At 42.5% G+C, this 72089-nt stretch overlaps 1 long non-coding RNA gene across 1 annotated transcript; it reads right to left on the reverse strand.

Annotated features, from left to right (window-relative positions):
* Window positions 1-32530: 32530 nt before the first annotated feature.
* Window positions 32531-48838, reverse strand: LOC144589173 (uncharacterized). The gene is made up of 2 exons (XR_013545119.1): window positions 48495-48838; window positions 32531-47421 (listed from the first exon to the last, which is right to left on the reverse strand). It is a non-coding gene; the product is annotated as an uncharacterized LOC144589173 (long non-coding RNA).
* Window positions 48839-72089: the final 23251 nt, after the last annotated feature.

Consider the following 72089-nt stretch of genomic DNA (forward strand, 5'->3'; position numbering starts at 1 on the left):
TTGCATCAAGTAAACAAGAAAGGGTGAAGTTGTGTGCTTCCCTGCCACTCCTCACTGAAACCCAGGAGATATTTAATAATGCAAACATAGAAATAAGAGCTATAGTTCAGATAAAAATACAGTGCTGGCAACTGTGCATTCTTGCAGGCTCCTATCCAGATACTAGGTAACGATGGTAAACTCAAAGGCGCATGCTCTCTGTTTGTCCATTCTGTAATTCCTTATCTTTAATATATATGAAAACAACACCCGCTGGTTGGATAGCTTAGTGAATTGGATACTGTATTTGGCTGTGGAGCCAGAGGTTGAAAGCTCAATTCCCAGTTGTATCTCTCAGGAGAAGAGCCAGCCTGTGTAGCCTTGGGCAAGCTGCACAGTCCCAGGGCACCCCCAGAAGAAGGAAATAGCGCATCATTTCTGTATGCAGAAAAACCTAAAAAGGGGCACCATAAGTCAGAACTGACTTAATAGAATTAAAAAGGAAGAAAATGATACTCGTGAATGTCTTTGTTTGCATTAGCTTAGGCTCTCTTGGCTTACCGAGACACCTATATGAGGCATTTTTAAGCTATACAGGATTCCTTACCCCTCACATGAGAGAGAGACAAGAGTTTATCATTGCTTCCTTCTCCCCCCTTCAAGGTCTCCATAATTCGTGAAAACTGCCTCTGCACAAAGCTAGTGTTCTTTCCCTTTGTGAAGCAAAACACATGCAGAGCAAGCACCCAAAGACTGGTGGACTGTTAGAAAAGATACAAGCAGCCCATCCCTTGCTTCTCAACCTTTAGATTGGTACAACAAATCAGAAGCCCTCACCATTTGGTGCAATTTGTGTTATTTATATTAAACCATTATTTGTGCCATTTTTATTATTTGCATATACAGATATATATATCTATGAGGGGAATTGGGGGTGTCATCTTAATCTCATTCTCTCCCCCAAATATCTTGGCCTTTCTTGGAGTAGGGAGCATCATTTTGCTATTTTTTTATTTTCACCGGCAAGGTTTCCATGCCTTGTAAACTGCAGTTAGTCTAGGACCCTTTTGAAGACAAGATGCTTTCAGATGGAATACTTTTTTTCTGTAAAATGGGACACATCCTACTAATATGGTCAGGAAGATCAGCAAATGCTATAATGGAAGCTGAGGCGACAAAGCCTATTATTTCCCTTAAAAATAACTTATGCTAACCCCACGTTTTCTTTCTCTTTTTTAATGGCCTTTTTTCAATAGCTCATTAACTTTTAACTTTGAAGAATTCTCATCACTAAAACAAAAGCCCTCTCTTGTGTGCTCCCTCTCTTCCCCCCCCATCTCTTTTTGATTATTCAATTATGGTTCTTGTGTTGGATTACACCATCTCCTCAAAAGATAGCAGAGGGCAATGTATAGCGGGGGAAAATGGCCTGAAAACATTACGCTTGCCAATTAATTCTATTATTAAATGCTAAAAGGAAGAGGGAAAAGTGCCTGCCAGCTGTGGCATTATTCTGTTTCTTTTTCGGAAATAATAAATAGGAAGGTTTTGGAAATATTTCTTTTTTTTCCTTCGTCAATAGCCAACTTCCCATCCTACCCACCCACCCCAAATTATCGCAAGCTTTTGTTTAAAGCAGAAGTAAAATTACTTTCTGAAGGTGACCTGGACGGAGAACATAATGGCACCAGCAGTAGTCTTGAAAAGAGCAACGCCATCTCCGAGCTAAAGTACATGTTCGTGCAGCAAATACGCCTGGCGCTACACAGAGCATTTGTTTCCTTGACATTTTGAAACACAGAGGCTATGAAAGCATTTGCAGGCATCTGAAAAGTGGGCCTAACATCTCAGCTGCCAGTATTCTCTTGCTGAAGAGTTTCCTATGAATGGTATTATGCCTTCTAGCTGTTCACTCCCCTGAACATTCTGGCTTTAGCTGAAGTAAAACAACTACCCTTGAAACAGAAGCTTGTGAAACATTGAAGTGTTCAATATATGGATGTATGTTTGCCCTTTCATTGAAGGAGGCCTCTTTTCTTTAGCCCTTGGGCTGATATGAAACCAGGCATCTTTGTTTCCTCTGCAGCCGATCTTGCCTGAACTTATTCCCACCCCACCCCTCATCAAGGGTGACCCTAGCCTTAGGCAGAGTGTGGCAGGCACCTCAGGCAGCAGAGGTTGGTTAGTGTGGAGGAGATGGCCACTGAAATTCTCCTCCCATCTGTTGTGGGGGACAGATTTCTGTGTCCCAAATAGAGATGGGGATGAATATGAAAACGGATCAGCTTTTTCGACAAAAATAGCCAGTTCGTTAAATATTCATGGATCCATATTCGTCAAATTTTAAGTCCCAACGAATACTGATCAATGACTATTTTCCCATTTTAATGCATCCTAAAAAAACTCACGCCATTCTGCCTACTGGCCGCCGATCAGCTGATCGGCAGGCCGATGGGCACCCACCCACCCCACAGCTACCCACCCTCACAGTCTACCCCCACCCCATCCCTTTATTTCCCTACCTTAGCCCCCCACCCCCACCGACACCCTCTTACCATAATGGGCACCGCAGCTGCCAAGGTCTCCATAAGGCCTCTGCAGCCATGGCCTGTAGAAAGGGAAACTGGGTGCCCTTTACAAAGATGGTGGCTGTGGCTTCATTTAGGATAGGGAAGCTGCAGCTGCCATCTTTGTCTGGAAGTGGAGTTTACATGTGTGGAAGCTCCTACATGAAAATGGACGAACTGAAACAAGTTTCAAACTATTTTAACTAGCATATTTCATATCCAGAGGACATCAGTGTTCTCAAACAACTCTGGTGTAGAATTCCCACATCATCTCACAGAGATTTTTCTGGAGATCCCAGGCAGGGCAGGGCAACCTGTTTCAGATGAAATGTCTTGCAGATCTGCTTCCTGTTAGCTGCACTCACCATATCTCTCTGATAAAGGGATTGTGGTTCCTCCTTCCATTTGGTCTGGTGACCCTTTCTGAAGCATCCCCACCTCACATTTGTGAAAGCAAAGAGATCAGTATGTTCTTCTTGTGGATTCTATTTACAGCATTGCTTAAATCTCTCTGTGTATATAAACATTTACTGCAAGGTGGAAAAGGAAAACATGAGCAACTAATGAGCATCTAACATGACCAACATGACCTTAGTATATACTGTTTTAAGGTCAAAGATGTCTCTTTGTATGAAACATCTGCCACCACTCAAAACTGCAGTTTGCTTTTGCAATAATTAAGCATGTATGAACTCATTCAGTACAAGCCATGTTGTTACTGTGGGGGTTTTAAGAGGGTCGAAAGCCAGGAGCTATGAAGATCTCCTTCCTGCATGATCACTTTCATCTGGCAGATAGCATACGATATATCACAAACCATTAAATGACGGAATATCACATTTTGTGTCAATCAACTCTATTTGGCCTATCACTTATCTTTGTTGCTGACAGGGTTCAAGACTGGGGAGAGGATTACTTAGTCCAAGAGAACGTCAAGTCTGTATCTGAGCAAAGAGTAGGCTGGCCATATGTACCGTAGAAGACGGCCCCCCCAACAGGAGGAGGAGGAAGAGGGGAAACGGGCAGGTGGTGGGCAAGCGAGTGGCTGGCGAAGCGGCGCGGGGCAGCGGGCAGCCCGGCAGCGGCTCAGGCATGGCAGCGAGAGGGAGAGGAAGAAGGCAAGAGGCTGAGGAGGAGGAGGAAAAGGGAAACGGGGTGGCGGGAGAGCGAGCGCGCAGCTGGCTCAGTGGCGCGGGGCGGCGGGCAGCCCGGTGGCGGGCTCTGGCTGCTCAGGCATGGCAGACTGTGCTTCCCTCCCTCCATCCAGACTGCCTGCCCGCCTGCCTGCCCGCCTGTCTTCCTCCCCAGCCAGCGCGGCCCCGCGTCATTCAGTGCACTCAGCGTACAAGACGACACCCCCCCCCGACTTGGAGGCATGTTTTTTGGGCCCAAAAAGTCATCTTGTACACTGGCAAATACAGCGTAACCATCGCAAGGAAGATGAGGAACCTTGAAGTTCACTAGCATTCGTACCTGTACTGCAGACTCAGAAGGCACAAAGATGCCATAACAGTCTTTGCCTCTCAGGTGAAATGGGCTGCATTTTTATTTAATTATTAAAAATCCTTTCTGTTTTGGCATCTTTACATATAAATTGACACATGCACATTTGCGAAATTGGTGATACAGTATCTCTGGTCCTCTTCATTGGTAATGTATGTCTTCATTTTGTTAGGTTTTAGTTTAGTTTTGTTGAGACCTAAATAGCCACCCTAGAGATGAAAACCCTGGTGCATTAGAATGCTATCTGGTGTTGTTGGTTTTTTTTTGGGGGGGGGGAGTCACCAGATGCTTCCTTGCTTCGTTGGAACCATGATCTGCAGTGGGGTTGCAATGCAGAGGAGAACAAACCAGCAGGTCTTTCCTCAAGTAAGCCATCACGGAGCACAGAGGGACTACGCTTCGGTTTCTCCTGGAGTCACCAGTCTGAGAGTCCTGGTGCTTACAACAGCTGGACCAAACCTTGAATCAAGTATGACTGTAGGAATATAAAAGGTCTTAGACAGCTACAATAGGTTTACAAGAATGCCGATCTTTTCTTCTTCAGGGGTAACCTAACACACCCTGTATTATGGAAGCAAGTTCATGCATCTGAACAAGAACAAGAACTGGTCCTCAGTCCTTCTCTGCTGAGCAGCTGCTGCCCGTCAGCTGCCATTATATATCAGTTCAGAGAAAGCTGAAGAAGATATAGAGGAATGCGTGAATGACTGATAAAGAATTCTGAAATGCCAGGTACATCAATTGGGCTGAGATGGCATGGTCAAATATGGCAGGATTTACTGTGGGTGTAAAGCAGATGAGATCCTTTAAAAAAAATGGATCACATGACATTAAGATCCATTTGAATCCATCCAGCCTATTTCTGCTACTAACATCAAGGTTGTTTTTCCCCACCTCTGCTGCTGGGTGCTTTTACTTTTTCCAAGCTGAAATGGTTCAAATGGCCTCCCCCCCCCCCCCCGGTAAGTTGTTTCATTCACTAAAAAGATCGGGGCATGACTGAGACCTCTCCTGCAGGTCTCCGTTAAAATAACAGGGACTTGAAAACGCAACTTGGAAGAAAGGATCTGAGTTTTGTGTTGAGTCCAAGTCAGTGTGAAAAAAAGGAGGTAGCAATGGGCAGGGAAGCCTTAACCCAAGGCTGTCCTATATCAGCGGAGTTGAAGAAGCAGCTGTCCATCCAGGTGAGCCAAAGGGGTGGGTGGAGTGTCTACTTAAGCTCTCCATGGCTGGCTCCCTTCCAAGATGGCTTCCTCTCATGAGATTGCGGCAGTGAAACTTTGCGGGTGAAAAGCCTGCCTGCCTTCCTCCTCCTCCTCAGGCCTCTTGGGGGTAAGGTAGGAACTTTTGGCTCCCCTGGAGAGATGAAAGGGGAGGAAGGAGAGGGTTGGGGGGTGAGGGTTAGGGCAGTGCTGACCCAAACTCTTTGCCCCACACAAGCCTCAGACCTCCCCTCCCCCACACATACCCCACAGATCCCATCCACCCCTTCCACCTTTTTTTTGGGGGGGGGGGACACTTTTTAAGAGGAACTCAGACTTGACCCATGGGACTTTTGGCCTCGAACCCCAAGACTTGCCAACATCCCTGTAATATGCTATTGCTAATGTGTTGTTACACTCTCTTTACAAGCCATCTGAGTCACAACAAGATAGTGATGATGTGCAGCCTGGTACTCAACTATACGTACATAATTGACTTACAGGACCTGTTGGACTCCAGATGCTTTTGGGACTGCAACACACATCGACACTCACCAACACAGGCAAAGGAGGGAAGCGGGAGAGGAGTTATGTCCAGATGCATCTGAATGTGTTTCACCCATCCCTCTCTTACAGTCAGTCAGCTTAAATCCTTTCCTGGTTTCTGGGTCAAAAATAACATTTACATGCTTTCCTATGCATATGTTTCACAGGAAAACACAGGGGTATTTGTATATTTGTAAAATGTTTTCTTTCATTTCAGCTGTGTCCCTCCTTGCTGAGGGCTTCCCTGTTGCTTCTTTTCCTTCTTTTCAGAAGGTAGTCCTACTCCATCTTAATGGGAGAGGCAATGCCACTAAATTTATCACAGGAGTTTTTCCTCTTCAAAGAAACTCAGTCTTCTCAGAATATTTCATCTAAAAATGGCTCTGTAATATTTACACAGTTAGATCTAGGCTTCATCATACTTGGAATTGACCAGGAGTGAAGAAGCCTAGGAAGTTTTCTGATCTGTGAGCACCTTGAGGAACACACCACGTAGGGGCTCTGGACCAAATGGGAGGAGGATGGCAAAATTAGGTTATAATCTATTTAAAATCTAAAATTGCTTTTTAAAAAAAATCTGTGTTCCTAGGATACAGTGATTAATGTACTATCATTTTATTAATTTTTACATCAATGTATTGCTTAAAATTGCAATACATTTTTATGAAGGGTTTTGATTTAATGAAGGGTTTTGTTAAATTTTAATGTGGTTAAGGTAAGAGAAGAAACAGATTAAAAAGAGAAAAATAGTGAATGTAGACAATGACTGCTACAAACTGTTGTTTCTGTGTTGCTTATGCCATCTTGCAGAGGCATTTGGTCCATTTAAAATCTAGAATTGCAAAAATAACAGTCAATCAATGCAGGAGTCCCATTCCAGATGGCAAACGTGGATATGAAATATATCCTTGTTTACTTAAGATTGTTAAGGTGATGTAAAGAGCAGCAGAGAAAATACAGTTTGCCATGGCGATTCTCTGTTGCTTTTTAGACAATGAACGGGCATTTTGCACAATTTTTTTTAAAAGGTGCAGTGTTTCAGAACTTGTGAGTCACACAACCAGGAGGACAGGACCCCTGTCGACAGAGTGTCACACTTCTCCCCAGAGAAATGGGAGTTCCCAACCTCAAGTCTGCCTGTTGATTGGGGAGAATCTCTAAATCATCTGTAAGGAAGTGACAGATGAGAAAGAAACAAGGATATGTAGTGAAGAAGGGGAAAGAACAGCCCCTGGAGGAGGAGAATGGAAAGACAGATGAGGATATAAAAGGGGAGAAAAAGGCAGGAGACGTGAGAGAATAGGAAGGCTAGTGAGGATGAAGAGAGGTCTGGAAAGATGCAGTTGAAGAGCAGGTCAGGTGGAAGGGATAAACCTGGAGTAAGTCCACTGAAGAATGGGAACTGATAGTTGAGGAAGATCCCTGGACAGGGGACCCCGTGACCTTTACAGTCCCTAAAGTAGAGGCAAAGAAGTTACGTACACTGCAACCCCCCCCCCAAGAAACCCACATACTGGGGAGAACACGGAGTGTGGAAAAGAGACGCCAGGCACAAGAGCTTAGTTCGCTGGGGAGATCTGAAGTGGCAGGTATACCCTGGCCAAAGAACCAGGAGAGAATTAGATAACTTTAATGGAGACTAATTGAAAAAGCCCTGGCAGTGAAAAGATTCTGCTGAGGAGCAGCAAAGATGCTACACTTTGCAGTAGCAATTTTGTCTTGCCTTTTTTCTGGTGTATGGGGAGGTGCAGAAAAAAGATTGGAGGTGGCCTGTGATCTTTGGGCCACTCCTGAAATAAAAATCCATTTCTTAAGATCATTAAGTAGTTTGCACCAAAGAGACGGGCAGACAGATATTTTGGTTCAATCTCAGCAGTCACACATGCTGGAACCAAACCCAAATGGAGTGATCCTGTCTGCACACACACACACACACACACAAAGTAGCCCCTGACAGAGACCCCAGAAGGAGTAGGTACATATTGTTCCACAATGGTACATACACCGTGTACTTACCAGAAAAACAAGCAAACCATCCCCCTTCCCCACCAGACCACAAGACTGATCTGACCATACTCTATGTCCACCTGAAAAAAAAATATTTGCAACTGCATTCAAAAGCAAAACTATTTTGATACTTGTGCTATGAAAATGAAAGGAAAGCACTGGATTGGTATTTAGGTTTCTTGTGCAGGCACTTATATGTGTACTATGGTTCTATCCAACTAGGAGAAGGGGTGGCAGCTTGAGGAGCTGTAGATGATGGGATTCTACATGTTTAAAGTTCTTATCTATCATGTCTCCCTCATAAACTGGAACACATGTTTTAATAGTAGCACTTGGCTCACAGCACACAGCAGGTAAGGAACCCAAGGTAAAACACAGCTGGCTCAAGGCGTCTTGCTTTCTGCGGCAAAGATGGTGGCTCCCCATTCTATTTACACAGATATCTCACATCAGAGAGGGAACAACATCCTTCATTGCACCTGCAGGCCATCTTTCCAAGATGGGGAGAAACAACTACTCAAAGATCACCCCCAATATGATCAATGGCCTTTAGCATTTGATGGCTGAGGCAGCTGCCTCACTCTAGCCAATGGAAAGATCAGCCCTGAAAGCAGTGTATTGCGAAAACAGTGGAGAAGGCATGAAGCAATCCTAACGGCTCTTCAGTAATCCAAAGGAAGGTGAGCTGGTATAACTCAAAGGACTGGAGTATCTGGCTGCTGAGACAGGAGCTAGGAGTTTGAATCCACAAGAGGGGCCAAATTAGATCATCCAGAGCATGAGTGGCCAATGGGGTTGACTGTCCTGCCACGTGCGTGGCATGGTCTTGGACAAATTGCACAGTTCCAAAGGACCCTCATGAGTAGGAACTTTTGCATACTTTAACTAGAAAACTCTTGGGAAGTTGCTATTAAGTTGGAAAACTTGATGGCTCATGAAACGTAATTATGAAAGAAAGTACCATCAATCATTCTCATCCTGGAACAGCTGAGGAAAAAGGAAACTACATATGTAAAACAACACAATAGAATTCATTGAATGTGATAAAATCTGTGGCAAAATGCCCTCAAAATGTTCTTTCTTCCACTTCTTAAATATTTAGTATTTTGTTTCTGGCCAAGCACCTTTCTAATTCTTGTTACAGTTTGATTCTAATTATGAACGGAGCTAATGTGCTTTTACTTACGTATTTGAACTTCTTCTTTAACTCTTTTGCAGCCAATTCTTGCACAAAGATAACACACCAAATTGGATTGTTGCAGAGGCATGAAATTCTCCCAAAGATAAGTGCTGAGATATCAAACAGCAAAGGCTCTAAAAGAAGTAATGTATTCAAATTTATTCCCATGCAATTAATTAATAATTCTAATTTTGTTTGAGCAGTATATCTTGGAAAATGTGCCATTTGAATAATTTTTCCAGCAGTCTGATAATGGTCGCTATCTACATCTCTCTGTAAATGAATAGCAAGTAGAACCAAAGCAATGCTATTTTAGGGGCTTTGTCTTTTTTAAATCTCTGATAATTCTGTAGATATCAAGAATCTTTCCCCATAGATTATCTTTAAAATTTAGTTTCTAGAGTTGCAGCTCTAAGAATGCTTACCTGTGAAACTTGTTTCCATAAAAACCTGACAGATTATTTCAAGTCATGGCATTTAGGACCGTGTAAAATTGGTAGGAAGGAACGTGCATAACTGTCTTAGAGCAAAGGTTTTGTTAACTGTGATTGCACATAAATTGAGCTTTGACATAACTAAACAAAACAATGGCATTTTCTAAGGATGTCAAGAATTTGTAGGGATGGCATTAGGAGGCCAAAAGGTGGGAATGTGCTGATAGTTAGCTAGAGACACTAAAAGCAACAAAAAAAATATTCTTCAGGTAGTGATTTGCAAAAGACAAAGAAAAGAAATACTGTAGTGGCTCAGCTACTCAATGTAGATGGAAAAATGATAATTGATGACAAAGACAAGGCAGAAGTGCTCAATTCCTATTTTAGCTCAGTCTTTTCCCAAAGAACAGACTATGACCCTATAGACAAATGTGAAGTGCAGGCAAAGGGAACAGCTGGAGATTGATAAATGTTACTTTGAACAAGTTCAGATCCCCAGAGCAAGATGAACTGCATCCAAGAGTACTGAAGGAACTGGCTGAAGAACTCTCAGAACCATTGTCCATTATTTTCTTGAAATCATGGGAAACGGGTGAGGTACCGTACCAGAAGATTGGAAGAGGGCCAACGTTGTCCCTATCTTCAAAAAGGGCAAAAAAGAGGAACCTGGGAACTACAGACCAGTCAGCCTCATATCAATCCCAGGGAAAATTCTGGAACAGATCATAAAATGGTCACGATGCAAGCAGCTAGAAAACAATGCAGTAATAACTAGAAGACAACATGGATTGGTCAAGAACAAATCCTGCCATACTGACCTGATATCATTTTTTGTTTGAGTAACCTCCCTGATAGATGGAGGGAACACTGTAGACATAGTATATCTTGACCTCAGCAAAGCTTCTGACAAAGTGTCCCATGATATTCTGATTAGCAAACTGACTAGATTTGGACTGGATAGAACCACTGTCAGGTGGATGCACAGTTGCCTACAGAATTATACTCAAGAGAGTGGCTCCTTCTCAAACTGTGAGGAGGTAAAAAAGTGAGGCTAGGCCCAGTGCTCTTCAACATTTTTATTAACGCAAAATACTGCACTTAGAGGGGGGGAACATACAAAATGGAGGATACCTGGCTCAGCAGTGCTATGAGAGAGAAGGACTTTGGAATCATCGTATGAACCAGCAGCGTGATGCGGCTACCAAAAAGGCAGGGGGGAAAATCAGGAACAGACAGCATGGTCATGGAAACAATACAGGAATAGGTGAGACCTTTAATCAACCATTAAGAATATTTAAAGAAGAAAACCAAGTGAAAATAAAAAACAAACAGGGAGCTTCCAGTGATAAAACACCTTCTTCCAGGCTGTGCATCAAGTTCCTGTAGGTAGTTCCAACTTCTATGCTGTTATTAATTTCCCCATATGTGGCTGTTGATGTTGAAGCCAGGTGAGCTTCTTAGATGGAAGCAGCTGTAGCCTGCACGTTGGTTTCAAGCTCCTTCAGCTAGCAGTTTGGAATTTATGATTCAACTCTTCAAACAACCTCCTCCCTCATTGCCCCTTCTTGAAACTCAAAGAATTTCTGTTTGACTAGGGGAGTTAAGAATGCCCAAGAACATGACCTGCCTCTAACAGAGTTGGGATTGGGAGTTTATTTAAACCTCCAGGATTCATCATAACATTATAATAGTAGAGTGACAGTATGTAAATGTTTTCGATTTCATAGCAAGACATCTCCAACTCATATTTTCTTCAGAGAATGCTATTTTGCTTAGTGTGTGTGATGTCTTATTCTTCCATCTCAAAACATTGGCCAAAATTGACTTTAGAATAAAAAAGGTAAATGATGGTATAAGCTATTCCCCCTTCATATGGTAATAGGTACATGTGTTTTCAGGTATCCTGACTACATGCATGGTGTGTAAACAGAAGAATGTGTATTGAAAAAATATTTACTGAGATTAAGGATGGGAGATAATTTCATTTTAGGTCATTCTGTAAGTAAGAAATTTCCAAACTCTGCAAATTTATTCATATTTGGATTGGAAATAATTTAAAGAGTAAATAAAACTGAACCAAAACAGATAGATTCATTTATATACACAAAGTTCTTTGAGTGTTTAATTCTTAAGAGTGTGTATTTGAAATCCTATGTATTCAACAACCATGCCAGTGCTAAATTAAAGTTAGTTATGTGCTGTTAAATCAGAACTAACTTAGGTAAAGGTAAAGGTTCCCTTTGACAATTGTCCAGTTGTGTCCGACCCTAGGGACTGGTGTTCAGCCCCATTTCCAAGCCGTAGAGCCAGCGTTTGTCCATAGACAGTTTCTGTGGTCATGTGGCCAGCGCAGCTAGACACAGAACACTGTTACTTCCCACCGCGGTGGTACCTATTTATCTACTCATGTTTGCATGCTTTTGAACTGCTAGGTTGGCAGGAGCTAGGACAAACAATAGGAGCTCACTCCATCATGTGGATTCAAACTGCTGGCCTTTCATCCTTGCAGCCCAGAGGCTTTGTGGTTTAACCTGCAGTGCCACCACGCCCTTGCAGAACCAACTTACAGCGGCCTAAATAGGGCTTTCAAAGTAAGTGAGATATTTGAGTGGTTTTTACCAGTTCCACTTCCCCCGGTGAGCTTCCATGGCTGAGTGGGAACTCAAACCCATTCATCCAAAGTCCTAGTCCATCACTCTATCTACTACACCAAAATGGCTACCTCCTAAATTAGAATTGTTGCCAGTTTTTTCTAAGACTCCTTCTATTTAATATGCATATTGCAGGCAGGCATAGCATGGACCTCCCTATGCTGAAAATAGCAATGCCTTTTGAATTGGGTCAGGGCGGATATGTGACAATTTCATTTTAATTTATTTCAAAATCATTACCAAAGTGCACAAATCACAAAATCGGGATAGAAAGAAATTTAAGTTTTAAAAAACTGAATGCAACAGAAACCAAAAATGATAGATGGGTTAGAAAGTGCATTTTCTTTAGAGTCTGCATTCTGATTGTTTTTCTGAACATGATGAAATTTGATTCTAATGATGAATTGCATGTCCGAACAAAATTAGCCTTGTCTTGTTCAACTTCGGAATCTAATGGAGGTTTAAACTTTGTTGTTGTTATATGTCATCAAGCCACCTCTGACTTCTGGTGACCTTATGAATGATTGGTCTCCAAAATGTCCTGTCCTCAGCTCTCCTGCTCAGCTCTTGTAAAGCCCGTGGCTTCCTTTTAGGGCAATGGTTCCCAACCTTGGGCCCCCAGATGTTATTAGACTGCAACTCCCAGAAACCTTCACCAATAGCTATGCTGCCCACTGCTTTAGGGAGTCCGTCCACCTACTAATGATCAACTCTAATGGTAATATAAAACTAACTGTGGAAACTACAGAGAAAATTCTGTTGGTTATAGACACAGACACAACACAAATGGCATAATTTTTGGTGGCAAATTACTACAGGTTGAGAAGTCAGCATAGACCTCGTCTCTGTGCAAGGCACAAGGCACTGGGGTCAAATCCCAGCTCAGATTTGGACACCCACTAGGGCACAGCAATGGTAAACCACCCTTTGAACATCTCATATACCTTGAAAACCTTATTAAGGTCACCATAACTCAGATGCCACGTGGCAGCACATAATAGACTGGGCGGCTGAGGGGCTTAACCCCAAGAGAGGCCCAGCAGGGGAGAACAAGAAACCGGGCCTTCTCGGTGGTGGCCCCTCAACATTGAAACACCTTTCCCCCAGAGATCTGACTGGCACCCTCGCTGGGAATTTTTTAAAAACAAGTTGAAGACTTGGTTATTCTGGCAGACCTTCCCCCTTCCCATTACATAGCTTCCTTATCCCATCTTGGATCCTGTTTTCTTTTTTTGAGCTTTATTGCTTTTATGAACAAAGTCATTTGAACGCTGTTTTGATCTTTATATTTCATAACCCACCCAGAGTAGATTCCCAAATCTAGATGGGCAGGGTAAAAACAGAACAAACAAACAAACAAACAAACAAACGAATAAGCCACATTGTACCTTTCAGTCCATTCCTCCCTGGTAAACAAAGCATCCCTGATGTGATTTGGGGCAGGCATGTATGCACACACTTAAACCAGTGAATCATGGCAGGGACCATTTGTTTACGGGGGAGAAACAGTAAACAGGCTGACACTAGTCAACGAGATTTAATCCTTGTGCATGACAGGAAAATCTGGTGTAGTGGGCAGCATGATGGACTAGGTCTTGGGAGACCTGGGCTCAAATCCCCATTGTGGTATAGAAACTCTTTCGGGGATAGCTGTGGTAAAGTTACTTCTTAAATATCTCACATCCTTTGAAAACCCTACTAAGTCAGATGTGACTTAATGGCACAATACACATATACATACACATATGTGTGTGCCTTGAATAAATGTGAAGACATAACGGATTGGAAGTTGATGTAATTCTTTGCTTACACAAATATAAACGAAACAGGCCAGAAGAAGAATAGTGTTTCTTGTTGTATTTCACATTTACAATAGGAATTAAATGAGCAGTATAATCATAAATTATATGTGATTTGTGAATAAAATCAACATACTTAATCATAGAATTCAGATGAATGCACAATACATGTGCGCGCGCGCACATACAGAGAAAGAGAGAGAGACTTTTTAAAAGGGAACCACACAAAGAAAACAAATCAGACACCTAACAATGACTAGGTGAATAGAGGAATATGTTTCACTACCTAGGAAGACACAGACATTCACGCACAATAAACAAATTAGCAGAGAGAGATACGCTAAACTGTTTTAATTAATAAGCAAAAAGGTTGGGATGAGAAGAGAGAAAGAGATTCCAAGCAATCATCACAACAATCCTAACCTGCCCACCAGCAGCTGTATGACCTGCTTAGTATTGTACAAACAACTAAATGAATGAAGAGTTCTGAGACATACTTGCCCAACTGACTATATCTAGTCAGTGACCTCACACCATCCCTCTCTGTAAATACATTGTACTGTGATTGGAGAGCGATGGTAAACGTCATGCTTCCTATGACATCTTAGAGCTATCAATGAAAAAAAAAAAGGCCAGTTCCCTTCCCCACCCCCTACTTCCCCTGCCAGATCATACCATCCTGATGCTTCCTTATTTGATCATGTCCAGGACACATTGTTTTTTCCATGCTCATTTTGTATCTCTGGAGCAGCCTGAAGTGCTTCATTCCATCCCACTTCACTTCAGCTGCTTGACTTTAATCTGGATGTCATATAAATCAATCCCAAGTAGTTTGGAATTCAGGATTTGGCCTGATTTTCATCACTTTGATTCTTTGAAGAAAGAGAATTCCTGTTTTTTATTTTTATCTCCTCAATATGGATGTACCCCATGAACATTTAATGAAATTGGAGCATTGATTGTAAAAGGCAATTTGTTTCTACCCCAGAAAGTTCATTCCTATTTAGAGTAGACTTACACACCTTACAAAACTGAATTATACTTCCAGGAGTGACCTGTCCCAGATATGGTGGCAAGTTGAGGTGTTCAGAACTTCTTAGTTACTCGGATTGCAGCATGCTGGGTGTAGCAGTAAACAAGAGAAGTTCTATGAATTTAAAAAAGTATGCCAGTGAGATGGCACTGGAGTTAATAATTTCTGGATTGCTTCCTTAAAAGGCCAATAATTTGACATGACGGCAGAAAAATGCTGCAGGGCTAGTAGTATTTTAGAGGGTTAAAAAAAAGCAGTAGGATATAATTGATTTTAAGCAATATCCTGGTTTAGAACTGAGATATAACGTGCTTCGGGCATTAATATAAAAGCAATTCTGTCCTTAAAATAGAGAAATGTAACTTGGCCAAAAAGGCTAAAAACTTATTTTACAGAGAGTAGCTTTTAAAATTACTTTGTCTCCATGCTGAGATTAAAATCACATAAATATGTTGAAAAATGTATTTGTCATTGTATTCCACAAAGTTTTATTATTTCTTGGTATCAATGATATCATAAAGTCCGGCTGAATGCAGGTGAGTGCTGGGAGCATTGCTAAGTCTAGTCATATGGCATCCCAGCCCCAAGTCTATTTTCCAAGAGACTTAAGATTTGTATCTTGTTGCTCTGGTATGTCTAGCAACGCCTCTGTTGCTGTCATCTATTGCTCATACTTTCATCAACTGAACAGGAAAACAGTCACTGCTTATGTATTCCTTGGTTATTCTAAAAGGTGAGCAAGGTCAGATGCAATTGCCAACTCTAAGGGGTTATGAACATTATAGTGTAGCAATCCACAGAAGCCCAAGAAACTCCAGGAGACAAAGAGAAGGACTACATGGAGGAACTCTAGGCTTCAGGTGACTTAGGAAGAATTTCCTCACAGTAAGAGTTGTTTATCTGTGAAACAGGCTTCCCTGAAAGGTGGTGGACTCCCCTTCAGATGGAAGTTTTTAAATGGAGGTTGGATGGTCTTCTTGTTAGGTACCATCAAGTCACCTCCGACTCAAGAAGACCATTCAACCTCCATTTAAAAACCTCCACCTGAAGGAGAGTCCTGTCCTCAGCAGCCCTGCTCAGCTCTTGTAAACCTAAGACTGTGGCTTGCTTTAGTGAGTCAGTCGATCTTGTATTTGGTCTTCTTCTTTTTACACTGCCTTCCACCATTCCCATCATTATTGTTTTTTCCAGCAAATCCTGCCTTCTCCTGATGTGCCCAAAGTAGGACAGTCTCAGTTTTCAACATTCCAGAGATAGTTCTGGCTTGATTTGCTTTGGGGCCCACTTTTTTGTCTTTCTGCTATCCGCAAAGCTCTCCTCCAGCACCACATTTCAAACAAATCCTTTTTTTTCCCCTGTCAGCTTTCTTAACTGTCCAGATTTCACATCTGCGCATGGTGATCAGAAATATGATGGTGTGGATGATCTTGGTCTTGGTTTCCAGTGCCACATCCTTGCACTTGATTTTTTTTTCTAATTCCTTCATTACTGCCCTTCTGAATCTGTTTTTTTGCACCCCTTTTTGTTCCATCGGCCCCCTGAAAAATGAAACTGCCCCCTGGGTTAAGAACCCAGGTTAAGAACCACTGGAGTAGATGACCCTTGGGATAAAAATCTAACTCTAGAGTGATATGATTAAATGTTTCTCGGACATGCGGGCACTACTTGTTGATGAAGAGCTATGGATATGCATACATAGTGAGGTGTTGGGCAGCTATCTAAAAAATTCAGGGAGGAAACAGAGTTCAGTGGGAGAGTATAAGTAGAAGAAACCTGCTTCCTTTCCTGACAATTTCACCTCAGACTTAGATATTTAAAAGTCTGAGGTGAAACCCTCTCTGGGGGCCACAGAAATGGTATGGGGCATATGTGTGATCCACCAGACTCACAATTCGCATCCTTAAAAGAATCAGTGAGGAAGTGATGAGGAAAGTGGGTCAATCAGACAGCTTTGGGATAAACAGACAAAAAGCTTCTGACCTGGTACAAACTGAAGAAATTTTGAAATCACCACACTAATCCTTCTACAAGAGTTAAATATGGGCTTCAAGCAAATAGGAGAAATGGCAGCTTCCTTTTCACAGCTGCTAGACAACCTGTCAGCTAAAAAAAAAAGGAAGTAACAAAAGAGTCCTAGGGAAAACTTTATTCATCCTTCAGCTCTCCCTGGATTCTGCTTTAGGTAGGGTTGTGGGAAAGACCGTCTGTGATCTCACTCAATGTGATTATCATTCAAAACAGGGACACAAGTTAGACTTGGCTGAGATTCCTTCTCCCTTTCTCTCCTCCCTGCTTTTCTTGTCATCAGATCCCTGTATCTGTTTAAATCATAATCCTGTTGCTGTGTGGTTGTTCGGTATAACATTGTATTTTGTTTGTAATGATTGCAGGCTAATGTTGTAATGATAGACTTCTCTGTAATTTTTATTATTTTTCTGTATAGCAACAGCTTGGGTACTTAAAAAAATTACAGTGGGAATAATACCCTGGGGAACTATGCAAATGGAAGATTGGAGAAATGAATAGTGAGTGAATGGCACTCTGATAAGTAAATAAAAACATTGGACAGCATCTCCAAAATTCCAGGCAAAAAACAAAATGATTGTCTAAGCAATGTTTTACTTTTTGTTTGAAGGACTGCTGCTGTAGTTTTGTTTTTTTAAATTCCATTTGCTGCTTCACAAGGGGCTGCAGGTTCTGATTGCTGCCAGTGATGGGCACCGTTCACTCTTTGTTTAAATTTTCATCATTGTATTTTTGTTCCAGAAGGCCTCTGTGCAACCTTAATATGCAGTGCTGAGCCAGTCGCTCCCTCTCCATCTGACCTAAACTCAAAGGTGTTGCGAGGGTCAAATGGGGAAGCCATGGATTATTGGAGCAATTGTGGAGCCCTGTGGAACTGGTATGCTTTCCTGATTGCTAGATTCGGAGTGCCATCTTTGGAGCAAATGGCACACTTTTTCTCTCTTTTTTTTGCACAAAATATATTCTTGCCAAAGTAAAAGGGTTTTGCTAATGCTGCCTCTGATGGGGAAGGTGCTGATATTTTCATTCCTGTATAGGAGCAAAATAATAATAATAAATCTCACAGCAGATGATAGTTTGTGGTTTGTATTTTTCAGCAAGATACCTCAGTGTGTCAAGACACCCTTTTTCATTAAGGATGTGAATTTTTATTACACCCTCAGACTATGAACACTTCTGTACATGGGCAAGCTGGTCTGGAATTTAGTATTCCTGACCTTACACTGTAAACGGTGCTTGCGGCTGCATCTCACCATTTTAATCCTACTAGTTTAATCACACCCTTCTCGGTGAAGGCAATCAGAGCTTAACTACCATATTTTTCCATGTACATGACCCCCCAATGTATAAAATGACCCCCTAATTTTGACCCTTGATGGAGGCGGAGGAGAAGTTAATGGGCAACTGCTCCTCCACCTCCATCTCCTGCTGCTGTCTCGGCTGCCCACCCAATCACCTCCAGTGCAACTGCCGGGGCCCACCTCCAGCTCACCTCACCACCTTGTCGCCTGCCCTAAGGAGACGATCACTGCAGGAGGTGATCCAGTGGCGGCGGCAGGAAGAGGCACTCGAGTGTGTGCGAGTGCTTGTTTGCCTCCGCCTCTGCCACCGGATGGGACAAGGGTGTGACATGAGCTGAGCCTGTCAGTCCCATGATTGGGCAGGCAGGGGAGGTGGCAGCAAGAGATGCCCGAGCGCATGTGCATGCTCCTTCACCTCCGCCTCTGCCTCGTCCTGCTGCTGCTGCTGCCTCAGCCACAAGAGGGGACAAGCCGTGAGGAGGTGGCGGCAGCAATAGGTGCCTGAGCGTGCGTGTGACTGCCTCCTTCCATGTATAAAATGACCTAATTATTTTAGGAAAAAGTGTAATTTTATACACTGAAAAATATGGTATCCCCAGCAGAGGGACCTCGGCAAAATGGGCAGGAACAGGAAGAGATTGTATTATTAAACCCTTCTTACTACTGACATGTTTCTCTGTGTGTTCAACCAACATCTTCCCTTCTGCAATTCAAGTGCATTACATCTAGACTTCCAGCTTGACGCTGCGACGAGACAGCAGGAGGAGGATGGAGCTCCATTCCCTGGGCTGAATTCTGACCTGTCTGGCACCCCTCCAGGGAGTTAAAAAACCCTGAAGAGGTGGTGAAATGGGGGAGAAGCCTGTTGATCATGGGGGGGCAGCAGTTACCCCAAATCAGCCAGCAGGCGGAAACAAGCAACTGAATAGTTCACTTGCAAGTCATTGGCAGCCAGCAATAGAGAAGCAATAAATCAGCTAATTAACATCGTTGTTACCATTGGGTGGGAAATATTTTATAACTACAGTATACTGCTTTATGACTATCCCTGGATGAGACAATCCCTATAACAGAAATAGTGTCTCTTATCCCCACCACTTATAGAGCAGCGGTGAATCTGGAGAGAGGGAGAGAGGGAACACACACAAAGAGATGCAAAGAAAATAAAGTGGACACTAATTAGACATTTAATTATACTTCAAGGAAGGAAGTTTGGCATTACTTTGGCATTAGAAACTTAAGAAATCCTTCTCTTAAAAACATTATTAATTAAACAACTCTGGAAGCTAAACTTGTTATGCTATGGCTATCTAAGTGTTGACGCAAGGCCCAGAACACATGACCTTGAACACTACTGTATATGGCGGCCCTAAGTTGGGAATCTGTTTTGATTCTCCTTTTTTTCTGAGAACTGACTGAAGCATTGACAAATTAACCCTGTAAAATCTAACAAAGACAATTCATCTTGGAATATATATCTGACTAATGTGAACCTATGTGGACCAATAAAAACATTTGGATGTATCCTGGACTGCTTCTGGGGCTGGATTACAAAAGACATCAGGCCATGAATACAAACATCAAGTGAACTATTTGGTGAGCAAGTGTCCTTGAGCCTCCAAGCAGGGGAATCCCTTTATGACTGAGACCAGATTCAAGTTTAGCCCTAAAGATGATCAATCTATTAAAGTGGACCTATTCAAAGAAGTATTGATGGAATTGGATTGATAACTTTAAGCAACTGGACAACAATCACTTGGAATACAATTATTTGATATCTGGGACATAATGCTACAACAAGGAAAATTTGGGGATGAAACAAAATCTGCCCTTCAAGCAATTTTAGATATAGTGAGATCCCACAACAAAGAGGGAAAATTATTCAAGGAGCAGTTAAGGAAGGGCTATAGTCAACAGGAGACAGGGAATAATGAACAAGGAAATGAGGTGTGGATGATGTATGCCAATCAAAGGAGGGGCTAGAAGGAATCAGAGGAGAAAATTTAGGAGATCTAATTGTAACCCTGGAGCCAAGGAGAATCTTTGGTGTGCTAAGGGAAGATAAGGGGAGAGAACCAACAGATTTAATTAAAATAGCCTGGAAGATCTATTGGAGATAGATCAAGTGCATAAAATGATCTCAGATGGTACAAGGGATGGCAGAATTTTTTCTGAAATAGGAATAAGAATTGGGAAAAGACAAACAAGAGAAGGAGTTACATAGAAAGATAAAGGAAAAAAAATTAAGGTGGCCTTCAATGCTGAAAGCACGTATATACCTAACTTCTAGAATTGTAAGGGGACACATCTTATATATTAGAAAAGGGAATCAAACTGAAATAAGAGATCACTAATCAGAGTAAAGGCATAACACAATGGTTCTTACAGTAAATTGAAGCTAGACATAAGAAAGAGGTAAAACAAATAGTAATTAACATATATTAGATATGATATTGATATAGACATGAAAGAAAAATGTGGAGATAAAAATGGCTAAGCAATTATATAAAGAAAATCTATATAAAATGCTTTAGATAATATTTATTATGTGTCAGGAACCTATTTAGTTATTACTGATATAAAATACAAAGTTGGTCAGTTAAATTGCCTCAAAATTATATAGATTTGAAATCAGAATTGCTTTTATTAGATATTAGAGGATTTTGAGAACATTGTATACTATGAGAGCAATATCATGATAGTAGCCAATATTGTACGCTAAAATATACGCATGATTGGTTCAAATGCTTAAAGAATGTATAGATTTTGAAGGGACAGCTAAAACACCAAGATGCAAAAACAAATAATTACAAGCAACCCATGTAACACAATATTTAACAAGCACGAACCGAGTGTAGATATATTGAAAAACTAATAATTTTTTTTTAAGTGCATTACATCTAATCCTCTGTTATGGGCAGGAGAGGACAATTCTTTGCCTCCTGTGAAATAGCCCATTGGGTATTGGCAGAGGGTTGTGCATGTCTAACATCCATCTCTACACCTACCCCTCCCCAAAGCAATGAAAAAGCAATGAACCACAAAGCTAACCCTCTGCAAAGTCATTTCTCTACAGCCAGAATGTTGTTTCTAATGCAAGAGTGAGAGAGCTCAAGAGGAGAGAGGTTAAAAGGACTACAAAAGGAGAAGTGGCAAGAAGGAGTACAAGGGTAAAGAGGAAGAAGTCCAGTTACTTTAAATTACCATAAGTGCTTAGGGACATAAAATGTAATTACTCTGTCTGGAGTTCAGCCAGTGCTCTGAGGCTATCTCTTTTGAAAAGTGCCCGGAGATCTTTAATGGAAACGAGGGACAAGAGATCATTAATTAGAACATGATCAGGACCTTGGTGTGAGAGCTCATCCATATGAAAGCAACGTCAGTGTAGCAATACCATTTTAGCTGGAAACTCAGAGACACTGAGTTGCGTTCCAACCCAGGAGTGAGCTACAAATTCAGCAATGTGTATGTGAGGAAGGGCTGTCTGTTTCTGTGTCATGTCATTGGTGACATGGGATTGCATTTTCACAGAGTTCCATATCTATTCCCTGCATGGAAGATACTAGTGTATCCCAAAGAAGTCTAGCCAACAGCTTTTCTTCTCTCCATTGTGTTTATTTTCCAAAGCTATTAACATAATTTGTTGTTTACCCTGTGGCATTATTGCAACCAGCATTTGCATTTTAAACTGCTCCATCAACATTCCAAAGGGGTAAAGTGGTGTCAACCCAGATTATAAAAATCAGTGCAAGAATGGAAGTGCTCTTCTGTTCCTGACCTCTTTCCTCAGCCAACTGGCTAGCAGTGCCAGTATTTTTAACATTGTTCCCCCTTCCTTAGCAATTCCTTGGCATGTGGACATTTACTGGTGAAAATACATGCTGCAGAAAGTCTACAGATCAATTTGCTATTTAAGGCATAAGTCAGGTTCGCAGGTCGCACAAAAGCTGGTTTAGCAGACAATGTGCAACAAGCAGGGATAAGCTGTACAGTGGTGCCCTGCAAGATGGGGGCTCCGTTTGACGACGAAATTGCATCACGATGAACTTTTTGCAATCGCAAAACAATGTTCTCTATGGGGGATTTTCGCTTTGCGATGATCGGTTCCCTGCTTCGGGAGCCGATCATCGCGAAGCGATGATTTTTTAACAGCTGATCGGCAGTTTCGAAATGGCCGCCTGCTGTGTTTTCGCACGGATTCCTCACTGCACAGGCAGCAAAAATGGCCGCACTATGGAGGATCTTCACTGGACGGTGAGTTTGAATCCCCTAGGAACGCATTAATCTGGTTTTAATGCGTTTCTATGGGCTTTTTAAAATCGCATCACGACATTTTCGTTCTACAGCGATTTCGCTGGAACGAATTAACGTTGTGATGCGAGCCACCACTGTAATTAGCCCTGAGCTTGGACTCTTTTATTTGGCCAGTGATAGAGGTTTGGAGGCTTTTGCTTCCACTGTCACTTAGCCATGATGGATCACGTGGATGGACAAACTGTGATTACCATTAGCTATGATGAGTTTGCAACGAGCCAACTTTGAACCACAGTTGCTAAAGCTGTTATTTTTAAATTAACCATATTTCAGATTAACCGTAGTTGCACATCAGAACAAGCTGTGAACGCATGAGAAGAAGCTACATGAAAGGAGGACAAGGCAGGGGAAGGGAAGCCAGTGGCATGTTGTGGCTCATCCTTGCCTGGGGCCATCATGCTAAACTATATGAAAATCATCACGGGGCAGACTAGGCAGAGAGGTAGATTCCTATTCATTTGGCCATCCTACACAGAAGGATGTCTAGAACACAAGAGTTTGGAGTAATTACTTTTTTTGGACTAGTGATCATGCTGGCTAGGAGATTCTGGCAGTTGTAGTTGAAGCTCTTTTGCTTCACTGCTGCTTCCCTTAAGTCTTAAAAAACACAGACAAAAATATATAAAACAGTTGAAAAGTAGTGTTGTGCCAGAATCTCTCTTCCATTTTCCTTTTTGAACAGGCTTTGGCTGATATTCCTGTCACTTTATTTTGTTCTGTTGTGTAATTCTGAGGGAAATTTAAATTTTCTTCTGATGTGTGAGTGTGTGTGTGGGGTGTTTCATAGCTTACTCTACTGTAATGTAGTGGCTAAGATGGCTGCCCCTAATTTCTGATTTAAAAACAACCATTGTTTTTAAGGAGAGTTACCTCAGAAGGGTCACACTTCTCCTGGGTTTGAACTGAAGTGTAGGAAGTAGGCCAAGTGACTGAATGGAAGATAGGCGGATACTGGTGCGCACACCCCAGTTCACCGAGACCAGTGTAAGAACACCACATCCCAGAAACAAAATTTTCACGAATTTTTCTTCTTTTTTTTTAAATACTTATTTCTGAACAATTTGTGTTCAAATGAATGAGAATGCCTGGAAAAAAATGTAGAAGAAATCTTGAGCTCAGTCTTGAGTGCACATTTGCCATGGAGATAAAAGGATCCTACGACTATATAGCTTCCCACAGGTTTGCCTTTTAATGTAAGTCAGCCAGATGCCCATTTTCAGTGAAAGAAAAAACACCAGAGCACTGGCCAAATGATATGAAAATACTCCTCACACTTGGCCTAGATTTGCTTTCCTCCAAGGAAATAATACCCACCTACCTCATAGCTTGTGACAATTATATGACAGCTGATTATGCAGATTAGTGGAATGTGCTTAATAGTCTCCACTAGGCTCCACTCTTTAATAAGTCATCCAAATAAGATACGGGGGTAAAGTGTCAGAACGTGCCATCCCACTTCATTTCTTTCTTTTGAAAGAGTCTAAAATGTGGAGTGACATACCTCGGCCCTGCAAAATGTGGTAATCTCTGTAATATAGGCTGTGCTATTGACTTGATGTGTTTGGGAGTGGGGCCTAAGAAACTGGAAATGATTGTTACATACAGCTATGACATCACCTGCCCGTCACTGCTGAAGCTGTGTGTCATCTACCAATGGCATGACGGAGGGTGGGACATAAGGGGTGGAGCTGTTGTATATAAGGGGAGTGAATGGTGTGAGAGATCCAGATAGGGGCAGATAGGGCTTAGAGATAGGGTTGAGATAGGGAGATAGTGCTTGGAGATACTGTGAGATAAGAATTGTGCTACATAGTGAGGGTTTGTGAGAGTGCGTGTGTGATTGTTATATTATTATAGTGATTGAAGTATTATTTATATTCAAGTGATTTACCATTCCTTTTGTTTGTACACAATAAACCTAAGTTTTTATTTTGAAATCATACTTTGGCCTGAAGCTTTATTTGAGGGAATGGTTGGTGGCAGTGGAAACATAGAGTGATTGAGTGTGATGTAACGGCCCCTTTGTGAGGTATAAGGTGGCTGTTACAATGATTATCTCCAAAGGCTAATTTCAGAAAACAGCAATTAGTTCTGTGGGTCCACTTTTGGCTGACTTTGTCATCATGCACGTTAGCCAATACATTGAAAGTAAAGAGACAGCTAACAAGAACATACGTACTTCCAAATACAGCAGTTCGTCCATCTAACCAGATAGATATATAGATTACAAGATTGCAGCTAAAGATATACTTCAGGTTTGGAAAAATATTTGGAATCTGAAGTGAAGTGGGGATATTTGTTAGTTTCTGATCTGAAACAGAGAGGGGAAGCCCAAAGTGACAGACACTTGAACTGAATTGGGACTCTCTGAGACACTGACGCTTTGGTTTCAAAAGAAGAAAAAACATTTGGCACCAGTGAGTATCAGAAAATAAAAGTAATAATTTAATAAAATTAGGAAGCCCAAAGCAAAATAAGTCTGACACCTCAAGGACCAAAGGAAAGCCAAAGCTTTCCTGGAAACCTGTCATTGATCCCTTGGGAACCTCAGATTGTCCAGATAAATCCCCTTGATTTCAACCACTATTTCAAGTTTTGGTCAGGCAAAGGAAAGGTATTAGACTGTTACGTATTGTCATTTGCATCTTTTTTCTTTTTCAGTAAAGGGGATGTATACTGGAGAACAGTTTCTTCTTTTCTTTTAAGTACTTGCAGATCTCATTTGGCATTGCACTTCAGAACTAAATTTATTGAGTTCCTGTGTGTGTTAATGGGGCCATGGATGTGTTGAGTCTCTCATCTAGGACTTTAGTGGGATTAAACGCATTAGCATTAGGAAGAGGACCTCCACCTGACCCCATTTTGTGCTGAACTTTTTTGTTCAGCACAAAATGTATGTTTATATGTTTGCTACTAGGTTGTATTTTGGTGGCCTGTGTGTTTTTATTTTTTTCAGTCTGCTTATCTGTCTGCTTTCACATAGGATGGGTGTCAAATGTGGCACACAAAGTAGCAAGCATGTACTCTATCTGCTGGGATGGCAAATTTATTAACTGTGGATATTCCATCCCACTTTCAACAAATGTTTTTACCGAGTAGACTTGAGTAAACGGCATGGTTCCTAGTGAGAAGGGGAAGATAGAGGAAATAAATTAGTATGAGTTTTGCCTACACACTGGAAGTACAGAAGTTGTTTACAATTCTGAGTTTCAAACACACACACACAGTCCCGGGCCAGAACCTTTTAATTTCCTCCATTGTCATGTTTTTCCCCTCTTCTGACTCATAAAAATACGTACAAATGCTTTTCAAATACTTGACCACAAATCAAAGTGGACAGACTACAAATCAACTTGAAGTTCCTACTTGTAAAACAAATAATTCAGGCTGAATCAGAGTGGATGGTTTTTACACACACACACACACACACACACACACACACACACACACACACACACACACACACACACACACACACACACACACACACACACACACCTGTTACAACTGTTATGAGAATTACCCCCACCATATCTACCTTTTGTTGCTTTCTAGGAATGTGCAGTCTGAAGCAAGCTACACTGTATGTAAATGGAAGAGAGTGTGTTACTATCCAGTGTACCAAAATGTAAAGCACTTTGAACACTGGAAAGGCACTAAATTAGGGGGGAAATTGCCATAATTGCCTTTGCTATTCATAAGAATTTAGTAAGACCAACATAATATAGGAATTCCCAATCAGAGTAGACTCATTCGATCAATTGGTGAATGGTACGTTAATACTTACATAAACCCCATTCATTCCGTGGGTCTACTCTCATTAGACTAACAGTAGAATTCTGGCCTAGGAATGTTAGTTAGACTGTGATTTCACACAATAAGACTGATGGCAAAGAGAGACCAAATGTATAGTTCTCCAAGCACTCCCATTAAATGGCTGCCTTCTGTCATAAGCAGAATTGCAATAAGAATCCTGAGTAAGGTAAATATATACTATAAAGTTTTTTAAAAAACATTTAAGAATGGAGAGTCTTTGGGCCTCCCATATGTTTTGGTCAACAGTTTGCATCAGATCCATCCCATGTGAGCTATAGTAACAGACTGTGGGACATTTCACCTAACATATCTAAAAGGCCAAAGATTCTGTACCTTAGAAAGTGAATTCACATCGGCCTTTGCATCTGTATTTATTAATCTAAAATTTATTGTGTGCTGCACCATAGAATACTTGACATTGCATGAAATGCTCAAAAAACCATTTTTTTCTATCTGTTTCCAGCAAGAAGACTATATCCTGCTTCAGAGAAGGTGCCGTATTTTTCCATGTATAAGACACCCATATGTATAACACGACCCCCACTTTTCTAATCCAGAATTTAAAAATCTAAACTTAACGTAGCTTTGAGGGCTGATCTCATGAGAAGGAGAATCTCCTTCTCGCATGACTCTTCTGCAACCGTCAGAGAAGAAAAGCACGTGGGATGACATCAGCACCACTTGCTGTCATCTGCAGAGACCCCTCGCCACTGAGCGGAGGTGGCATGGTGCATGGGTTTTTTGCCTGACCCCATCAAAGGCGGTGCTGAGCCCTGACTGGCCTCGGCAGTGACAGCTCAGGTGGCAGGCCTAGCTCGGCTTGGCGCATCCCCTCGCCCCTCCTGGACCAGAGGCAGCAGCTCTCAATCGTGCTTTCTTCTTCTTCCTCCTCCTCCCCCTCCTCACTGGGCTTTGTGTGAACGGAGTGAGGCGGCAGCAGAAGCAGAAGCAACTGCCCACCATGTGAAGTGCCAGCGGACCTATCACCCTTTTCTCTGCCTTTGTCTCCGGCAGCAAAGATGCTGAGCAGCAGGAACCTGGACCTCGGAAGGAGGAGCAGGTTGGCACTGGATGAGGGCCTGGAAGGTGCTGCCATGCTCAAGAGTCCCTTCCATCATGGCAGCTTGCAGGAGCCTCTTCTGACCCGGGGCACTGCACTGTTGTGTCGGGAGGCACCTCTGGCGGCCATGGCAACAGGAGTGGGGCCAAGTCAATCGAGGGAGGGAGAAAACTCCTGGTCTCTCCCTCGCATTTTGCCTCAGAACCTCTCTGCAGGCAGCAGCAAATTTGCAGTTGGCAGCTGTGAACAGAAGAGGCGGGGGGGCTCCCCCGGGCAGAGACCGCTGCCCCCCCGCATGCATTATGGGGAGAAGCTGTGAGAGTGGGGGTTGTGCAGAGCGGAGGAGACTTCCAGTCAGTCCTGCATGAGCGGAGGACAAACCTTCCTCGGCCAGCCTGCTGTGCACCCTCTGTGCTGTCTGGTCTGAGCAGTGTTCCACTGCACCTCAGCTGCCCAGTGTACCGGCCAGGCTTCAGCCACCCCGTGAGTGAGGGAAGCCTGTTTGCAGAGGCAAGGTATGGGCCATTTTGTTCTCTCCTTGGCTTACGTCCATGTATAAGACAACCCTCAATTTTCAGTCTAAAGATTTTAGGCAAAAGTATCATCTTATACACAGAAAAATGTGATCGTTATCTGTTAAAGATCTATCAGCGGATGGTCTTTATTTGAAAGTATCTTCTCTTTGAAAAACTGCCTAGTCTAAGTCTCATTTAAAGATAAAGAAGTGTAAGAAGGCAGATAAGAAGCCTTAAAGCTGTCCATCAATAGTTAACATCTGGATGGTACAGCCTGACCCAACATGGTGAGACTGAATATTACAACTTTGCTCATGCTGTGCAACACCATTTCAGCCATCATCTTTCCTTTTTTTTTTACCCCAATATATGTATGCCTGTTTTATTTCCTTTGACTGAAAAAAGCAAAAAAGCAAGATGTGCTGGTGGCGATCTCCTCTGAAGCCCCTATCCCCTCAGGTCTCCACAAGGTTCTCACTCTTCTTCTTCCTTCGCTGCCACCAGGTATTGCTGCTTCAGTACCATTCAATCAAGGAGTCAAGTGTGCTTTTAAAACTTAAATGATTTATTAGATCAGGGAAGTTCGTATAGGATTATTACTCAATAGGTAAATCACAGGTTGCTAATCACTTGTATCTAAGTCAATTCTACTTTAACTTTAAAACTCTATCAACTCTCTGTTCCATTCAGCGTTCTTACAGACCTCTAACTTGCTCTAAATTCACTTTTAAGTTTCACACTGTCTCTCACTCACAGAATCTCCCTCAGACTCCATATACTAGCCTTTATATCCAGCCCCTTCCCTCCTTGGCTCCACCTTCTATCCTCTCATTGGCTCCTTCTCCACTGTTCTGCTGCGACGGACAGGTGAGGGCAGGGATGTTCGCTACAGTGCTCCTTATATACCACGCCGTAGCACTTCAATAATAATAAAACCCAACTGATTTATGACCTCATTCTGGAGGAAGATGCAGACCTGGCCTGTATAACCGAAACATGGATTGGCGGAGAGGGGGGTCCCCCCCTAGCTCTCATCTGTCCGCCCGGTTATGCTGTTCAACACCAGGGTAGACTGGAGGGACAGGGGGGGGGAGTTGCCATTGTTTATAAGTCCACCTTAGAGGTAATTAGGCACTCCTCGGTGGTAAGACCGGGTCTTGAGGCTCTCCACGTGTGGATTGGGGCTAGGGACGGTATTGGGATCTTGCTGGGTTACCGTGCTCCCCGCGACCCAGCCACCTCCCTACCGGAGCTGGTGGACTTTGTCTCCGCGGCACTGTTGGGCTCCCCGAGGCTATTGGTACTGGGGGACTTCAACGTGCATGCGGGGGCAGAGTCTTCCGGTCCAGCTCTTGAGTTCTTGGAGACCATGGCCTTCTTGAACATGTCCCAGCATGTTAACGGCCCTACACACGTGGGCGGCCATACATTAGACCTGGTCTTTTCTACCAATGGGAGCGAGAGTGGTCCGATGGTGACTGACCTTGAGTCGGTACCCTTGTCATGGTCGGATCACCACCTAATAAGATGTACCACCAAGATGGCTCTCCCCCCTCGCAGGGAGCCCGGACCTATTGTTATGGTCCGCCCTCGAAGGCTACTGGATCCGACTGGATTCCAGGATGCCATGACAGGGATTACGGCTGACCTGGCTGGCACTCCTGTCGAGGCTCTGGTCGAGGCTTGGTCCACTGCCGCGACTAGTGCCGTAGACATGATCGCACCTAAACGCCCTCTCCGCCGCAGAGATCGCCCGGCGCCCTGGTTTACCCAGGACCTCCGGACGTCGAAGCGGGTCAGGAGACGGCTAGAGCGCAAATGGAGAAAGGACCCGACGGTTTTTAATCGTACAGCTGTTAAGGTCGCTACTAACCTTTACCAGGCCAAGGTAAAGGCTGCCAATCGAACATACCTCGCTAACCGGATAAGCGAGGCGTCCAATCAGCAGGCGGAACTATTCCGTATAGTACGTGACCTATCCGGAGTTGGCCCGGGAGATAGGCCTCCCCCTAGTTTTACACTGGGCCAATTTGCAGCATTTTTTAAATCTAAAGTGGAGGCCATCCGCCGGGACCTCTCCCCTTTTTTGAACACAGTCGAGCTGAGATGTCCAGCGCTCCATCTTGTCCGGTGACTTTTGACTCTTTTCAGCCCGTTTCGCCCGACACTGTGGCCAAGACGCTTGACCGCTGTCGTGCCACCACCTCCTCTTTAGACCCTTGCCCGGCCTGGCTAATCAAGGCAGCCAGGTCCTCAACAACGGAATGGGCCACTGTAATAATTAATGGGTCTTTCCTTGAGGGCAGATTTCCCTCTGCCCTCAAGGACACACTCATTAGGCCCATAAGAAAGAAACCGAGCTTGGCGGCGGACGAAATTGGCAATTATAGGCCCGTCGCCAATGTTTCTTTCTTAAGCAAGGTAGTTGAGAGGGTGGTGGCCGATCAGCTCCAGGCGTTCCTGGATGAAACAGATGCCCTGGATCCATTCCAGTCGGGATTCAGGCCGTGCCATGGAACAGAAACGGCATTGGTCGCCCTGTGCGATGACCTGTTGAGGGAGGCCGACAGGGGCAAAATGTCTCTGCTGGTCCTCCTCGACATCTCAGCGGCCTTCGATACCATTGACCACGGTATCCTCCTGGGGAGGCTCACCGAGTTAGGAATAGGCGGCCGGGCATTTGCCTGGCTCCGTTCCTTCTTGGAGGACCGACCCCAGAGAGTCCAGCTTGGGGAGAATGTCTCGGCCCCATGGAGCCTCAATTGTGGGGTTCCACAGGGGTCGATCATCTCCCCAATGCTGTTTAACATCTACATGAGGCCGCTGGGGAGGATCATCAGGGGGTGTGGAGCTCGGTGCCATCAATATGCTGATGACACGCAGCTCTACATCTCCTTTTTTCCAACTGCAGGAGATGCCGTTCTGTCCCTTCAGCGTTGCCTGGAGACTGTACGGGAATGGATGCAGGAGAACGGGCTGAGGCTGAACCCGGACAAGACGGAGGTACTGAGGGTGGGCGCTCCCACAGCTGGGGATTTGGGTAATTCCCTCATTTTTGGGGGCGTGACCCTGCCTGTCAGCGATGGGGTTCGCAGCTTGGGTATCCATCTGGACCCGGCGCTCACTATGGAAAACCAGGTGGCGTCTGTGGTCCGTACCGCATTTTTCCATCTCAGGCGGATAGCCCAGCTGCGACCCTACCTTGACGTGGGGGCCCTCACTACTTTGGTACATGCGCTTGTAATCTCAAGATTAGACCACTGTAATGCGCTCTACATGGGGCTACCTTTGAGGCTGCTGCGGAAACTTCAGGTGGTGCAGAATGCTGCGGCCAGACTACTCAGTGGAGTGAGAAGATACCAACATATCTCCCCCACTCTGGCCGCATTGCATTGGCTGCCCATCCGATTCCGCATCGACTTCAAAGTACTGATGCTTACTTATAAAGCCCTAAACGGTTTAGGACCTCAATATCTGGCGGAACGCCTCCTCCCACCAAGATCTACCCGTGTCACTCGCGCAAGCCAGGAGGTAAGGCTGAGGAGCCTGACGCCGAGAGAGGCCCGGAAGGAAAAGACCAGAAATCGGGCCTTCTCGGCGGTGGCTCCTCGCCTATGGAACAACTTACCTCCTGAGATTCGTGCGGCCCCCTCGCTGGGCACTTTTAAAAAACAACTAAAAACATTTATGTATAAGCAGGCCTTCCCAACAGCTAATTCCAACAGTTAATTCCTGACGACTTTTTCTTCTATACTCCTATGATCTTTATTTTCGTGTATTTGTAATGTTTTTAATATTTACTACTGCTGATTGTAAGCCGCCTAGAGTGGTCGAATCTGGCCAGATAGGCGGGATAGAAATGAAATAAATAAATAAATAAATAAATAAATTCAAGAACTCTCTGGCCGGCTTACATGTTAATTATACAGACTCCACATTGCCCCCCACCCCTAGTGATCTGGGTACTCAGTTTATTGACCTCAGAAGGATAGAAGGCTGAGTCAACCTTGAGCCAGCTACCTGGGATTGAACCCTGGGTCGTGAGCACAGTTTTGGCTGCAGTACAGCGGTTTAACCACTGTGCCACAAGCCTCCCTTGCAAGAGAATCCTGTACCAACATTTCTCATGGAACATCATTTGCCCAATTTGAATTCGTATGTCCTATAATTGTGAAGGGGATAGAAAGGGTTTGATTGAGGCTTCTGCAGTGTCTCTGTCTGGACTAGCTACTAGGCAGTTCGTATAATTAATTCCTGCTACATCTGTGATAAATTTGATCCTGATCTAAAGTCCACTTTTAAAGTTATAATTTTCCCTTTCAGCTGCCCCCATTTTTACAATTGCTCTGTAGAGCATTGATTTGTTCTGCTGCACGTGTCATAATTCCGTTCATTATTTTATTTGTAAAAAGCCTGCAAGTATATTCTAGGGGGGAAAAATCTGGCATTTCAGCACCACTAACTATAATTTTGTGAGGAGGACAGGGCTACAGATGTCCCTGTTGGCAGTCTGTCTACTGTTAACCCAAGACCTACGCCACCTAATCCAGGGCCTCGGGGGTGGGGGCGGGGCCACTACCCATAAATCTTGAGAAAGTGGGACCCAAACTGAGGCAGCTGTTGTTATGTCAGTCCTGCGGGGGGGGGTGAGTGGAAGATGGGCACAGAGAAGGGGGGAACAGCTAGTCTACCCATGGTGTGTGGCCAATGTAAGGGAGGCTTTGCTACCAAAAGAGGAAGAGAAAGAGGAGCTGGCAGGGAAGACGGCTGTCTCAAAAAGGGGGGAAGAGAAAACACCTCAAGAGACAGATTCCTGGGGAAAAAGACGAGTAGGGTTGAGGGAAACTGGAAACGATTTAGATAGGGATGAAATTAAAGGTATTAATGAGGAACAAGGGAGGCTAATTAACCTCTGGAGTAAGAGAATTTGAAAGGACAGGTCAAAAAGGAAATGCATCCAAAGAAAGAAAAATGGAGGGATGCCGGGAGGAATGGTCCAGGGCCCTATTGAGCCAAACAGCCTCCTGAGGAAGATCGTGCACTTTCCAGAGAGTGGGACTATGTGTACAAGGAGGGCCTGTGGAGATACTAGGACAATTTATTTATTTATTTATTTAATTTATATGCCGCCCACACTACCCAAAAGTCTCTGGGCGGCTTACAACAATTAAAATACAATACAATTTAGAACAATTAAAATACAATTAAAATATATATAAAAATTGCCATCAGGACCCACAGTTGATATTATTTCAATTAAAAGCCTTCAGGAACAGGAAGGTTTTGACCTGGCGCCGAAATGTCATCAGCGTCGGCGCAAGACGAATCTCAGTCGGGAGGGCATTCCATAGTGGAATTGAGATTCTCCTAAGCACAAGGATCCTCAAGTCCCGTGCAGACCCTCTTATTGGCGGGGAATGCGAAAGGAGGAAGACTGGATGGTTTCCCACATGGTCTCAGGAAGAGGCAAGAGGCAAGGGAATACCAACAGAAGGAGGGAGGTGGAAAGAGAACTGGGAAATTGAATGATCTTGATCCTTGATCCTGTCTGAGCAAGCTCCTCAGATTTGTCCTCCTTGCAGATGTACAGTCCCTCCATGTTAGGAGCCAGCAAGGAGTGGATTTGGGCTTGAGACTGACCAAACTTCCTGGTGGGGAGATACCATGCATGAAGCTAGGAACAACCCTCTTGGTGAAAGCAACCAGGGGAGTAGAGGTGAATGTAAAGGACTGTGCCCCAGTGAAGGGAACTCAGGTCAGAGAGAATCAGCTACGCTTTGAACCTGTTTCTGTCCCTATTTCAACTAATTCAATGAACCAGTTGCTGTTTCAACATAAAAGTGTGAAGTCTATGGAGTGGAGAATGGAAGAGGAACCTCCCACTATGGTTGGCAGGAACCACACCTTTAAAATCTTGATTTCAAATCAAAAGGTATTACTTTATGTCCCTGCTGAGTAAAATTAAAGAGCACAGCAAATGAATGAACATCTGGGTAAAATTGTCACTAGGAAGACGTCTTATCCCATTAGTGGACTTCTAACCCCAGCAGAATAACATAATTCCATGATTGCCTATGGAAGACCGGTCTAATCAGAAGGCGCTTGCCACCCACTTGAACATGCCAGAAGATCAGCATGGCTACTCCAAGATGATGTCATTTTGGGCAGCCAGCACTTAGTATTTTCAGTCAACATATTGAAATAAATCAATAGTATGGAGGGAAAAGGGCAGACGATTCCTGCATGCCTGCAAATATCTAACAAGAATGCAGAAAATCATAAGCAATGACATAGAGTGTTCGACCAGCCAGCCTCATCTCCCTGCCATCTATTGCCCATCGATAACAGGAAGGAAATTTTTTTACTCCAGTTACAAAATACGAATTTTTAAAATGAAATGAAAACAAAACAGGCATTATGAAAAAATAAAATAAAATAAAGAACAGCGGGACAAAAACCCAGCCCATGTGACTCTTGTCAACATCTGTTTCTTTTCATTTCATGGAAAGCACGCATGAATAAACAAGACCACAGTGCTGCTGTTCATGACAAAAATAAATAAATTAGTAAACTTCCAGGTGCTGTTTACTACATAGTCATTGTAATTTTCTGTCCTAAAATCAGCTCCTCCCAGACATCATTGTCTGCCCCAGGGCAGAAGGACTGGGTAGCTTTTACATTGTGAAAGACAGTTGGAACCGCATTTGCTCACAGTGAAAGAAAGAGAGCCACACCTGCAGTGTCTGAGGCAGTAATTCCTAACATTAGCCAGACCTCATGAGGAGAGAAGCTTTTTCTTTCTTTCTTTGCTAACCTTTTATGATTCAACATTTTGCAACCCATTTACAATCATTTAAATACTCTTTTATTGCCTTGCTTTGGCCTCCGGTTTCTTCTTCTTCCTCCATCCCTGTGTCTGTGTGTGCCTCTGCGACTCTGCATAAAGCAAGCTATACCAATGATATCTTGTTAAACCTAAAAGTCTAAGTAGTTGTATGGAAATATTTTCACTGCCCGCCCCACCGCAAAAAAAAGGGGAAACCCCTTCAAAAATCCTTCCTTCTTTAATTTTTTGTTTCGAAAATCTGGATATTCCTCCATTTGATGCATTACATCCAGACTAAAGTTGCATTTAAGAACTTTTACTCTAGAGAAAGTTCACTTCATATAAGGCTCTGGTTCTAGTGCATAGGATTGTGCTGTAAATTGATTGCTTCTCTGCCAGCAAGTCAATTCTGATTTATGGTGACCCCTTCCAGGAGTTTCTGGGTATACAGTACTCAGAAGCCTTAGTCCCACTGAGATCTGTGAGCCAGGCTAGACTCTGTGGTCCCAGACCTATGTTCCTGTAGGACCATAGCAATGTGTTGTCTCTCCTATCACTTCTCCCCTCCTGGCCCCTGCAGAATTGTCTGCTCTCTCTCTCTCTCTCTCTCTCTCTCTCTCTCTCTCTCTCTCTCTCTCTCTCTCTCTCTCTGAGCTCAGAACTCTGATGGAAGAGAAGGAGAAGTATGGAAAAGGAGTGGCACCAGCAGAGAAAATATAAAATGTGGAACCATTAGATCCACTAGCCTTCAACCTTGTCCAAAGGGGAAGAACTCTTTCTGTGCTGTAGCTGGGGTGGAGACTGTGGAAGAAAGTGGAAAAATCATGAATAAAACCATAGCCCTCCACACAGCTGATCTTCTAGCAAGACTGACAGAGCTTTTGGATACCCTGAGGTCAATTTCTAGAGTTCAATGTGAATTCTGAGGCCTTATGAACCACAATTATTCTACACCCATGTCCAATCTACTGCAATATATAGTATCTCTAGCCTGTAAATCCTGACATTCAGCATCATAGGATTCACTTTCTCAACAAAACTAAGAAGACCCCAGGTAACACATTGGTTGTGAATGATTTAAGTAGCTTCTGTTCATTGTTATTGTTCTGTGCCATCAATTCACAACTGACTTATATCAACCCAGACAGGGATTTCAAGGTAAGTGAGATATTTAAGGAGTGATTTTTACCAGTTCCACATTCCCAGTGGGCTTCTGTGGCCAAGCGGGGATTTGAACCCAAGCCTCCTGAGTCCTAGTCCATCGCTCTGCCCACTGCACCACACTGGGAATCACATGGTGATTAGCTTTCATAGGTACCTGCTATTATCCTTGAGCATCCCAAACTGTGATAGGCAAAAATGTTGCTGTGTGACATTGAAGGATGACCAATCCATTAAAGGATGATCGACAGACAGACCGATAATAGCAAAATGTATAGTATTAACAAACTAAGAAATGGAAAGATTATATATAAATATCTGCCTTTCAAGCACATTTCTTTGCATTTTCTGGATTAATAACCAACCAAACAATGCTGGCAGTCTTATCCAGACTTAAACAGTGTCTCATAACAAAGTGGGGGTTTCAGCTTGTATCCATTTGTGCTAGTCATTATCTCAGATTACTTTGGGTCAATATTTTAAAACAAAGACGCATAACACGATGCGTTTCTGTAGCCCCTGAACTGTTACTGCAAGCTGTTTTCCATATTTAAAAGATTCACTTGTGTTGTTGTTTTTTCCCTTCCACAAAGCATCAAGCTTTTCCCTAGGATTAAGGGAAAACTGTTTGCTGTATAATGTGTTTTTATGGAGAAATTATTTAAGGCATGATGCCTGTTCATGGTCCCACGGTATGTTCTAATCACCTTTGTTTGCCTCATATTCCATTTCTTAATTAACCGACAACCTATTAGCATAAGGAGGGTTTTTTACCCCAAGAGTATTAATTATACATAATTTATATCATATGCATTTATTCCTTATCAGTTGGATGAATAAAACATTTACCTGTTTATAGCTACTTGGGGTTAATGCTTTCATACAGAAAACTCACCTGAGACTTCCAATCAAATTATCAAATTTTTAATTTTCTGTTACATAACGATACTGTATTAGACGTTGTAGTACTTCATTCTACTCTAGGCTAAACAATCATTTAGTGGAGTAGAGTGTTGGCAGCATTAATTAACCAGCGCTGCACATTTGGTTCTACAAACTATGAAAAGAAAAGAGAAGGATAGATGCCTTTTCTGTGCATGCTGGGGAAAGAACAGTGGGAGTCCATTGCTGACCAAATGCATTACTGTGTGTGTGCACATGTCAGGTGTGAACCTCCAGATGTTGCTGGACTAGAGTTCCCATACTCCTTCACCGTTTGGTATGCTGGCTTGGTCTGATGAGACCTGCGATCCAAGAACATTTGAAGGCCTAAAAGCTGTCTCCCCCCCCCCCCCCAACAGCCAGATAGAAAGCCAGATAGAATTTATCTGGAAATAATCTAGAGGGAGAGCTGAGCATAATGCATAAATGGGAGGAATGAAGACGATTGTTATTATTGTTGTTTTGACTGTTTCCTGGGTATGCATTCATCTACAAGAAAATGAAGTTCAGACTCAGGCGCCAGGCACTCAAAACACTGGGCTCATTCTTCTTGGAGTTTTTGCAACTTATTAGGTCATCGAGGAATAGTGGAAAGGCTACACACCTCGAGGGCAGCACCCTAGCCCTGGTTCACCATACTGTATTACAGAAAAGGGACTTTCTCTTCTGACAGTTGGTCTATCCAGAGCCAGAACTTTGACTTTGGGGGGGGGGGAGGCACTCACACGGAAAGTCTACCCTGGTACAGAAGACCTCCTTTCTTCAGATAGGCGTGTTTCCATGTTCAGTGCATCAATGGAGGCAGGAGCTAGAGCACTCTCATCGACCCATGTGGCTTTCACATGCCTCCTTAACGACAGAAGAGAGGAAAGCAGTCACAGGTATGACATACCTACACACCTCTCCCTAATTCTCCCTAGAAAAAAGCGGAAGACAAAAGCCTTCTCTCTCTTCAAGCTTTTCCCCTGAAAGTATATTTTAATAAAATAAATATGTCAGAGAAGATGCTGCGGAGGAGAAAGTGTGGTTTGAAAACCCTTTTTCTACCTCTCTAATCTTCTTACACACATGCGTTTGCAGAAGTTACACTCTGCCCTCATGTCACATGGTCACGTGGAATCCCCAACACTCACTCGCCTGATGCCTTTGTTTTTAAAAACTTTTTGTTAATTACTTAAAAGTAAGGAAAAACAAATACGCAATAGCTAAAATGATGATACAACAGAGCTAAAAACAAAAAAGGCAAGATATTAGAAAAGGAAAAGAATGGAAAAGGAAAAAAAAGAAGGAGAAGAAAGTAGAGAAAAAGAAACAGAACAGAAGAAAACACAAGAGTTATATGAAGGTTTCTATGAAATATTTCCAAATATCAAAAAAAAATCCATACATACTTGCCCTCTATATGCCATACATTTATATATGAGTAGTTCTCTAAGGTCTTCTGTTTGCTAGATTACTACTGGTGGGCATCTATCTTTCCAGTGCTGCAAAATCGGTTTCTTTGCTGTTGCAAGGGCACAGAGAATCCATCTGCGCAGGCCAGTGGCTTATCTCCAAAAAAGCAGGTATATAATTTACAAGGAAAGAATACATTGATCATGTGCCATCAAATCAATTCTGACTTAGGACAACTCTTTCCACGGGTTCTTAGGTAGAAAAGAGCTGGGTGACCATTCCCTTCTTCTGGGGGAGCCCTGGGACTGTGAAGGTGGCCCAAGAACACACCGGCTGGCTTTACTTACAGGAGACACAGTGGGGAATTGAACTCCCAACCTCTGACTCCACAGTCAAATACCCAAACCACTGAGATATCTAGCCAGTTTAAAACAAAGATCAAAGATTGGCCCTGTACAAAAATAATGCAAATAATAACTTCTCTGTAGATAGCATGGATTGCCAGAAAGACAAATCGATCCTAGAGCAAATACTGGTAATGCCTGAAACTACCTCTGGAGGCAAATTGATGGAACTGAGGCTGTCCTACTTCAGACATATCATGAGAAGGCAAGATTCACTGGAAAAGATAATAATACTAGAGGAAGTCGAAGGCAGCAGGAAAAGAGGAAGACCAAATATGAGATGGATTGACTCCATAAAGCCTTGCGTTTGCAAAAGCTGAACAGGGCTATTGAGAACAGGCCATTTTGGAGGTCGCTCATCCAGCAGAGGCTATATGATGGCACATGACGACAACAACAACAACAACAACAACAACAACAATCCCCTCCCCAAAATGAGCTTATGATTGGACCGTGACCATAGCATACAACTATGAGATGCATCAAAAGAATCACAGTGTCAACATTAGGTGATTTGCTCAGACCCTTAACGAAAAAACATTGTGGTTTCCATAGCATTCTAAACATGATATTTTGCTGGATGAGTCATGCATAGCTTAAGCTCTATAGATATCTCCAGTATACTGGCAAGTGACGTCTTCCATTGGTTTGGCAAAACAACACAGCAAAATAACACAGTCCATTTTCCTATTCTATTCATCTCTAAGACTTTTTATATCTTATTTATTAACCAACAATGTTATTGTATTCCCGAAGGCTTTCAAGGCCAGGATCCGATGTGTATTCTGGTGTCCTTCTCAGCTATCCCACACACTACACCAGAACAGAGACAAGAGTTCTGACTCCTGTCCTCTGAAGATGCCGGCCACAGAGACTGGCGAAACGTTAGGAAGAAAAACCTCCAGAACACGGCCAAACAGCTTGAAAAACCTACAACAACCAGTGTTGTTGTTGTTGTTTTGATTTCTGTACTGTTCCATAGTGTCAGAGCTCTCTCTGGAAGGTTTAGAACATAAGGACGGGACTCAAACTTACCCACAGTCCCATGTTGAGGCTGGAGCAGCAGCTGGGTGTCATCTGTGGTGGCTGGGAGGCAAAATGGTGGCTGCCACGTGGCGATGCACGAAGGGAACCACAGGAAGGCCTGCACTCGGCCAGATGGCACTGGCTGGCATATGTGGAAGAGCAGGGCCTCCTGCCAGTGGACCTGAGGGCAAGGTTAGGGTTACTCCAGTCCACCAGCACGGGTTAAAAAGGGGTGAGCTGAGGCCAGGAGTCTCAATCTCATGGAGGCAAGGTTACACAACTCTCCTGCCTTAGGTGGGTGTGCAGGGTACCAAGCGTTACTGTTTCTGTTTTACAGTTGTCACAACATGGTGGATATTTTCAGGCACTGGGATGGATCTAACTGGTTTTTGAGCAGCAGGCAGGGACCTGCATGTCCTGGTAAGGGAGAAATCCCTGCATGGCATACATCTGTGTAGTCTCTGGAGGGAACTGCCACCCCAAGTGGTCTCTCAAGGAGGCCGCTGTCTGCATCCAGGAGCACTCAGGCCTCCCAGTGAGCTGGGCCCAACCCAATGCTTGGCCAGGATAACTGCTGCTGTAATCAATAAAGTTGTGGCTGTTTTATTCCAGTTAAGGTATGTGTATCAGTTATTCATCAACCCAGCTGGCTTAACAGGAGGACATCAATTATGCCTCCCAAGGAACTGAGTATTCATTTTCCCGACCTTGGAAAGATGGAAGGCTGAATCAACCTTAAAGAAATAAAGTCGGTTTCTTTTCTTGGACTGCATTTCCAAAAGTGCAGGAGACTCTGAAGTGCTCAATACTGCTGGACCGTATTTAGATACCAGCAGATGCTGCATTTGTAAATACTGCCATTCAGTTAAAGCTGGCAGATCATACCTACTTTTTAAGACGGCAAATGGCAAAAACGTGTCATGCGTTCCAGTTAATTGGTCTAAGGAAAAAATGCTTCCATCTCTCCACACCCTCCATAAGGAGTGTTTTTTAAAAAAAATTTAAATCCAGATAACCCCATAAAGTTAATGCGGCATGTGAAAATGGGTCAAATCAAAACCGTGTGGCAATGCATGCCATAATTCTCTTCCTGCAGAGACTCTTGGGGGAATCAAGTCTCTTTTGGCATATGTAGACCCCAAGACCATCAACTTGGAAAGAGGCACAAGGTAAGAGGTTTCCAAAAAGGCCCAAAACGGATAATTTGAGTGTGGAACTTAGCTCCAATAATTAGTACTGCTTTGCAGATAAGATCAGCGAAACCAAATCCCCCTTCAGTAAATAAATGCATTTTCTGCACAGAAATCTGAGACGGTGCAAAATCCCATATAAATTTCCAACACACAGGATTAGTTTTATGGAAGTATCTACTCACCTTATGCTGTTCTGCAGACTTACATAGACTTTATACTTTGTGCTTTAAAGGAAGAAGGATTTCTCAGATAATTTCTACTTTATCTCGTCTTTACAGGATTTCATATATCATTCCCAGAAATTTAAATCAGACCTCAGAATTTAAGAGCCACTTTGGATGTGTAAGCATCTGTGTTAAATGAGACAAGAAATTAATTTTTATTTCCTGTTTCATACTGCTGGAAATCATTCAAAATGTCGGCTCGTGCATATCTCATATGAGATGTATGATGTGTCTCCGTATCAGACTGGGGGAGCTTCAGATGTTCCTCTGGCAACAAAGAGAGGCCTCCACTATGTATGAGGAAACAAGAGCAACAACAAAAAGTATGGCTGCTTCAAAACACGTGACAGCTCTTGAGAACTGTGGTTGCTGCTGCTGTTGTTTACGGAGTACCAGTCCTGATACCAACGAGACGGGTCTTTGTCTCACAGTTTGTGCCACTGCTTTTTTCAACATTTATTGCATCAACCACATAATGTTAGCACTAATTTGTGAGTAGATTTTATCTTTGGGCATGAGTATGTGGTATAGTTTGTTCAGCCACCAGGGCTTGTGGTCTTTTGTACCATTTCCACTTCCATTAATTTGTTGTGCTTTTGGCTTGTGTAATTGCCTACATTGGTCCTTTAGGGCCGTTGCTGGGCATGTCCAGATAACATCACTAATGACGCACAGAATGGACATGTTGCCCCCTTCTCCTCTTTTAGGCTGCCCTCTGCTTTCATTGGCAAGGATTTATAACTGCAAAGCAATTTATAATTTTTTTAACAAAAAAATTATCCTAGTTTAGCACCACAGCTATAGTGCTAAACTTATATACCACTAATTCAAATGTTTACCATGTTCTGTCAGTTCAATGCTAGTTCAGCTTGCTAAACATGAAGGAGGAGGAGGAGGAGGAGGAGGAGGAGAAGGGGTTTGAATGTCCAATGCCCCTGAAAGGGGTGGATGATAGACTAGTGATCATGGCAGAGAAGGATGAGGGAGGAGAGGACCTGTGTTATGTGTAGAAAATCGAAACACACCATCCCAAATCATTATATGTTTCTATGTGAACTGCGGCAACAATTTAAATGTCAGGGTGCGATATAGAGAAGTTTCTATCAACCTGGGACAGATTACACCCATTACTGTAATTAATTGCACATATCAAGGTAACCACCAGCCCATTGAAAAGTAGGCACTGATACTCAAAGCTAAAGAATCACTTGGAAAGTAGAGACTCTTGCCAGGATCCTTCCTATTACGGCTCCAAATTAAAATGGCACTCTTTTTAAGAAAATAGGTTCTGAGAGCCAGGGGTCTTTCTGTAGTGGTCTTAGGAGCCTATTTGTTGTAGAGTTAATCACAAGCAGAACGATCATATTTCAAATTAAGGGAGAAAGCATGGCAATTATTGCTGCTACTGCTACTGCAACCTTTGTCAAATGAGGCCACAGGAGACTGAAGTGGAAAAATGAAGCTTAACTTTTCCCCCATTTGTGCTACAACAGAGCTCAAAACAGATGAGGCCCTCAGTTACAGTTGTCAGCTGGGGATTTCCAGAATAGCTGAAATCCTCACAAATTTCGGTTTCTAGGATACTTAACATCCTTGGAGTATGGTCAAATATTATTCTTTTTCTATAATAAGCTTCCTTGCCACTTTGCCTCTTGGGCCAGAATCATACTGGTAGTCCCAGCTAACATAGCCCTGTTGAATCAGTTTGTTGAATCAACATAAGAGTTGACTCACAGTTCAACTGTAGATTTAGTGGGCCTACTCTAGTTGAAATTAGCAACAGGATTTAGGCTTTTCTGTAGTTATCTCAGTGTTCCAAACCTCCCATGTCTCAGGGTTAAACAACCTGAGGTACTCAATTCCTCAACAAGAAGCGGAGTTCTCAGTTGGTAATGAGACAGGAAAATGGGAAGATAGAAACTCTGGCGCACAAAATAAGGAAGAAGAAACAGAACAAAGTTAATAAAAGTGGGAAAAGAATGAAAATGAGTTTCACATATCCCCTATCCTTTATCAAATCCAGTTTCATAACATAACAATGAACCAGGGCCCTTGACCCAGAAAGAATCCTAGTTTTAACTCCCAAGAGGTCTCACAAAATCCACTTCTCCCTCTCCTTTCTGTTATGAGGATCTACTTATCTCCAACTGAGGAAAGTTCTCTCTGGTTTTCTTGTTCACCTCAGTTTGATCCAAACTTATTTTTATTTGGTCTTTGGCAGCCTTGCCCTCAGTAATTAGAGGACTTGACTCATATTGTCGTTTTTCATCACCAACTAGAAAAACTATCCTTTTTCTCTCATATTATTCAGTCCCATTTGAACTTGATGGCGCCAGTGAAATTGGCACAGGTAAATCTAACACTTCCATTTCAAAACATCCTTCAAAAAACACCCATTTAACATACAGCTAAACAACTGTGACAGAAAATGGTTGTTGTGGGTTTTTCAGGCTCTTTGGCCATGTTCTGAAGGTTGTTCTTCCTAACATTTCGCCAGTCTCTGTGGCCGGCATCTTCAGAGGGCAGGAGTCAGAACTCTTCATCAGATCCTGGCCATGAAAGCCTTCGGGAATACATTGAGACAGAAAACGTAGGATTTCTCAGTCCTTCCTCATCTGCCAAGTGTAATACCTTCTTGTTTACTAAGCTAAAGCAGATTAAAGACAGACCCATTCTCAGATCTCTCCACATGTGAACCTGATTACCATCAATGGTTATATTTCCAAGATACGCTTTTCCAATTCTTTTTTTCTTTCTTTCACTACCTATGTGAGGCCAAGATTTATGATTTATTCAGAATGGATTTGAGATAGAGGCAATCTGAATGGGTGAGGCAAACTGGGAGGAATGCTGTCATATAAAATATCTGAAGTTTTTTGAGGGGAAGCCAAAAAGAATTCTGACGGGGCTAGAGACAAATCTTATGTATCATACAATTATAGCTATGTTTCCCCCCACCCCATGGCATTATTACTACTTATAAAGAATCTCAGACTTTCTAACTGCTCACAGATACTAAAAGATAAAGGAATCTCTGATACAGAAGGCAAAAAGGAATGGGAAACTAAAACACTGGAATAGCAGTTCCTTCTCTGGAAGGTGGATGGGTCTAGGCTGGTATCTCCCTTGCTGTGAGGACCAGTCCAAGACATGTAAGTACCTAAGGTGGAGAAGAAAATAATGCCCCACATCCACCCAAGTTAACAAGTACAGTGCCACTCCAAACCATCCAAGTTATTTTTGGCAAAAGAGACTGAAAAGTCCTTCTCACCACCTCTAGCACTAAAAATAAAATTTGAGGAAAGCAAATAACAATTTGCTGCCCTTTTAGTAATACTGTACTGTCCTTAAAATCCACTACACAAGGCAGCCATCTTGCTCTGCCTAATGGTAGAGCCAGTTCTGCTTGCTATGACGTTCTTCCTCAGAAAAAGAGATGTTGCCTGTCAGCATCCCATAGTGTCCTGGCCACAGACTTGTCATTCCTCCCTCTCCAGTCCAGGCTCAAAGCAAACTACTCCTTATTGCTGTCCCTTTGGGTTAGGATATTCACTATACAGGACTAGTTCCTGCCCATAAAAGTGCATCCTTTTGTTGCACAGAAGAAGGAAAAGAAGGAATATCTAAATTAAGAGGCAAATGTTTGCTGTTACAAGGCACTCTCTTCCTTGCTGTGACTCGATACATGCTTGTGATTACAGAATGTTGAGGCCATGGAGAGCCATCGAGCAAGCCTATCACCTCTATCAGCCTGTCAAAACAACAACACGGAGAACATAAAACATACTTTAGCAGTGTTACAAGGAATGTTGAAATCCCTTGCCTCCTCCTTCAATCAAGCAGCCAGATAGAAAGAATAGGGTAAACTTTCTGGGCAAATTCCATCACTCTACAGAGAGTTAAAAAAAAAAGTCATGGGGACTTTTAGACCACAATCTAGTGTAGAGAATGTTTTCCCAGGTATAATTAATCGAGGGTGGACAAGCACATTCAGGATGAGAAGGGTACGTGATTAATATCTCATTCCGATTGATTCAGGCTGGCCTGACATGATGATACATGTCTACGAGGAGTTTTCAAGACTTCCTGCTTCCAGTGTGAGAACTTGGGTTTTTAGATTTCTGCCAGCTTAATGGAGCAGAAAGACAACTGGGAGTGGAGAAGTGCTCCAGTGTGATGACAGTCCTGTCCTTAAAAGGCCCTGGGTAACGCTGCACATGACCCATCATGGGAACTACAATGCCAGCCCTGCCATTAGACACAATAAGGTACCCTTCTTGGGTGACAAGAGTTCAGGAGGCAGTGAATCTGGTATCTGGGATTTCTAGGTACAATCACTACTATTTTAAAGTGTGTTCCAAGAGAACATTCCTCAGAAAAATTGTAAAGCTTGGTTTTTTTTAAAAAAAACAGGCATGTCTTTGCTGAGAATTAAATATATATATTTTTTTACTCTACAGCCTAAGGATGTAACAAATACTCACAAATATTCTCATCCTTGGCCAAAAAGGGAGGCAGGGAGAGAGAGGGAGAAGTTATCAGTCTAGGTGCTGATTTCAGATCTTCTAGTTTTTTTTTCCGTTTTCAGACCCCAGAGTTTTAGACACAAACAATGAGTTCTTGTGCATGTCATTTGAATTTTAAAAACCGAACGTAGAGTCGCCACACAACTGCCTGAATAAGGTGGAATTCTTACCTAGATGGTGTCACGTGGATCTTAGCGGGACTTTTTTTTTTTAAGCAAAAATAATTGAATTGATCTGATAAAATTTTGTGAAAAGTTTGAGATGGGGGGTTAGCCATGTTAGTTTCTTACAACAACAAAAGAGGGTGGCTTGAGGCAGCCAAAAGATTAAACAAGTTTCATTCAGCATATGTGTTCATGCTGCATCATGAAGTTGGGCTACTGTCCATGAACAAATTCATATGAATAAATATTGCATGATGAAGTTGTATGTGACGAAGCTGGCATGACATAATCTTATAAAGGTCTGTGCCATGTAACTTGTGGCAGAAACATGGGCCACATAAAAATTTGTGCCACGAGACTCAGAAAAAGAGACCTGCACCAGATCAGAGTCAAGCAATTGACTGATCATGCCAACGAAGACTGTACAGTACACTAGACTTGTCTAAGGTCCAGGCAGAAGTGGGCACCATCGGCTATTTGGGCTCTTGCCAGGTTGAAGCAGGCTTTCCCCCAAAAGAAACCACCCTACTATGCTTCCTGCAGAGTGGCACTGAGCTTCAGCTAACTTCATCATCATCATTTGAGAATGGCAGAGCTGGAAAGGACCCTATGGATCGAGTCCAGCCCCTTCCTTGACTATCTCAATGATCCACAGGGTCCCTTCCAGTTCTGCTGTTCTAAGATTATTGTTCACACCAGATCATGTAGATTGCCCCCTTGCGTATCTGGTATGGTCTGAATCTTCCAAGAGAATGAGTGCGGACTAGAGGCCTCGAGGGGACATCATTGCACGGAAGCCCATGAGAAAGTCTTGACAAGTGGTAAGGGAAGAAGTCACTATTCAAAAACAGGTCGTATGTATATACCTACAAATCAGACAGCTCCAGCCAGACTCCAACATTGGCTGTTGTTATCCAGCATAAACTGCTATGGGATGTTTTAAAGAATGGCACTATGAAATGAAGGCCAAAGGCTTGTTTCTGGGTGTCAAGGATTCTCCTGTCACTTACCCACACTCGACCTTGGTTCAGAAATAACTCGTCCCACATTCCGCTTGCAATGGCAATCAGCTCCCACCCCACCCAAGCATCAAAACTGTCGAATACATTTTATAGTTCCCAGAGTATTGCAATCACTTCGATATTGCTAAACCATCTGGGAAGCAATTCCTCCCACCCACACTCCCGTGCTCCCTGCAGGCTGGCACTGAGCTGCAGCCAGCTGGCAAAGCAGGCACATTACCCAAGCGCACTCCACACCAGCTGGCCAGAAGAAGCAGTACATGCCAAGGCTGGCTGACAAGGCTTCTCCTATAGCCTCGCAGACTTCCTAACTTCTGGTTCAGTCCAACTCCGGCCTAACCTTTTGTTTTGTGCTGTCCTGTCCTGCATCTTGTGTCTCTTTACCTCAAGTTGTTCTCTCCCCCCCCCCGCCCACACATCTTGGTTTAGTCAAGATTCAGCCCGAGGCCCACCCTGATCCACTCGCCTTTTCTCTGAGGCTGATTCATCTTTCCGGCTAACATCCTCTCATATTTATTTGATGAAAAACTCCAAGCTCTGCTCGGTCCTTGCTTCTTTCCGCTGTCAGCTCTGCACTGCCCTTCTGCGTTGTCACTGTTTCACAGCCTGGAAGTAACGAACAATAAACAACAAGTTCCTTGTAATTGATAGAAGCGATTTCTTTTTGCAAAAACAAAGGGATACGAAGTTGGATTAGATTTCTAATTGAATTGTGGATAACTTCACTGCTTTTGTAGTGTAATTGCAGTCATTTTAGCTAGAGAGTGTGTGGTTAATTGTGTGTTCTGCACAAACACACCACAAAAACCTTGTGTATGTGATTGTCAGGTGTGAAATGCAACCATACACAGTTTCTTAGAGTTCATTATGAATGCTTTACTGTGTTAATCTCATATGTTTGATGAAGTGGGCAAATTTCCATGAAAGTTTACATTAAAACATAATAGTTAGTCTTGAAGGTGCCACAACATTTTGGTCTTTTTTATTTTCTATTTTTAATTTGCCTTATATGCTTGCACCTTGTTCATTTTATTCCCCTGTTCCCTTTCTCATATCACAATCATTTTGTGTGTGTGTGTGTGTGTGTGTGTGTGTGTGTGTGTGTGTGTGTGTGTGTGTGTGTGTGTGTGAGAGAGAGAGAGAGAGAGAGAGAGAGAGAGAGAGAGAGAGAGAGAGAGAGAGAGAGAGAGAGAGAGATGGGGTAATGATAAATATTCAGCCAGCAGTTTTGTACTGCAGTGCTTCATGTTTGCTCATTTTTCTGAAATACAAAATACATAACCCCCCTCCCACAAGCAAGCTAGTGTTTTTGAAATATTGAAAATATTTATGGGAACAATCATCCTTTTTGCCACTTGTATGGTTCCCCCCCCCAAAAAATGACAAACAATGGTTTGTCCACACAAACACAACACTTTGATCTCTGGCACTGTGTGTATTGAGCCTAGGTATCTATACACAGATACAAATGGTGCATGAGAATTCATTTGGCCTTTTTTCTTTCTTTCAGGCAAAAGAGTTCTTCGTGTCATGACGAGTGTCAAATTTGGAAAATTATTATTTTTTTATTGGTGTGATAATCAGATTTCTAAGATTGGTTTAACTCTCACGCAACGTGATTTTTAATTTTTAATTTTTTAAAAAAAAAAGAAAATGCTTTAAGTGAGGTACTTTCTTACCCTGAATAGCTCAGTGGTTGAGGCATTTGGCTGCCGAGCCAGAGGTTGGGATTTCGATTCTCCACTGTGCCTCCTTGACAGGTTTGATTTGACGATCCATAGGGTCCCTTCCAGCTCTGCAGTTCTAAGATGATAATGATGATGATGACTGTGTGCTATCAAGTCAATTCAGAATCAAGGTGACAGGAGCTAGACTCAGTGATCTACAGGGTCCCTTACAGCTCTGCAGCTCTAAGATTGTTATTATTAAACAACTGCAATAAATTGAAGGTTAGCAGCCGGGTTAGAGCTGAATGTGTTTCATTAACCCACTGAGAATTCCAGTGGGGCCAACCAACTAGCTTGCTGGCGGCGGGGGGGGGGCGCGCACAAATTGTTGTCTGCATAATTATTTTATAAACTGCTCTAGCATAACAACAGACAATCAGGGTATGTCACTTTTGTTTTCCGGCATCATGGTTTTGGGGGAGGGATAGCATGGGATTATTGACTGACTGACTTCCATTGGTGTGCAGAATATTGACAGGATAATTTTTGCTCATAACAGTTTTTGTCTGTTAAAACAGGGACAGAGAGACACAAATCTGTATTTGGGAGGTAGCTGAAACTCAGGGACATTACTTACAACTCTTTTTAGATGACAATATCATGTGAAATATCAACATCTATGTAAATTAACAAAACATAACTCTGAGGAGACTGAAAAGGGCCTTCTTGGCATCTGAGAGTTTGTGTGAATGATCAGGCAGGCACATTGTTTTCTATAATAGATACTGTCTGAAATATGTTTAATCACTCACCAGGTTTTTTAAAATCCATTTTCCATGGGAAAACATGGCATACTCTCTACTCACAACTGCTCTGAAGCTTTGCTATAGAAAACAGTATGTGATTTTTTTAAGAACAAAAAGAATGTAAATATTGTAACATAAACAATGCCCATTGATGTGATTACTTCAGGCTTCAATCCTGAAATCTCTCTCTCTCTTTTTTTTAAAGGCACTTACAGCTCAGTAAATGTGTACAGATATTTTCAGACTATTTTTCCTGAATTAAAAAAGGACATCTGGAAATGAAAAATAAATACTTCGTTTCAAGTTTAATGTGAGCTCAGTGGAGAACATGCATAAACACCAGCGGTTCTAAACATGTGCTGGATAACATGGCTAAGTGTATATACTAGGAGCAAAACAGGGAATTGCACAAATTTTGCACTCAATCTGCATCACTGTAATTGATGGTGGAAAATGAGAGTTAGTGGTGCAAATCCAGAGTGTCCAAGTGGGGAAAGGTGCATAGAGTGTAAGCAGTTAGGAAGGGAAAAATGATTCCTGTGTGTTTGCATTTCCCAGCAGAAATCCCCTCCTTTGTTACTCTTGAGGCTGGCCATGAGATGCAGTGCATCTTTCCTCCACGTATTAATGCATACCTCTCCAAGACTCACCATCCATTTTGGCAAGAGAAATAAATGCCCACAAAGCAGGCATAGACTTGGAAATGCACATGACTAAAAATGTGTAGACCTGAAAACTGCACATGAAGCCTGTGGAAAGATATAAGCATTAAAATAGGTACACTTTAGAAAAATGTCTACCAAAAAATGTATAGCTTTTTTGTGTGTGTGTGGAGGGGAGGATTTTACAAAAATAGGGTTAGGAATCGAAACGCTTCTCAGGCCCACCACGTTTCTGCCATGTTTCTCCTTCTCCTTGGATTTTCCCATCAGCAAACTCTCTTCAGTTTCTTTTTGTGAAATTCTGTGTGTGATTCCTTAAATCCTTTGAAGAAATTGGTGCCCTCTTCTGCAGGCTCCCCTGATCACTTGGAAATCTGGTGTTTTGGCACCAGTTCTTTGAAAAACAACACAAACATCCTGTCCAAAACAATTATTTCTTTTTATTTTGCTTAAGCAAAAATAAAAATAAACAATAGTTTTGGACTACCCCCCCCGCTGCATCCATATATATATTACTATTCTCAAGAGTGACACATTAGGGCTGCTAATGACGGTTCCCAATCTTAACATTTAACCAAAGAGGCTGCAGCCCCCTAAGATCATGAACAAATCTGCTCGTTTTGACACCAACTGTTCTGGAAACAGATGGGCTGCCTCTGCCCCAAACATCTTCCTTGCTGCCTTTAGACTTCTTCTGCTTGCAGGGAGAGTGTAGGGCTGCCAGGGCAAGATTTCCATCTCATTCTTTGACAGCAAAGTCTTACTGACCCCAGAAACCCATTGGCAAATTAGCAGATTTTAACACCAACTCTTTGAAACACATGGGGGAACGTACCCTCCCTGACCACTCTCTTGGCTGCATTTGGTTTTGCCCTGCTTTAGGGACAGACTGATTGCCACTATGGCTGACATTTTCCCATCAGCAAGAAGTGGGGGGGGGGGGGGGGGCGACTGCCTTCAAATTTCCCCCCACTGCTGCTCCGGAAAATTTTATAGAAGGATCTGAAGGGAATCCCCTCAAGGGCAAAATGTCAAAAATAGCCAGGATTTTTTTTAAAATTGCTGAATATTTATTACCTTGCTATATAAGTTATTTGTCAATGTATGCCCATGTAGGAACCAAAAAAAAAAAAGTTTTGCAGCCCATTGTGGAACAAGGATAGAACAAAAATGTGGATGGGCTTCTTAGAAATGCAACAAGAATGAGACTTACAAATTTTCACATCCCTGTATTGGAAATATATGAAAGATCCTGTCAGCTTGGAATCATTCTGTTACATTATTTAGAGATTACCTGCCCTGACCAGGCAATATGCAAGACTGCTGAACAGTGCTGTCCATTCGTTTATACTCCCCACAATCCAATGACTCTGCAGAATGGTTAGTGCATCAATATTCTCTGTCCAACTCATTTTAACCCTAATATGCAAACTGTTTGTTTGTGTAGGCTGCAAAATCAGAACATTTTGAGCAGCTGATTATGGTCAGAAGAATGTATGAAGGAGCAGGCTCTCGGGTTGGCCATTTTGGAGTGGACTCGTATTTTTAAAAGCAGGGAATCCTCCCTCCCAACAACAACAACAAAAAAATAGCAAACCCTAAGTATATCTAATATCTCTCCAGCCGCAATTCATGAATAACTCTGAAGCCATCTTCATCAGACATTGCTGCTAACAGCTGTTGTCTCATAAATGTTTGGCTGGTCCACTGGGCTACATATGGTAGGTCATCATAACCTGATGACATAAAGGTTTTTTACCACATGTCCTCTGCAAAAGCCACTTGGTGATTTCCCCCGACCCCCACACACCCGTCCCTATGAAAGGAATGGTCCTCATGGGTAATATGAGAGAGAGGAAACAAAAGCCAGCCTAGCCTTGGCCGAGGAAGCCATGGTGGTTGTTCACAATGTTCTGAGGGCCCCTTCATCTGCCTGTTCCCTCCTGCTGCATGCAAAGCAGAGTCCTGGCAATCTAGGTTTTACATCGCGCGGAGTGTGCAGGTGAAGGAAACGGCTGATCCCTTACTTACAGAATATCCCCTGAACTCCTCATTCCCTTCAAACCGAGGAATCTGGAGCAGCTTTAAAGTTCATCATCAGCTTTTCTCCTCATGTTGAGATGGCCAACGTCAACGAGAACAAGGAATTTTAGCAAGCATGCTGCCCATTCCGAGAAGAGATCTTGGAGATTATCTAGTCTTAGTCCCTTGCTCACTGCAAAATATTCTTATTCACTCCCATAAAGCATTAGCCTACAGTAATCTTAGAGTAAAATTACAGTAGCAGTTTTTTCCTTTAAAAAAAAAAAGGTGCCGTCATAATTCAGTAGTAGACAATTACAATTTTTCCCTGAAGTATCATAAAACAGTAAGAGTCTGAAGCTACTCTGATGTATATTTTAGCGTAGATGTTTTGCATAGACTGACAAAGCTAAGGCAAAAGTTGGCATTCCACCAAATTAGCGCTACTTTGATCCTCCCTTATATACTGGATTGCTCCCAAATAGATGGATGTGTCAGAACGGCTTGATGCAGTAAGCCCACTTTATCCAAAGATCATTATTTTCTGCAAAAAATAGTAAGAAAGGCATCGGCTCTTTTTACCCCAAGTTAAGTTCTCAGAATCAATATGGTTATACTGTGCTCTTTTCACCCCTATTCCTACAGCCCATGCTTAGGATGCAGTCAATTTCCAATGCATCTCCTAAAATTATCATTTTCAAGCAGCCTTTCGTTTTGTGATTTAGTCTAGCCCACTTATCTCAAGGTACAGTACAGGCCTGTTCAAGTATTTGGAAAAGGGTAATTGCATGGAAGTTTCCACACACACAGCTGGCTGTCTCTTCTTCAGACTCTCCTTCTTCTGGAGGAGATCGTGACAGGCAAGGCCCAGGGCTGTGACTCTCTGTCTAGCGGCTCATACTGTCAAATGAACCCTTTTGAGAATGCCTGGTAAGGTCTTGTGCCAGAACACTTGACTCCATTCAGTAAGTACGGCTATTCCCTCTTTTCATTTTGTGTTCTTCTTATCCACAGTATAAAGAAATGAGAGAATGCTGGTAAATTGTTATGAAAACCAAACTGGAACAAAATTCTCCCTCATCCCTACTGGATTTCAGATTCTTCTGCTAAAAGACACGTGTGATGCTTTAAGCAGCAGGCTCGGGTTGAGGACTACACACACAGCACCCATCTGTGCACACGATTGTCTCATTGTCTAAGGACGCCTGCGGAGAAAAGCCTGCTCTCGTGCACATATAGCCCTTATTTGGCTTTGGGCAATAGATTTCAAGGAGAGCTCACAGAGACTCTGTCTGGACATATACGTCCTAGGCACATGGTTCTACCTATCCAGAAGAACCCAGATGGTGTGTATGATTAAAACTATATTTTACTTTATCACCTAGACCATTATGAGCGTGAGGGTTTTCATATATCGTCTGGCAGAGAAAGCGGCACATCATAAAATTATAAAAACGATGGTGAAGGGAATTATTCACTCTCTTCGGGGACTTTAGCTTACCCTGATTTCTGTCCCAGAAGAGTGCTCATTTGAGAGATTTGAGCACATTGGTAGGAATGTGTACAAAGCTTCAACTGGGAGATTTTGAAAAACAGTTCACAAAGCAAGTGGAAAGCTATATATAAAATATATATTTACTTCTCGTTTCAGATGAAGCCTGGAACAAAAGGTGTATAGGTAAACACAGCTGCAACATTTTTTAGGCATATAATCAAATGGAGAAAATATATTGGAAAACTATCTTAATTATCGTAATTAAATTGTGAAGAGTATTGATAGCAAAATATCTTTATAAAACCTATCAAATCAAAAGGAATCATTTCACATATGGGAATGCATTCTGGTGACAAGATGTACCAGGATAAAAAGACAAGTTTCTTGTCTTCTACCACCGCCAACAAAAAAATTAACATGGTATGATAATGATACATACAGTAGAAGCTAGATGTGGAAAACACGATATTCATTTCTGGTTCATTGCTTTTTCTTGATCATAATTTCTTAGGAAAATGACAACCGTAATCAAGAATAAATTTTCATTTCTCCCGCTTAGCTTCACCAAGTCTAAAGGAAGGATAGCCGAGGCCATTTCTCTGCCCCTAAACCAAATCCAAAACGATTAACTGGACTTTAAACTTCACTAGCCAGTGGCAAAATGCTTCCTGGGAAAAAAAGTTCCTGAAAAAAAGAGTTTTAAAATGGGGAGCACGTTTTCACTACAGATGGAAGAATTGGTCTGTTTTACTCTCTGATACATGGGGTTTTTTTACATTTCAAGTATTTTCTATACTACATATGCAGGAATTTGCAAATGTTGTTAAGTTCTGATTGAAACTGGATTGCCTCCCTCCCTCATCTGCACCTGCCAAACTGAATATGTTTGGCTACTGTGGCACCAAGGGATTCATGTTGTCCCTGACACCATCTAGACGCTCCTCAATGTGGCAGTTAATTCACTACTAATATGGTTACGTACAGCTGGATTCAAAGGCAGGCTTTAAGTCAAAGTCCTGGATGGACAAATCTATCCATTCTCATTTCTCTCAAACCTTTTCTGTCCCAAAAGGGAAAAAAAGTTGCAATTTTGGGTTTCCTCTCTTATTCAATAAATAAAATAAAATTCTCACTCATCCAGCCATCTTGCTGCTCTTAAACATGGTTAATAAGGTGGAGTGACAACAATGTTGTGTGATCCCATACATGAAAATGATTTTTACCTGAGCCTGGCAACTTCTCATGACATAGAAAAGGATGACCTCAAAACAAGGTTTCCTCAAGAAAAAAAAGGAAATCTCTTAGGGGGAGGCCAGTCGATACAGTCTGCTGCCAAGGATTATCTTTTGTTATCACTTGGATGTCCGTCCTGCTTCATCAGGACGCTCCGTACTACATGAAATTTGTTTATCAAAGCAAAGTATTTTTGACAAAGCCCACAAGCACTTTTCAAACTTGGTACAGTATACTGGAATTGCAACGCTAAGCCTTTCTAGATGTGTGAAAACCTGCCTAACAGGGTTGGGTTGTTGTGGTGATAAAAGCAAGATGGACAATATATGCCACATTGAGCTCCTTAGGGGAAAGGTGGAGGACAATACAAGAAATAAAAGAAATGGAACAAAGAACATCATACGCAGCACACACAATTGCTCCCTGCATCTTACAGGAAAGGGGACTGGGTGATTCTGCTTTAAGTAGGACATGGAAGTATATTGCCTGTGATGAAATCAAATGGCATGGAGGAGAACACTCCACTCCTTTTAGTACCATTGTAATAACAAAACTGCAAACATAATGACTAGACTGAGACTGTGATCATATATTTGGTAAAATCAACGTCCATTCACTCTTCAGTCTTCCAGGCTACCTAGTTGTTTTGTCTAGTTTCCCAGAAAGAGACGCTCTGTAATGCTGATGGGGAAGAGAGAGACAAAACACAACAAAATGTTACCACTTTACATTTCGTTCCTGTAATTTGACGCTTTTTGGGATTCAGATGGAAAGGATCAAACGCCCAGGTGGTAGAGGCAAAAATAGAACCGCCACCTGAGCAGGCAAGTACAAAGAATGAAGGTGAGATTCATTAATCAGAAATTAAAATCTGAGTTGAAACCAAGAAACTTCTTGTTGGCTGTCTACACAAAGGATATTTAGCACACAGAGCCAGATATTATCATCAAGGTTTCAAAACAGTCTTGGTTGCCCATCTATTTGGAGATAGATGTTTTGGCAAATTTTACTTTACATCAAAAATTATGGTAGCTAGACCAAAATTGGCCACGTCCAGCAACTCCACATACATCCTGGGTACATCAGCGAGAGCTGTTATCCATTCTCATTGTATCTATTTTTGTATACTTAGTGTATGTGCCAAACCACCTGGTAGACATTTTGTACTTCAGATTCTCCTGAAATCTCCCTAGTGTGGAATCGGTGTATTATCTTGGATGCTCCCCCACCTTTTAAGTTGACATTGCCTTGGTGATATTTGGCAGATTGGGATCTATTTGGTAAAGCCACTCTTACCCCTTACCCATTGCTGGTGTTGTCCAGTATTTCAGTATTTTGAAATAGAATTTCATGTCCAGCTTGTTCCATATATTGGAACCACAAAACGAAACATCCACACCAGAATCAAAGAACAAGAGAGACACTGCAGACTAAAACAACCAGAAAAATCAGCAGTAGCTGAACATACCCTAAAACAAGCTGGACATGAAATTCTATTTCAAAATACTGAAATACTGGACAACACCAACAATCATTATGTTACACTGCACAGGGAAGCCATTGAAGTCCACAAAGATCAGCAGAACTTCAACAAAAAAGAAGAAAGTTTGAAACTCAACAAAACTTGGCTCCCAGCACTGAAAAATACAGCGTGCAAAAGGTCAACGAATTCTACCCAGCCACAAGGACTGGTGATCACTACACCACAAAAGACCAGCTAATGTCACCCATAAATCACAGTGACAGATAAGCTCTCCTCCTTATCACAACAATAAACCCACAACAACAAAAACCACTGATCACCATAATCACCCATCTCCTGAAAAGGACAAAAGCTAATCTCACAGCCATAAATACTCAACTCCCAAACAAACTGCATCAGAGCACAGAGTGCTGTCCTCTGAAGATGCCGGCCACATAGAATGGTGAAATGTTAGGAAGAACAACCTTCAGAACACGGCCAAAGGGCCCAAAAAACCCACAACAACCACAGATACAACGTTTAATGATTTGACACCCTTTGACTGTAATGGCTTCACCCCACAGAACCCTGGAATCTGTGGTTTGGTGAAGTACTTAGAATTCACCACTACAGCTCTCTAGCAGAGTCTGTCATCTATGCCAGGATTCTGTACGATAGAGCCAAGGCAATTAAAACAGTATCAAAGGGGGCTCTAACTTTGAAGTGCCGAGATACCCTTTGGTTGGTTCCCAAAAGCAGACTATCAGTGCTAATCTTCTTGAATGATGACCTTTTATGCTAAAAGACAGATCATGCAGGGCTTTCAAGAGATGCATGTACCTGATTTTGACGCATCTTCAGGGGACACCAGTATGGTTTTCTGTCTCTTGATTATGATACAGTATGTCTTGAGCATCTAGAAATCTGCTGAGCTATGTATGTATGTATGTATGTATGTATGTATGTATGTATGTATGTATGTATGTATGTATGTATGTATGTATGTATGTATGTATGTATGTATGTATGTATGTATGTATGTATGTTCTTTCATCAGTTTAAATGCTACTTTCCACATGAAAAGAAATACACCAAAGTCCAACATACACCACTCTTCAGTTTTGTGGCTGCCTTGCTGGAAAGTGACCCTATGGACGACCGAATCCTGTCAGGGAGGCACCATGGACAATCAAATGCCTAAACTCCTGCGCTATGACATTGGGTTGATTTCCTTTCGTATTGATCAAATCCTAAAAAGAATGTGGGCTTCAATTAAATACATAAACTCTTAGAAGTTTGCACAGCCTTACCTGCATAGGTGGTTGGGGGCACTGTTTCCCGTCTGATCACACTATCTTCCAAAGCCTTAGTCCTGTGCTTCACACAGAGTCACTACATGGCAGTGAGGTGTGCATAAGGCTTGTATTGTTTGAGCAAAAATTAGATTTCCCATGTGGTACATTTCACTGGAATAAATCTCTCTGTATATTGCATACGCTGTTTATTGCTTTGTCATTTCGCCCCAGACAAAACTATCTCACACTAAATGAAACCAAGAGGAACAGATTCTGTCTGCTAAAGAAAGTGTTCTGGCCAAAATACAAAACTGAGTAATTAATTGGATTCACTGGGCTTAAAAAAAATTCCAAAGAAATAAATCTAATTACAAGAGGAAAAAAATGTTTGCAATAATTTCATGAGCTTCTCTAGCTCATTTAAGGATCTTTCCACATTTGGCTCTGTCTTTGTCGGTCGGACGCTTAACATTTCCAGTGGGTCATTACTTGGCCAGTGAAGGCAGTTGGAAGAACTATTAATGCTTAAATAATTCACATCCAGGCATTGTCTTTTACCTTCCTTCATGAACTGCAGAGCGAACCCAGCGCACAATTCATTAACACTGGGATCAAAACCAGGCACTCTGGCTTCCAAAACAAATGATCAGTCATGGAGCCAAAAACATAGCAAAAGTAGGTTAATACATTGTGGTCTCTGTTTTTATTAAACTTCCATCATGTTTAAACTTAAGTCAGTCACAGTGGGCATGGCCCCCTCTATCACAGATCTTAATATGGGCTGCTTTCCCCTTTTGAACAATTAAAAGCTTAACTTGTCGCTCTTTTTATGTCCCTTACTTGCTACAAAAGTGTAGTCAGTGACATCAGACTTGGCAGGGTACGTAGCAGCGGCTGGCCTCAATTAAAGTACGCAAATATGTGTTGGTACATCTTTGCTTTTTTTTTTTTAAAGATTCGGAGCTTTGTTCATTTATGTTTTTGACATATCCCATGGTTCGTGTGAGACCTGGATGTAGAAATTGACCAAAGAAGAAACTCAGTAAACAGGGCCAAGGTTTAGATAAAAACCTAGCTAAACAGATAGTAGGGCCATGCATAGTTAGAAGGCCACATCATTTTTTTTCCAGCCAAGAAAAAAAAAAACACTATTTTCTCTGATATACAGATATTGTTTTGCTTATACTCATTACAACCAGTCTCCCAACACACACACACACACACACACACACACACACACACACACCCCAACTCATCATCAGTTGTGCATCATCCTGTGTCATGTGGCATTTATTCCAGAAGCCCTGACCACAAAACCTTGAAAAAATCCCTACAACATAACCTGGGGGGGGGGGGAGAAGTACACTCTATTCTATTCCATCGAATATTTTTAATTGAAATATTGGGTAGAATTAAATCCTATTTATTTCAGTGAGGACGTTTGCAGCATAATTTTTCCATTAAGAATGGGAGGATTTAAACATGCTGAATGCGGGCAGGACTGTTTCCAACATTTCTCCCATTCTGAAAACGGAACTGAAATGTTTTCATATAATGGTCATCATTCCATCTCTTCCATTCTTTCTTTTGAGTGACTTAAACCATTTTAGTGCCATCCAACCTGTTTAATCACTTCTAGACATTCAACCTACATAGTTTACAGCCTGGTCCATAATGTGTGTAATTTCAACAAATCTACTGGTGGGACTCCATTCAAGACATTCCTATTGAGGAAATGCTCACTGCATATTCTGACAAGACTGAAGAGGATTTTCCAGGGTTCCTCACAGGGAGCTATCCTGTTCAGACTGTTTTCCCTATGCACCCTGAGGACAATGTAACAATATTTTTTTTTGGCAAATAAATTGACTCATCAATTTGTGTTTTTTTTTTAAAAAAAAAAACTTTAAACCCTATGAAATGGTCTCCAAGCACCTAGAGACAGCAAATTCTCAGGGAACCTTCCCCTGACTCTTGCAAATTTGGTGAAGTTTGGGATTCAGATGTCTGTATTATACTCCCACAAGGAGCCCCCCCCCCCCAGGAAAGTTTCTCCAAGACACCTAGAAACACTAAAATTACAGAGATTCTGTCCCCGACTCTCTTCTACAATATCTCCACATTTGGTGAGGATTGGGTTTCAGACATCCAAGTTATGTACCTACAAAGTGGTCTTTAGCAGCTGGCTTGGGGAAACCCAATCTTCACCAAACTTGGAGGGTCTGTAGAAGAGAGTCATTCCTGTGATGTTGGTGTCTCTCAGTGCCTGGGGGGACCTTTCTGGGGAGGGGAATATTTGTGGGTGTATAACTCAGACATCTGAAACCCAATCTTCACCAAGGTTGGAGGGCTTGTATAGGAAAGTGAGCGGAAAAAGGTAAAGGTAAAGGTTCCCCTTGACAATTTTTGTCCAGTCGTGTTCGACTCTAGGGGCGGTGCTCATCCCCGTTTCCAAGCCATAGAGCCAGCGTTTGTCTGAAGACAATCTTCCGTGGTCACATGGCCAGTGCAACTTAGACACGGAACGCTGTTACTTTCCCACCGAGGTGGTCCCTATTTATCTACTTGCATTTGCATGCTTTCGAACCGCTAGGTTGGCGGGAGCTGGGACAAGCGACGGGCGCTCACTCTGTCGCGTGGATTCGATCTTATGACTGCTTGGTCTTCTGACCCTGCAGCACAGGCTTCTGCGGTTTAGCCCACAGCGCCACCACGTCCCCTAAAGTGAGCGGAAGCTTCCCTGCAATGTTGATGTCTCCAGTTGCCTAGGGGGCATTTTATAGCCAAAGGAATTGACAAATCATAAATCACTAAACATTCATTGATTCATATTCATCAGGGGCATTGATTCATAGAAATACGAATTGATAAATTAGCGGGGGTTTTTATGAATGTAGTGCTTCATTTTTAAAATTTGTGCCCATCTCTAGTAGCATTTGCTAACAGGAACGCCCAACTAGAACACAGGGCAATATATATATACTGAATCTCACTCACAGGTTACAGTCCTATGTCTACTTCTGAGGATACAGAAGGAAGATCCCATAAAAATATAGTGGCTGTACCATGAGACCAATTGCAGATGCTGGGAGGCAGGGATGAGGTGCCAAAGGAGAGAGCCATGCTTCCCCTATGCTTGCCTGCTTTTCTCAGGTGCACTCAAAGAGATTGTGCTACCTCCAGCTCTGACAAAAATATTCAGTCACCTCTTTCAGAGGGAAGGGCAAAAGGAGGTGTCTTATCCTTTGAAAAGGTTTAGATCAGCGCTGCTAAAAATGCTAGCCTAACTGCAAAGATAATGCTCATTCAGCTCAGAGAAAGGACCACATTCCAATGCATTTCATGGGTTCCTTTGTTAGGACATTTCCTGCAGTAACAAAACTAAGCTGAGCGTCATTGTCTAGATGCAGCCAGTTGTGTTCCTCCCGTTCTGATTCTTGCCACATAAAAACATCTTCCCTCCACACCAAAAGTGTCATGCTGCAGAAGAGAGGGCCTGTGTCCTTCTGGATCACTATTCGGGCCTCAGATCAGGGTAATCTGACTTGATGCCTCTATCAAACACAAATTTTGTTAGAATGACTGATCCCCGGTGGAAGCGTATAATGAACGGGCGGCTCAGTTCATGTCAAATGTGCGAGTGCACAGAGCAGCCAAAGAAAACTCTTTCAAGTAGTCTCATTAGGAAGCCCCAGTGCAAGCAAGCTTCCAAGGCTACTGTGAGAATCTGTCTGCCAGAAGTGGTGGGAGGGATCCTGCGCCAGCTGCCAAACATGACATTTCTGGACAGGCTACCGAACTCTCTTTAGGTGACATCTGGGAAGCAGCCTTTCATCTTCCTGTCTCTCCGTGGCTGAATACCTGCATGGGGCAAGGATCCCAGAGTGATTCAATGAATGCAGCCTGTCTCTTCCGCCCAGCTGGACTTCCCCATCTGAAGTCAGAGGATCCTAGAATTAATGCTTCTGGTGTCAACATCTGCTCTCAGCGCTGCCTTTTGTCCACTTCTCTCCCTTCGTGGGCTGCTGACAGCCTGAATCCAATCCGAAGTGCTGAACCAACAGGGCAGACAATTAGCTGGCCCAGTCTTCGGCACACTTTCTTGGGAGCAAGTCCATTGAACTCAGAAGAAACGTGCATCACACCAGACTTCTAGCGGATAATTTTATTTTTAAACAGAGCAACAGATGCCATGAGATATGTAAAATAGGCACCAAGATAAGAGTCAAGTAAACGGTTGGTGTGGTTTTGATTGTTTTCCTTGTCCTGTGGCTGTTAATGTAAAAAAAGCCTTTGAAGAACAAGGAGACAGACATCCATCCTAGAAATAGAAAAGAAATGCACAGTTACTGAGAATTTTGACAAATTTATCCAGTTTGAGAGCCTTTTAGCAAACGCATGCATGTATCCTTAATCTTCGTTTTACTGGGAAGAAAGAAAGAGTGTTGGGGTTTTCTCTTTTCTCCTTTTCAAATCACACACCATGAAATGCACAAAAGTAGATCAGCATGTATTTGAAAAATGCACTAGATCACACCCTAGTCAATGGGAGAAAATGGTCAAACATTGATTACATTAAGAAAAAGGCTTAGCAAGTGCTGATGTTAAGGAAAAAATGAGTTGAAAAGGTACACATGAGGACAAGGCCATATTACAATACGCTTGGATTTCTGCATAGAAAGAAAAAGCAAATACTTCAGGATTCTTAAACAGAACCTGGACAGGATGAAAATTCTTTGCTGGATTCAGAGAAAAGCAGAAGAAATGAAGCAGACGGATTTTTCACATCCTTCTGTCACCCCGAGAAGCTCTTCATCACAAGAGAAGGAGAAAAAAGGAGTGAAGTGGAGGCAGGAGGGTAAAGACTGTGATATTTTTCATCACATTTCACTTAGACTTGATTCTGACTTAGTTACAGAAAGGCGAAATCAGGATTGTATAAATCCCATAATGAACTTTATAAGGTGGTGTGTGAAAAATTATCTGTGAAGGTTCTCAGTCATCCAGGTGAGATTATCTGGAAGATGAGTCATGGCAACTGGACTTCTTTCTTATTAGGTTGAAGTGTTTCACTACTCATCCAAGTAGTTTCTTCAGTCTGAAGAGAGTTGGTAGGAGACCCCTGATATATCCTCCAGCTTGGTTTCACTTCCCCCTGGTCTGAATAGGCTCCTTAGATGAACAAAGGGCTGGGAGTGAGGGATAATCCCACTTCTGCAGTCCTTCTCCACCCATTGTCATAGGCTGTTAATGGCTGCTAACAGTGGTCTTTCCAGTGTGTGTGGTCCTGATCTTTCCGGGGACAGATGAACGGGCAGCATGATAAATAGGAGACAGATTGTGTCTAAGGCCTCCACACCCCTGTTGAGTGAGGGATTCTCTGAATGCACATGTACAGTCTCCCTGACCCATCTCTAAAATCACCTATCTTCTCGGTCCAAAATGAGTACATCTTCATCATCAAAGGAGTGTCCTTTGTCCTTCAAATGAAGGAACTCTGCTGATTGTGGCCCTGAGCCATTGCCCCTCCTGTGCTTGGGCATTCTCCTGTTTAGTGGCTGTTTGGTTTCTCCAATGTAGAGCTCTGAACATTCCTCTTTACATTGGACCACGTATGCCGCATTTTTCCGTGTATAAGACAATACTTTTCTCTAAAATATTTAGATTAAAAATTTAGGGTTGTGTTTTACACGGAAGGCAGGGGAAGGATCAAAGTGCTTTGATCCCTGCTTTCCCCCTCCACTTTCTTGCCAAGAAGGCGGAGGGGGGAAAACAGTGAATCATCAAAGCGCTTTGATTCCTGCTTTCCCCTTCCACTTTTTGCAAGGAGGGTGGAGGGGGAAAGCACGTTCCTAGCAAGAGGGTGCTTTCTTGCAGGTGGGGTGCTTCCCCCTCCACTTTCTTCTGAAGGCACTGGAGGGGGAAAGCACTTTCTTGCAAGGAAAGTGGAGGGGGAAAGCACTTTCCTCACAATAAAGTGCTTTCTTGCGGGGGGTGTTTTCCTCCTCCACTTTCTTCCAAGGGAGGTGCAGGGGGAATGTACTTTACTCTCAGTGGGTGCTTTCTCCCTCCACTTTCCCTGCAAAAAAGCACTTTCCTCCTTCACTTTCCTCACAAGAAAGCGTTTTTTTTTGTGGGAAGGGTGCTTTCCCCTTCCACTTTCTTCCGAAGGAGGTGGAAGAGAAAAGCACTTTCCTGACAGTGGGGTGCTTTCTTGCAAGGAAAATGCTTTCCCCCTCTACTTTCCTCGCAAGAAAGCACTTTATTATGGGGAAGGTGGAGGGGGGCAAGCACTTTCCTCACAGGAAAGTGCTTTCTTGTGAGGAAAGTGCTTTCCCCCTCCACTTTCTTTGGAAGGGGGTGGAAGTGGAAAGCAGGAATCCTCAAAGCGATTCCTGCTTTTCCCTCCACTTTCTTCCAAAGAGGGTAGAGAGGGAAAGCAATTTCTTCACTGGAAGGTGGAGGGGGAAAGCAGGAATCAAAGCACATAATCCTTGTCTTCTCCCTTCACTTTCTTGCAAAGAAAGAAATTCTAGGTTAGAAAAGTGGGGGTGCATCTCATACATGGGGGCGTCTTGTACATGGAAAAATTACAGCACTATATTTCTCCTGTTGTGTTTTGGCATCTGGTCTTTTGGGTGGACAAGTCTCTGCTGTAGTGTGTTTGTGGGTTTGAAGTGCACGAGTATGTGGTTTTTACCAAAAATCCTTTTGAGCTTTTCACACACACCTGCCATGTAAGGAATGACCAGGTTCCTCCATGGGCTCTGGGTCTCAGACTATTCCTTTGTCCTCCTGAGTTGGGTCATTGCCTTGTTAAAGGCCCATATGCGATATCCACAGGCCTTAAGGGCTGTCTTCCGATGTCCATCTTCCTTCTTCTTGCCTTCTGTGGAGGTGGGTTTGTTTCTTGCTCTGTGTGAAAAATTGGTTTCAGCCTACAGCCCCCTTCAAATGTGCCACGGGCTCCAGGGGGCCTATATGGGCTTCCACTAAGAATGACCGTAAGTCATAATCCACTGTTCTCAGGGAAATCAACATAACTGGCCAAGGGATTAAGAATCAAGGCTTGATAAAATAACCTGCACTAAGAGTCAACATCCAACAAGGTGGCTCATTTTTCTCCATGGCAACCTCTGGCCAAGTATTTCACTGTGACTGAATGAAAAAGAGGGTTCAAATCCACAAAATGTTGCATAGAAACAAATCCACTAGTCTTTATGGCGCCACAATACTTATGTTTTACTTTTCACCCTGTTTTTGTTATGGAGAGCAATAAATGCACAAGCTCAATGCCTTTCCCGAATCCAGGTGAATTCCAATTGCACTCATTTACTGAAAAACTATAGTATGAAAAATAAAGGCTCAGGGTTCAAAACACCTAGAGCAAAATGTCACAGTAAAACCTAATGTATTCGCTTGCCACACTCACATTTCATCTGAAGAACTAAAGAGCAAAAAAAAAAATTCCTTTTGAAATATACTGGACAACAAATACCATCCTCCTTTCCTTTTGACGTAGCCCTAATTCAGATACCTGGGTGATGTCCTTGTAGCTGAACATTCCTTTCTAACCCTCCGCTTTCATTCCCAGATATCATGTCAGTATGCTCTTAAATGTAATCAAAATATGCATGTCATTAAAACATTTGCTGGAAGTGAATTCCACAGAACAATTCTGATACATTTAAAAACAACAACAGCCATACAGGTTTTTTTTTCATTTGTTTCAGATTAATTCCAGCTCTCTGTTTCACAAATATTGGAAAAGGCATTTTGTTTTAATTTTACCTCATATACTAAGATCCAGTCATCAAATCAAGCAGAACAGTTATGGAACCTACTCCAGACATGGTAAAATTACAAGGGTTGGGTTTTCTCCTCCCTCCCCCCCCCCCCCCCCCAGATTTCAGCAAAATTTTCCTTGAAGTGCCTTGGAGCAATCTTGAATTTGACCATATAACTTCTGAAAATGGGAGCATCTAAGTGTCAATTGGGATTTTTTTTCTTCAACTGGAAAGGCTCTAAAATCCAGTGCAGAGTAGCTGAGGGCCACAAAAACAAAACTGGTAGTTCAATGAAAAAAAGATAACATGGTCTCTAAGCCAATTTAAGTAAATGTAAATCTGGTGCCAGCTGTTATTGGTGAAATAGAGGGCAATGGCAGGTGGATCTGGGAAAAGGTGGGTATTCATGCATGCATAGATACTCACAGCATTCTCATGGAGACATACATATTTTATTTATTTATTTTATTTCTATCCCGCCTATCTGGTCAGGAAGGAACACATTCACACGCAGGCAGGAACACATTCACACTGGTACACATGTGGTGGCCTTCTACCTTGTGAGGTGGGGGCAGCAGCCCCTTTGATCTAAGGGCCAAACGGCAACTGGCTCAACCCCATTCACTTTGTCCCTGTAGCATTTTCAGGGGGCTGTAGACACTGCTGTGGAAACGAGAGTTCTTTAGCCTGTTCAGTTGCCCACAGGTAAATCTGGATCCTATCTACTGTTGTTCTGAAATAACACTATGTCTTACACAGATTGGATTGGGGTGGGTGGGATTCATACAGTGGTGCAACTGATTGTGGAAGCTGCACCTGCAGAATATCTGCCTGGGCTGAGGTACTTACTGACGGGGAAGACTGTGCTATTTGCCAAGCTGAATGGAAAAATGAACCGAGGCTGGGTTCATCCCTCACTAATAGTAACTCATACATCTTCCTAGTAGAAGGGAAGCCGAGAAAATTAAATAAGCAAGAGAAAACGGCCTATATATTCCAAACGCTGCTCCTCTAGGCAGTCATCTCTCTTCCGTAGTGTCACTCGGAATCAAAATACTCCACGTATTTGCAGATTTATTTCTGTCATGCCAGGTGTATAATTCTTTTGTGAATGTGAAGTCCAAAATATGAACAGGCCACTTGAGAAATAAAAGAGCAAAGGAAAAAAGAAGGAAACAACAAAGGAGAAAACAACATTATCTGGTACCCAGGATATTAAAATGTCTTGGTTAGCAGAAAAGGGGGCTGGTGGGGGGGGGGAACGACGTGTTTCTCTAGCCAAGGACAGCAAGACAATTAGAGTTGTGTAGGGGTAGAACAAAGACTCCCCATTTCTCCTCATTTTCTTGAAACCATTTTCAAAAGCAAAAGTGAAAGATAAACCTGTATTATATTGGAACTCATTTGAATAAGAATATTTATGGAAATGATGATAGTTCCCATCCGATACCAATTTCCTGACAGGAAAAACAAAATGTCAAGAAGTGGATTTCACCCACCCACCCACACATACACTCCCAGTGTTTGGCCCCTTTACAAGTCAGCTCTAGAAGAAGGTACTTCAGTCGGGGTCCCTTGATGGGAAGCGGTGATGAAGTTAATGTAGCAGAAAGATGTTCAGAAGCCTCCCGCGTGAAGACTGTGGTGAGTTGAATGGTCAAATGATTCCATCTGCAGCTAAAACGGCTACTGGAAGCGTTTAGGTGCCTCCCAGTTGTTTAAATTGGGAGTCCTGCTGCTCTTAAACTATATCTGGAATTTGTCATATTGCGTGGAGCAAAACTCTTGGACGGAAAAGCAAAGGAAACCCTGCACAACCATTTCAGTCTTTTCAGAAGTCTCTATTTAGAACCCTGAAAGGCCAGGCATTTCTCCAGGTTTTTAAAAGGACTTGACAGCCAATTCAGATTCTTGTTTTGGCTTTTTTTAAAAAATTTGTAACAAATATATTTAGTCGCTGTTTGCTAAGTAGATTTTTTTTTCCAAAGCGTCCCTCACTAACAGAAGAGTCCTGCAGAAGAGGGGAAGACGTGGAAGTAAAGAAAAGATGGACATCTCTTGCATCTTTTCTTGCTCATTCCATTTCTCATGTAAAATTGTGTTTGAAAATCAATTACTTGCATGACATCAAGTCCATTTTGCCTTCTGACAAACCCACTTTTAGGGTCTTCTCAGTATTCAGGAGTGGTTCTGTGGGTCTTTGCAGATGGCCCAAGACCACACAGGTTGGGTCTTCTCCTACAAAGAACGATGTCCCAATGAACAAATTGGTGTCCTTTTTCCAACTGTTCAGTACACAGTCCGAAAAGAATAAGTGGCAAGTAACGCAGTTATCTATAAATAGTTACTGGGGGGGGGGGAATGAGGGTGTAGTGAAACTACGTTTTGGAACTGGTGTAACGAGTAGAGATGAAGTTACTCAAATCAAAGCCCATGGGTTAAAATTACAAAAAAATATCTCCATTATATATTAGGGAGAACCAAAGATTGAAAGTACCTGCCTCAGGAATTGGTGGGCTCCCCTTCATCGGAAAATTTTAAACAAAGGATAAATGGCTGTGCTTTTGATGTGGATTTCCTACAGCAGCAGGACATTGGACTAGCTGATCTTTGAAATATCTTCTACAAGGTAATGCTATTATTCTATGATGTTATCATTTTGTGATTCCATATGCCCCTTTAACTAGCATGCAAATTGTGCATGTAATTTCCTCTAATATATATATATGTTTTTGTATGTAATATTCCCTAATATGATTAATGATTCTATATACTGTACAGTTTTCTCACTGCACACACATTGTGTATAAAGTTTCTTCTAAAATAGACACACCTTTGCCTTTGTGTAGGCAACCTTTCTCAATAGTTGCACTTGTTAAGGAATTGAACCCTAATATATATGTTTTTGCATGCATTGGTTGTGCCAAGAACTGTGTTGCAAACGTTGGAGGCGTGCATAATCCAAAGAATAACCAGAATCCTACTACTTAGGTTCATAAGTCTTAGCAGTTATGCTGCCAGTTATGAAAAAGAACACATACAGCAAATCATGTGACTGGTTTGCAATGATAAATACAAGCTCTGACTTTAACTAGAAGCAACTCGGCACTGAGCTTTTTATCAGTGGGCTTCTGGCCAATTTTTGTATCTCAACTTCCTTATTTGTCTAGAAACTGTGGATTATACTAGCTTGCTTAAAAATGTGACCTAAACAAAATTCTCTGCAGCCCTAAGTGAGAGCATCCTCATAAAAGGAAAGGGAAGGATTTTGTTGCATTCAACAGACTCCAGCAAACTAGCATTTTAGACCTCCAAAGACTCACTGTCAGAAGAATCCATACATATGTGAGGTATGTGAAAAACCTCCGACGCAGGAAGGAAAGTCAAAGTATCACAACCCAATACAAAACAAAGATGGAAAAAAATGCTGCTGGAATTCACAGAAGTGTAACGAAACTGAGATTGTCCTCTCTCTCTCTCTCTCCCCTCACTGCATAAAGATCACCAATCTCAGAGAATATAAGGATATATTCCAGAAGACCTGGAAGTATCTATTCCAGCTTCAGGTCTCCCTGGCAGCTTTGACCACTCTGTCCTACAGGTAACTCAACAATTAATATGGGAGAGAGACTTCAGAGGTCAACGGTCTTCTATTCCCAAATGGATGAAGCTGCCACAAGTTATTTATGATGACCCCTTTTCTCTCTAGAGCTTGGAGCTGCAGCAGACCCCGAGGGAACTCCTTCAGCGTTCCAGGCATGGGTGCTAAGCAGGTAGAAGATTGGTCCTCGAAATGTCATGGGATTTCCTACTCTACCTGAAGGCGTAACTCCTTTTCTTCTGGCAGCCTAAAGGAGAAACTTCAGGCTGCCTAAAGTTAGGTGTGTTTCTTCCTGGGTACAGCTAATCTAGCAGCCAAAAGACATAGAGGAAGATGACGCTCTTCTAAAACAGGAATCCAGTGCCTGAGGACTTGAATTACTCGGCTGCAGCCTAAAAAAAACATGAGTGGAATCCATTAGCTCAGCTGGAACTGAGTGCTCGTTCGCCTGCAGATCTACCTCAGTCAGCAGTAGGCCATCTGGCTGCCTCAGAAGGAGAGCTGAAAAACCAAGGCCTACTCCAGAGGCTCAACTGGGATCAACGATTGGTTCCACCAGGTTCCACCTGATGGTTCTATAAATGGGAAAGAGAAACATCTAACTGGTTCCTTGTCTCTTTCCTTTCCTATTATGGCTTTTCTATAGTAACCAGTAGTTAAACAACATAAAATACCCACAATACTTTGGCAGAAAGATGTTATGTAAAGTAATACAAGAAATAAATAAATAGAATTATATAAAAAAAGTTTTTTCTCACACTCCGTCCTACTGATCACAGTCTGTTTTTTCCCCAACCCCTCCTGTGAATAAAAACTTTGTTCATTGTATGTGTGTAAACATAGATTATTGTCACAGAAAAAGACCACAGTGCTAATGGTAGGTTGCTACGGCAGAAAGTTGATGCCATAAAAGCTTGATAACCGAGCAGTTGGTTGCTCAACATAAGAAAAACAATGCACAGTACAAATGTAGCCAATATGGCATTCTGTAATTAGTAATATAACGGTTGTAAGAGATCCAAAGCATTCCCAAGGAAAAAAAGTCAGCTTTCCCTAGAAAACCTGTTAGCAAATGGCATCTTCTTTCCGCCTTCTTCAACTTTGCGAGTTCACAGCATCTGCTGTTTAAATATAACAGCACATATGGCAGCATCATTCTGAAGAGCAATGTACAAAAAAAAAATAATTTCCAAAACTCAGAGGAAGACTATTATGATCACTTCTGTCATGTTACTGGAACATGGCTGTAATGGGCTCTGGTAAGATAATCTTTCAAGGGAGGGAGGGAGGGAGAATGAGAACCGGATCCTTCCTTCCACATGTTAAATGGGAACAGGGGAACAGGAAATCAGAAATTCCCTGATTGTGGACCATGACAGGTAGACAGGCAGATAACAGAATGGACCCATAACTTGAGCCCACAGTATATATGACAGGAGCAAAGGGAGTGCCCGCAACTTGAAACATCAAAGGGGTGTGTGTGGCTGGCTTGCATCATGTGTTACCGGTCTTGTTCACAAGAGTTTCGACTTTGTTAACTTGTATCAACTCACCTCCAAAAGTTACACCCTTTACCCTACGCCAGTGTGCCCAAATAATAATTGTGTGCAATCAATTCAATTCTGACTTATGGCAACCGTTTTCAGGGTTTTCTAGGTAGGAAGAATTCAGAAGTGGTTGATCATCTCCTTCTTCTGGGGGCACATCCTGAGACTGTGCAGCTTGCTGAAGGCCACAGGAGCTAACGAAGAGGATTTGGCTAACTGTTGCCTCTCTTCACAGTATTTTATCTGATGTCACTAAGTTTGCCAATATCATTATTGTTGTTGCAGTCACCAGACCAGAATCTCATGTCTCAGACTACATGGGCATTTAGCCTGCTGTGTGGATGGGCTGATTCATTTCTAAAGATAGCAATCAGATAACATCTTTGTTGGAGTGGACTAGCTTGCCCCCAAATAGGTTGTACCCACGTCTTTCTGGTCTCTGTCAACGCCTCTACATTTTTGGGGAAAGTAAGAATACTCCATTTGGTTCATTTCCAGTATGTGTGATTGCTGGAAACAAACAAAAAGCAAGATTTTTCCCTGTCAGTTTGACAGTATCATGAAATGGCTTAAGATGAGAGCCACTTCAGGATACTGGCAAATTAAACACTTCTGTGGAAGAGCCACTGCATCACTTTATAAAAATAAAAGGCAAATGAAAAGCTTTCTCCTTAAAGTATCAACTCACCTCCTTAAAGTTGGAGGAGGCAGGATAGGGCCACATTGGGGGGGGGGGGTTCTTTGTTTTTCTCTTAAAGGTGCAGTTGAGACCTTCCCTGATTTGGCTGACAATATCCTGAAGTGGCTCTCTTCTTAAGCCATTTCATGATACAGGCAAATTGACAGTGAGCTAAATAGGATTGCTTGAGGTCCATATGCCATTTGAATGTAAGGATTGCACCAAATGGCATATCAGACCTCCTAGCAACCCTGTTAGGCAGCACCTACTGACTCCAGCCAAGCCATGGAGCCATATCCCCAGTCATTTTCTACTCATTCTTAACTCATGAAATGTAAAAAATAAAATAGCTTGAGATCTAAAAGCAACCACTAGTAAACAATCATGGCAACAGCAGTTTTAAAAAATCTGAGCACCCCTTCCAATCATTCATCTCATTTCCTGTAAAATTAATCATCAGTATTATCACCATTGCCACTCCATTCTTGACACCATACAAACACACACATACACTCTTTTCTGTCTTCAAACTTTTTTTTAACTTCACCTTTCTGCCATCTTTTCTACCATTCTGTCATCTTTTCTTCTTCCTCACCTTCTATCTACAGGAATGAACAGAGATGCTGTTTACTGCAGAAGACGCATTTTGGACTAATTAGTGACTGGGGACATTCTCAGAACTCAGTCTCAGAGAATGGTTGACCTGGCAAGACCAATGGAATTTCTTCACTATAAAACCGGTCTGCATCTTTCAATTTTCAGTTCCAGAACTAGAAATTCTATTTTGTGGGAAACACAGATAAGATGATTGAAAGGAGCAGAAGCGTGGACTGAGGACTGGAGAGGATGCAACAGCAGTGTGTGGTTCCTGATAATACTAAGTCAGGTACCAAGCTAAACCTACAATTTCATTGTTTTTAATGAATGGCTCTTTACACAAAAGTCAGCGAAAACACCATTTTAAAAACTGAATTGCTAAGCCATGTGTTTCTCCTCCAAAATGCTTTCAAACATATGT

The sequence above is a fragment of the Pogona vitticeps genome, chromosome 1, assembly GCF_051106095.1.
Source record: "Pogona vitticeps strain Pit_001003342236 chromosome 1, PviZW2.1, whole genome shotgun sequence".
Classification (NCBI taxonomy): domain Eukaryota; kingdom Metazoa; phylum Chordata; class Lepidosauria; order Squamata; family Agamidae; genus Pogona; species Pogona vitticeps.